Below are 72089 nucleotides of genomic sequence, written 5' to 3' on the forward strand. Positions count from 1 at the left end.
CAGAGTGACTTATGTATGTTTTTTCGACCTAATTATGCATTTTTGGCCTTGTGCAACTTATATTCCGGAACGACATATAGTCTGGAAAAAATACGGTCTATACACCGTATTTTCCGGAATATAAGTCGCACTTTTTTTCATAGGTTGGCTGGGTTGTTCCTGCGACTTATACTCCAGTGCGACTTATGTATGTTTTTTCGACCTAATTATGCATTTTTGGCCTTGTGTGATTTATACTCCGGAGTGACTTATAGTCCGGAAAATAGAGTATATATAGCATATTTTCTGGACTATAAGTCGCTCCGGAGTATAAGTCGCACAAAATGATAAAAAATGCATAATGAAAAAAAGTGCGACTTATAGGTATATATACCGTATTATACTTATATACTTATATATACGGCATTTTCCGGACTATACGTCGCACTTCTTTTCCCGAAAATACGGTATATATACCGTATATTCCAGACTATAACTTATACTTATACTCCGGAGCAACTTATATATGTTTTTTTTAGACTTTTAGACTATATATATATATATATATATGTATGTATGTATGTATATACATATATATATATATAGTTCCACATGTCCAAAAGGAGTAGGAAGAATCAAAGCTTATTAAATCCTATCCTACCCCTCCATCTGGTACTTTTACAATCAGTAACTGTTACATTTGTTCACTTCCTGCTTTCTGTAATACAGTTTGAGGTTTTTGTTTTTGTTTTTTTTAAACTTACTTCAAACTTCCGCTGCTCGATTATTGTTTTCAGCTGCAAATTTCACGATTTGCAGCTTGTAGTCTGCAGAATATGATTTTCTTTTTCTTTTTTTTTGGTTCTGTCGTTCTCGGTTGTCTTTGTAAGCTAACGTCTATGGAGTAGGAGATATCGGTGCGAAAGTCTAGAGTGATTATATATATTTTTTTCATTTATAAGTCGCTCTGGAGTATAAGTCGCAGGACCAGCCAACCTATGAAAAAAAGTCCGGAAAATATGGTATAATATAAATCACAGAATGGTGCAAAATCCGGCTAATGCAAATGAGAAGTTATATGTATACGTGCATAGTTGGTATATTGCACATATACTATTGTTTATACTGCATATGTTTAAATGTATGTTTATATGCTTAATGAATGAATGTGTGTTTTCTTCCCTGAAGGCAAAGAGTGCTTATTAATTCGGCTTTCCAACCCCCATCCTTAAAAAAAAATCATGCTCCCACCAAATAGGAGCACTTGGGCATGTTTTAGTGCAAATGTAATTACGGCATAACCCCCCCCCCCCCCCCGCTTTAAAGAAGTCCTTCTCCCTGTCGCTGCCTTCAATACCTGATGATGTCAAGGCTCCTTTTGTGAGGTCGCTGAGGCTCCTCACATCAACTGCCACTCATGACCTTTTCTTTCAGCATCCCTCCTCCTCCTCCTCTTCCTCCAAACTCTTTCTTCCTCTCCTCCTTTCCCATTGGCTGATGAAGAAATGCCCGCCTCGTGTCTTGTTTTTTAGCGATGACTAAAAGTGTTCCCTTCCTCTGAGCATATGTCACCGCCAACATTGGACGTTTTATTGGCTCTCTCGGCGGTGCAAAGCAGAGGAATGTAATCTGGCAAACAAATGTTGTGACAGACAGCTTGTCTGGAGGCTTTTTACGACGTAGTAGCTACGGCGTTACAACCCGCCGCACCATTTTTAAATAGCTTGCGCATCTTCCAGCGTCGTGCACAGCTTTGGCAACGTACTGTAAATAATAACCAAGCGCAGCTGCGGGATTATTATTGCATTCAATTAAAAGATGATGCTGTTGTGTGTGAGAGAGAGAGAGAGACTTTTTACAGTACATGGAAACACTTTTTCACGACTTATAATTGGCTTTGAATGCACCGCATAGTTGCAATCACAGCCTTTTTTTTTTTTTTTTTGTATTTTGGTGTGTCGCCCAAGTCTGCCACACACATGCTGTGCTCGCATGTAATAAAGTGGCATTATGTGCCAAAATGTGAGCTTGGAAAGCAATTAATGCTAACTTTGTCTCCAAACGACTCTGAAGTTAGAAACTGAAACTTAAAGAAACGTTTGCCTCTAAAGTCGTCAGTAAATCTAGGAAGGTTTAACATCCATGAGAAGCGAAGTATGTTTTGCTTTTTACACATATTGTACAATGGTAACAAAGAATGAAATGTGTGATAATAACCATAGATTAACCACTGTCTATGTGGACAATGATCAATGTACATTATTTCAATATTAATGAATGACGTACAGTAATCCCTCGCAACTTCACGCTTACAATTTAGAGAATTTTCACTCCATTACAGGTTTTCAAACATATGAATAATAATGTTTTGTGTTTGAATACGGCCTAAAAAAATCATATTTGATCTATTTATATATATTTATTATATATTTATATTATTTTTATATATATTTACTTATTTATTATATATTTATATTATTTATATATATTATTTGTTATTATATATATTATTTATTGTACTATTTATATATTTATTATATATATATTTGATTCTGTCGCATTTTAGAGCATAAAAATTAATATTTGATCTATTTATATATATTTATATATATTTATATTATTTATTTGTATTATTTATTATTACATATTATTTATTTATTAATATATTATATTATATATATATATATTATTTATTATATATTATTTATTATATACGTATATATTGGATTCTGTCGCATATAGAGCATAAAACTTAATATTTGATATATTTATATGTATTTATTATATATTTATATTATTTATATATGTTATTTATTATTATATATAATATATATACGTATATATATATATAATATATATTATATAATATATATATTAAATATATATTATATATTAATTATTTATATTACATATTTTATTTATTATTTATTTTACCATTTATATATTTATTATATATATATATTTGATTCTGTCACATTTGGGAGCATAAAAATGGCTAATGAACTAATATACAAATATAGGTCATTCAGGAGATGCATTCAAAGATGTTGTGATGATTCTAGTATTCTAAGTTGTCAGCAATATAGCAAATGTAATGTTCACTGAGACACACAAGCACCAGACCTGCTCGTCAGAACAACAGGCTTTTATTGCAGGTTTGAATTATCTCACCACACACACAATAATCTCTAAGACGACTCGTCTCCAAGCTAAAACTCAACCCTGAGCCCCAACGTCACTTCCTCTCAGCATCCATATCAGCTCTACAAGCAAAATAGCTTATTATGTGTACTATAGAGGCTGCACGGTGGATGAAATATTTGATTTAAGAATGTGTAATCCTTTTTTTTTCAGAAACTGACGTATCACTGTCAGCTCTGGAACCAATTAACCGTGATAAACGAGTTATTACGTTATAGGCTAAAAGTGGATAAAATACACAATAGCGCTTCTTGGAGACACATTTGTTGATATGTCTTGGTGGAGGTCTGCATTCTAAGTGCCTGTAATGTAATATTCCGCACAGCTGTTTTGTTGTGTAGTTGCTCCGCAGCGTCCCTTGGCAATAGCGGACAATACACCTTGGACTGAATGAATGAGTACAGGTGGTGGAAAGGAAGGGTCAGTGCTATACATACACTTTTTGGCTAATTACTGTATGTTTTCCAGGGCGGGGAAATATAAGAAGCGGCTATTCATTCATTTTCTTACCTCCTCTGCAATCCCAGCACACTTAAAAGCCTAATTGGCTTGGCTCCTTATTCGCCATACCAACCATACAGACAGACTAGAATTCAAACCACACTTTTTGTTTGTCACACCGGCGAGCCTGCGTGTCGTTTTGCTTCTTATCCTGCACTCTCCTTCCTTTTTACCATGACCTCATCTTTTCTCCGCGCTGATAACAAGACTTTAGTTTCAGACTCCTGAACCATTTTTTCCCATTGGAAACAATGAAACAAATCCATTCCAGGGTCAAACCGCAGCCATCATGCAAGTGTAAGGATAAGTTAACCTCTTAAACATGAACAACCAGGGGGCGTCATTTGGTTATTTTTTGTAAAAAAAAAATATATATTTTTTTTAATCAATTAAAAATATCAAATTATTTAGGGTGGATTAAGAACATTTTAGGGGGGCCGATGTCCCCCTAAAATAGGCCTAATGAAGCCACTGGCTGTTGCTAACATTGGCCAAATTATTGATACTTTATATTGCATTTTAGTCCTGGTTATTACTACTAATAGTAGTAGTAGTAGTGGTAGGTTAGTATTAGCCTGCTTATTGGTTTGCTTATTAGCCTGCTTTTGCCCTATTATATGAAATTTGTCAGATATTTTTTTTTGTAAAAAAAAATAAAATAAAAAATCAATTAAAATTTCAAAAATCAATTAAAAATGTCAAAAAATTTTTAGGGGGATTAAGAACATTTTAGGGGGTGTGAAGTCCCCCTAAAATAGGCCTAATGACGCCACTGGCTGTTGCTAACATTGGCCTAATTATTGATACTTTATATTGCATTTTAGTCCTGGTTATTACTACTACTACTACTAGTAGGCTAGTATTAGCCTGCTTTTGCCCTATTATATGAAATTTGGCGGATTTTTTTTTGTAAAAAAAAGTAAAAAAAATCTATAATTTTTTTTAAAAATAAATAAAAAATATAAAATTTATTAGGGGGATTAAGAACATTTTAGGGGGGCCAAAGTCCCCCTAATATAGGCCTAATGACGCCACTGTGAACAACTAATGAAGTACTGACAAACCTGGAATGATACATGTTTGCGGAGTTTATCTCGTACTAGCTGAGTGATCACCTGTTCTATGGCTATCATCACACTTGACCTCATCACCAGCACTCATGACTTTTGTGGTGAGTGTCACAGATAAAAAGCCAATAAAAAAGCGAAACGATTTTGAGGAGTCAATCCTAAGTAAAAACCGATCGTCGTGCTGCCATTGCAGCCGTCATTCGGATTGTATAGCATCTCATTGCGTGGACGTACCCCAGCAGGTCTATCGGCTTCACTATCTGGCGTCCATACCTACATATCCGTCTGGCCCCTCCACTGTAATAATTGTCTATATGTGCCCTGTGATTGGCTGGCCACCAGTCCAGGGTGTACCCCGCCTCTCACCTGAAAACAACTGGGATAGGCCTCAGTTATATATATTTTTTGAATTATTTGTATTGTGTTTGGGCTGCACGGCGGTCAAGTGGTTAGCGTGCTGACCTCACAGCTAGGAGACCCGAGTTCAATTCCACCCTCGGCCATCTCTGATGAAAAACACGCTAGGTTAATTGTCGACTCCAAATTGTCCATAGGTATGAATGTGAGTGTGAATGGTTGTTTGTCTATATGTGCCCTGTGATTGGCTGGCCACCAGTCCAGGGTGTACCCCGCCTCTCGCCTGAAGACAGCTGGGATAGGCTCCAGCACCCCCCACGACCCACATGAGGATAAGCAGTATAAAACAAATGAAAGAATGAATGTCTACTATAATGCAATAGTGACTATAGGGGTGCTACTTCATGCCTAGAGGACTTTAATAACATCAAAAACCATATTTAGTAGGTTGTGAACAGATTTCGGATGCCTTAACAATGAAAATATTTCATTTATGAATATGTAATCCTTTTATTTCAGAAACTGACTTATCACTGTCAGCTCTGGAACCAATTAACCGTGATAAACGAGGGATTACATTATGGTTGTTTGTCTATATGTGCCCTGTGATTGGCTGGCCACCAGTCCAGGGTGTACCCCACCTCTCGCCCGAAGACAGCTGGGATAGGCTCCAGCATGCATGCGACTCTTCTGAGGATAAGCGGTACAAAATGAATGAATGTGTACTATAATGTAATAATGACTATAGGGGTGCTATTTCATGCCTAGAGGACCTTAATAACCATCATTCATTCATTTTGTACCACTTTTCCTCACGAGGGTCGCGGGGTTGCTGGAGCCTATCCCAGGGTGTACTCTGCCTCTCGCCCGAAGACAGCTGGGATAGGCTCCAGCATGCATGCGACTCTTGTGAGGATAAGCGGTAGAAAATGAATGAATGTGTACTATAATGTAATAATGACTATAGGGGTGCTATTTCATGCCTATAGGACTTTAATAACATTCATTCATTCATTTTCTACCGCTTTCCCTCACAAGGGTCGCAGGGGGTGCTGGAGCCTATCCCAGGGTGTACCCCGCCTCTCGCCCGAAGACAACTGGGATAGGTTCCAGCATGTATGCGACCCTTGTGAGGATGAGCGGTAGAAAATGAATGTGTACTATAATGTAATAATGACTATAGGGGTGCTATTTCATGCCTAGAGGACTTTAATAACATTCATTCATTCATTTTCTACCGCTTTCCCTCACGAGGGTCGCGGGGGTGCTGGAGCCTATCCCAGGGTGTACCCCGCCTCTCACCCGAAGACAACTGGGATAGGCTCCAGCATGCCCGCAACCCTGGTGCGGATAAGTAGTAGAAAATGAATGTATCGTGTTATATAATGCTTATTTGATTGTCCAAAATAAATGTACTACTACATATAAACCAAAATCAATATAAATATCAAATTACATTGAGTTATATAACAATAATATTATCATAATAGCTGAATTTCTTTCTCATGGATCATATTCTATGGTGCAATAAAAAAAAATAAAAGTATTTCTGCCATCTGTGGCTCCCAAAGCCATAGTTTGTATGATGAGTGTCATTACGTAAAGCGCTAATCCGCCATTGTTTGTGTTCAGTAAGCATGGCTGACTCAAAGGCACACTTTTGTCACTCGAGCACAGGAACTTTCCAACATGCTGAATGACTCTCAAGCGGACGCGCATTGGCGTTTACACTCGCGCGGATTAACATGTTTGGAAATTCTTAACTCTCTCCATCTGACATCTTTGTGCCAGAAGAAAAGCCGGGGAAGCTTTGACATTTTTTTTTTTTTTGAAGAAAAAGAAAAAGTTCCTTTTGAGAGGCAGTGAAGCCCAGGAAAATTGTTTGTTGACCAGACAAGCGGCGTCCAATTGCGGCTGTCAAGCTTGTGTGGCGAGCGGAATTCCTTTGGGGAAAACAGATTAATAGTTCATTTTCATGGCGCTGGCATTCCCAGCCACAAAGAACCTGGACAAAGTCAACGTGAGCGCCGCCATTTTGTTTTTATCAACCTTAAGGCTTTTATTTACTTTATTTACTAATGAAGCTTTTGGCAAGTACTTACTGTACTGCAGTACCTAAGACTAAGTAACACAGTCACTGATTTGGAAGTACTGTAGTATACAACATTTTTCAATAGTACAACCAATACTACTTCCACTAGCATCACTAGCATCACTAGCATCATTACAAATGCTGTTTTTACTGCTACCTATACTACTACAACTATTGCCATCACCATCCCCTACTACTATCCCCACTACTTCTATTACTACTACAACTAAGCTACTCGCTAAAACGACTACCACTAATACGCTTACTCATACACTTACACAGTACTACTATTACTCCTACTAGCACTAATAGTAATGTCATATCTACTCCCACTACTACTGCTTCCATTACTACAACGAGTCCTACTTCCACTACCACTGCTAACTACTACTAAGGCCATAACTACTAATATCCCGAGTACTTCTAGTACTACCACGACTAGTCCTACTTCCACTACCACTACTACTAAGGCCATTACTACTACTGCTGCTGGCTACTTATTCTACTACAAGTATCAACATGGCCACTATAAGTACTACTAATAGTGCTCCCACGACTATCCCCAGTACTTCTAGTACTACAACAACTAGTCCTACTTCCGCTACCACTACTACTTAGGCCATTACTACTACTGCTGCTGGCTACCCATACTACTACAACTATCAACATGGCCACTAAAAGTACTGCTACTGGTGCTCCCACTACTATCCCGAGCACTTCTTGTACTACTACAAACTGCTGCCTGATACTGCTACTTATACTACTACAACTATCAACATGGCCACTATAAGTACTGCTACTAGTGCTCCCACTACTATCCCGAGCACTTCTTGTACTACTACAAATAGTCCTACTTCCGCTACGATGACTACTAAGGCCATTACTACTACTACTACTACAACTTCTACTACTACTGCTGGCTGATACTGCTACTTATACTACTACAGTTATCAACGTCACTACTATAAGTACTGCTCCTCATGCTCCCACTACTACATTACTACTACAACTAGGCTACTTGCTAAAACGACTACCACTAATACGCTTACACTAATACACTTATCACTACTGCCACTACTACTATTTCTACTACTACTACTAGTACTGCTACGACAATACAACCTACTATTTGCACTAATAGTAATGTCATATCTACTCCCACTACTACTGCTTCCATTACTACGACTAGTCCTACTTCCACTGCCACTACTACAAAGGCCATTACTACTACTAATGCTGCTGGCTACTTATACTACTACAACTACAACATGGCCACTGTAACTACTGCTACAAGTGCTCCCACAACTATCCCCAGTACTTCTAGTACTACTAAAACTAGTCCTACTTCCGCTACCACTACTACAAAGGCTGTTACTACTACTACTACTGGCTGATACTGATACTTATACTACTACAGCTATCAACACCGCCACTATAAGTACTGCTATTTGTGCTCCCACTACTATCCCCAGTACTTCTAGTACTACTACAACTAGTCCTACTTCCGCTACCACTACTACTAAGGCCATCACTATGACTACTGCTACTACTGCTACTACTACTACTACTACTACTACTGCTGGCTGATACTTATACTACTACAACTACTACTACCACTGCTACTAGCAATGTCATATCTACTCCCACTACTACTGCTTCCATTACTACGACTAGTCCTACTTCCACTACCACTGCTAACTACTACTAAGGCCATTACTACTACTGCTGCTGGCTACTTATACTACTACGACTATCAACATTGCCACTATAAGTACTGCTACTAGTGCTCCCACTACTATCCCGAGTACTTCTAGTACTACTACAACTAGTCCTACTTCCGATACCACTACAACTAAGGCCATTACTACTACTACTAATACTGCTGGCTGATACTGCTACTTATATTACTACAACTATCAACATGGCCACTATAAGTACTACTACTAGTGCTCCCACTACTATCCCGAGTACTTCTAGTGCTACTACAACTAGTCCTACTTCCGCTGCCATTATTACTAAGGCTATTACAACTACTGCTACAACTACTACTACTACCACTACTACTACTACTACTACTACTACAACTTCTACTACTACTGCTGGCTGATACTGCTACTTATACTACTACAACTATCAACATCACTACTATAAGTACTGCTACTAGTGCTCCCACTACTATCCCCAGTACTTCTAGTACTACTACAACTAGTCCTACTTCCGCTACCACTACTACTAAGGTCATTACTACTACTACTGCTGGCTGATACTGCTACTTCTACTACTACAACTATCAATATCACCATTATAAGTACTGCTACTAGTGCTCCCACTACTATCCCGAGTACTTCTAGTACTACTACAACTAGTCCTACTTCCGCTACCACTACTACTAAGGCCATCACTACTACTACTACTACTGCTACTACTACTACAACTTCTACTACTACTGCTGGCTGATACTGCTACTTATACTACTACAACTATCAACATGGCCACTATAAGTACTACTAGTAGTGCTCCCACTACTATCCCAAGTACTTCTAGTACTACTAGTCCTACTTCCGCTACCACTACAACTAAGGCCATCACTACTACTGCTACTACTACTTCTACTACTACTACAACTTCCTGATACTGCTACTTATACTACTACAACTATCAACATGGCCACTATAAGTACTACTACTAGTGCTCCCACTACTATCCCCAGTAGTTGCTACTACAACTAGGCTACTACCTTAAACAACTACTTCTAAGTATTGTGTTATTTCTAAATGTAAAGTACCGATACTCTCCAAATATCAACAAAATTTGTTTTTGTATGTTTTACTTCCTTATGTGGTATTGTTGAGCGTATGGAGTACACTCCTCTTCTTCCTGTGGGAGTTTGCTTGAAAGATGGTCAAGCGTGGCTAAGCTAGCTCATCACGGCGAAGCGTTACATTAGTCTTTATTTGTTGCCTGCGACAGACTTTATGGCCTGGGGACGACGCTACACCAACACCAACTAATCAGCTTTAACGCTAAAAAAGTGCTTGACCTCGCTGGACGGAAAAAGAAACTTTCTGCAAGTTTGAACCGGCGTTAATTGTTCTAAGTGCGGCTATCAATCATCAGCTCGGCCATTTACTGCCGATCATCACCGTCGTCATCGCTTGTGTTAAATTATACGGGCGACATTGTAAACACACAAAGTGTTAGGGTTGTCTTTTTTGCGTGATCACATCCTCCCTAATGGCACAAAACGATTTAAGAGTGACATTATCGACCGCGGAGTCGTATGGCGTCCAAACACCTGCGACTTTAATGGCCGCGCTTACTTTTTAACGCGGAGATAAATCTGGACCGCGGTGACTGCAAAGTGCTCGATCACTTTTTTTTATATTGCGTTAATATGTATGTCACATGTATGTATGTGCGTCAGGGAGGGGGTTAAGCTGCCTTTACTACAGGGTTCGAGTGGGGGGGGGGGGATATGTCGGGACCCCCCCCCTGAGACAGACGTCCCTATTGAGCTTTCAGTCATTCCTCTGCAGGCTTCACGGCGAGGATCTATGTAAGCTCCGTGTGACACCGCACACAATCCGTCTGTTGGGTTCTGCTCAATAGCACTAAAACATTCGTCAGGATGTATGCTTTTTTTTTTTTTTTATAAATGATTGTCGCCATCATTGAGGTTAATGGCATTCATTTGTCGTTTCAATCACTCTGAGATGTCATGTTAAATTATTCAGTGTCTCCGATTGGAAAAGCATGATCCTTGGGAATGATTTGAGCTTGGATGAAGGAGAAACGCGGACGTCGAGAGATTGGACGGATCGGTTGTGTGATGCAACAAACTGTTGCAAACAACAATTGTGTGTTGAATGCGAATGAGGATCATATATGTTGATTCTATGACAATGCCTGTATGCGAATGGAGAGACAGTTGTGTGATTAGACAAACAAATGACACAAGGATGCACATGTCTACAATTCACCCAGCCATGCGTCAAAAACATGCTATTTATTTCCGATATGTTGATCTTAATATTTATTTATTTTATATTTATTTATCTTAATGTTTATCTTAATATTATTAATATATATGTTTATTTTTGGCTAAAATTTTGGCTAACATTTTTGGCTAAAATTTTGGGCTAAAATTTTGGGCTGAAATTTTGGGCTAATATTTTTGGCTAAAATTTTTGGCTGAAATTTTTGGCTAAAATTTTTGGCTACAATTTTTGGCTAAAATTTTTGGCTAAAATTTTTGGCTAAAATGTTTGGCTAAATCTTGTGACATCTCCTCTACTTCTTCTACTACTGTTTGTTTAAATACTATTAATACAGTTCAAGTACTCTACGCTTGGACGGATCGGTTGTGTGACGCAACAAACAACTGTTCATGCATACATAAATGTTGGGAAATATTGTGTGTTGAATGCGAATGAGGCTCATATATGTTGATTCTATGATAATGCCTGTATGCGAATGCGACAGTTGCGTGATTAGACAACCAAATGACACAAGGTTGCACATGTCTACAATTCACCCCGCCATGCGTCAAAAACATGCTATTTGTTTCCGATATGTTAGTTTATTTTTGGCAAAAATTTTTGGCAAAAATTTTTGGCTAACATTTTGGGCTAAAATTTTGGGCAAAAATTTTAGCCCAAAATTTTTGCCCAAAATTTTTGCCCAAAATTTTTGCCCAAAATTTTTGGCTAAATCTTGAGATATCTCCTCTACTTCTTTCTATTTCTTCTACGACTGTTTGTTTACATTCCTGTTTAAATACTGAATAATACAGTTCAAGTACTCTGCTCATGAGTCAGTGGTGAAACGATCAGTCGTTCTTTGGTAAGAGCAAATCAAGAGTTAAACTTTGAACCCTGCGCTTTATGCAGCATAATTATTGGCTAAAATTTTTGGCTAAAATTTTTGGCTAAAATTTTTAGCTAAAATTTTTGGCTAAAATTTTTGGCTAAAATTTTTGGCTAAAATTTTTGGCTAAAATTTTAAGCCTTGGTGTATAAGTCTTAAACTGAAACTCTGCACTTTATGCAGCAGTGCAGCTAATTATTGGCAAATTTTTTGGCTAAAATTTTTGGCTGAAATTTTGGGCTAAAATGTTTGGCTAAATCTTGTGACATCTCCTCTACTTCTTCTACTACTGTTTGTTTAAATACTATTAATACAGTTCAAGTACTCTACGCTTGGACGGATTGGTTGTGTGATGCAACAAACAACTGTTCATGCACACATAAATGTTGGGAAATATTGTGTGTTGAATGCGAATGAGGCTCATATATGTTGATTCTGTCACGATGTGGGCGTCACCCTCTCGTGACAGCTCCTTTAGTTTCCTTCCTTGCCTCTGTTCTGGTTTTCACGCCCTTATTTTGGTAACTACTTCCTTTCTTGTTCCCTTCTGCTTTCGCTCTGACTCATTTCACACACCTGTCTCTAATTTCCATTCTCCCTATTTAGTTCAGGTGTGTGCTCTTTCGTTTGTGGCTTCATTGTCTTTGTGTTTGGTTTGCCTGTAGTTGCTGTCAACTTAGCTTAAACGCCATTAAATTCCTTTTACCTACATTTTTGGTCCTGCTCTCTGCATCCTGGGGTCGCATCGCTAAGCTCGCAAGCCTGCTCGTGACAGATTCTATGACAATGCCTGTATGCGAATGGAGAGACAGTTGCGTGATTAGACAAACAAATGACACAGGTTTGCACATGTGTATAATTCACCCGGTCATGAGTCAAAAACATGGTATTTGTTTCCGATATGTTATTTTATTTACCTTAAATTTTGGTGTATAAGCCATTGTTTTTGTTCTTAAACTTAAACCCTGCACTTTATGCAGCAGTGCGGCTAATTATTGGCTAAATTTTTGGCTGAAATTTTTGGCTAAAATTTTTGGCTAAAATTTTTGGCTAAAATTTTTGGCTAAAAGTTTTGGCTAAAAGTTTTGGCTAAAATTTTTGGCAAAATCTTGTGACATCTCCTCTACTTCTTCTACTACTGTTTGTTTAAATACTGTTTAAATACTGATTAATACAGTTCAAGTACTCTGCTCATGAGTCAGTGGTGAAACGATCAGTCGTTCTTTGGTAAGAGCAAATCAACAGTTAAACTTTGAACCCTGCGCTTTATGCAGAAGTGCGGCTAAGTATTGGCTAAAATTTTTGGCTACAATTTTTGGCTAAAATTTTTGGCTGAAATTTTTTTGCTAAAATTTTTGGCTGAATCTTGTGACATCTCTACTTCTTGTACGACTGTTTGTTTAAATACTGTTTAAATACTGATTAATACAGTTCAAGTACTCTACGCTGCTCATGAGTCAGTGGTGAAAAGATCAGTCGTTCTTTGGTAAGAGCCAATCAAGAGTTATCAGTGCACTCACAACGAGTTTGTCAACAAATTGGAAAATCGCAGGAGGTCATTATATGTAACAGTATAACAACACAAAAGTCTGACTGGGTGTCATTTGCCAAAGAGCGCTTTACTAACAACACTAAATTCATCACACAGCAACTTAACACTCAACTGTGTACCTATACAATTTTGTACTAATATGAATTTAAAATGGGAAAAAGACTTCCCTATGGGTTTTGGGCTCCGGTTCCTCTGTCATTTTAGTAGCTAATAAATCTGTACCACTGGACAAACTTATGACATGCTACTTCGACCCGACCTCTTGAATCTTGCCCCGGTGACGACATGGAGACATATACTAAGAGCCTCCTGTCACTCTTTAATGCTCAGTCAAGAAGGTCTGAGTAGATCAGATGTCCAAGAACATGCTCTTAATCTTTCCAGGAAGACTTTCACGTTCGCGTTTATACTTCAGATACATTATTGCCGTTTGTGTTGTTGCAGTGCATACTCGAGATAGCTAACAACAGCATAGTCATTGTTGCAACAATGTTGAAACACAAGCAGTTTAGCAGCATTTCATAAAAAACAGGCACACCAACTGGTGCTTAAGGTGCTTCATGTCAGGTATACTTTATGTGAAAGCGCATACACTATGTTGTAGCACTATATAATATGGTATGGTATGAAAAATGCCTAAGCCAATCTTGGTTAATTGGTTAATATATCTATTGTGCTGTATGATTTCATAAATAAAATCTATTATTGTTATTTTTTGCATGTTTGTCACACTTAAATGTTTTTATATTAGTTAGTGACAACTCAGCTGAATATATAATAAACTTTTAAAATTAATTTAATTTAATTTAATTTAATTTAATTTTAGTTTATTTTAGTTTATTTTAGTTTATTTTAATAATATTAATTTATTTATTTATTATTAATTTAATTATTAAGGAAGAAAAAAAAATTCCACACCTACATGGCCCTGTGTGAAGAAATGATGCCCGTCCTGTTGCCAGAAAAGATTTTGATGCTCCCCAAGACCTTCGGGAAAATACAAAAATTGGGAAAGTGTGCACGGTATAAAAATAACACCGCATCATACCAACAGTAAAATATGGTGGTGGTAGTGTGATGTTCCAGGGCTGTTTTGCTGCTTGGGCACCTGGAAGACCAATAATTCTGAAGAGCTGACCTTAACCGAGGCTTGTAATTCTTTGGATGTTGTCGCGGGGTCTTTTGTGACCTCTTGGATGAGTCGCCACTGTGCTCTTGAAGTTCACTTTCGTTCCATATTTTCACCATTTGTGGATAATGGCTCTCACTGTGGTTTGCTGGAGTCATAAATGGCTTTATAACCTTTTCCAGACTGATTGTTTGGTGATCTGAAACATTTAGGTGCAAAAAAACATGCAAAAAATAAAAACTCAGGAAAGGGGTAAACACTTTCACACCACTGTATCAAAGGGGTATTATAGAAAAATGGGGTAGAAAATGCAACATGTAGGTATGAGGGTGCATAAAGTGCAAATGCAACTTTGGTTTACCTTAATGGATGTCTCCAATACAATGACTGTCCCCTTTTAAACAATGTGAACGTTTCTGAAAAGCACATCATCAAGCAGCACTTACGTGCGACTATCGCCACCATGACATGTAATCCACACTCACCCCCTGTCCCTGCACTCATTTAAATACTTTGACCTCTGGCGCTCCCGTGCAACGCGGCTAATGCAGATTACAAAAGTAGCCAGGCTGAGAGCAGCTGCTACCGCACCTCGCCGGCTTCTCCCACAACCCTTTGAATTAGAAATCAGCTGAAACTGAATAAAGAAGTCAGAAATGCTGAATCGTGTCCGTACTCTACGTTTCCTGGAGGTCTCGTTCTAGAGTGATAGAAACCAAAGCAGGCTGATTGCAGCTGACTTTCACAAATACTTCAACTTGCTGATATAGTTCATCTTCAAACAGCTAAAATATAAATAAGCAATTAGCTAAAAATGTCATCCAGTACCCATTATGGCATTGGATCGTCATATCACCTCGTACTTTGGTACGTGACAAAAAATGTAAAATAAAATAAAATAAAAATTTTAATACAAAAAGAATTTATTAAAATTAAAATTAAAATTAAAATTAAAATTTTAACATCTATTAGGAAAGCAGGAAGTGAACAAATGTAACAGTTACTGATTGTAAAAATTAAAATTAAAATTAAAATTAAAATTAAAATTAAAATTAAAATTAAAATTAAAATTAAAATTAAAATTAAAATATTAACATTTATTAGGAAAGCAGGAAGTGAACAAATGTAACAGTTACTGATTGTAAAAATTAAAATTAAAATTAAAATTAGGAAAGCAGGAAGTGAACAAATGTAACAGTTACTGATTGTAAAAGTACCAAATGGAGGGGTAGGATTTAATAAGCTTTGCTTCTTCCTACTCCTTTTGGACATGTGGAACTGTGAACTGATTATGTAATGCATTCAATTGTAATCTGATGCATGTTTAAATGAAATAAAACCATTACCATTACAATTACTTCCAAAGTTTGCTGGCTGATTCCCAAGAAAACATCAATGTCGCCCATTTTCACCCAATGGGAAACTGGCAAAGAAGTTCTCCGCAAAGTGGTACCTTCTACTTACTAAACATTCAAGCAATAAACAAACATACTCGTATAAAACCAAAAACTCGTTTCAGATTAATCATACACATATCGAGTCTTAAGTGCGGATAACCTTGCCATTAAAATAAACAAGGATGCAAAAGTTGACCCAAAGGTTTACGGTGATGTTTATAAAGAAGCAGGTAAGTTGGACGTTCTCCAAAGCAAGGGATTTATTTATTACGTCTCTCTGTATTGAATATATCTGCTCTAAACTAATTGACCGCTAGGGCGAGAGGAGCTGAATTAGGCAAATGGGTCCAGAATGTGAAGTTGGACTTGATTTATTGCTTTCAATGCGACACCAATCAATGGCTAGGCTCCCCTTTCTTAAAAAAAAACAAAAAAACATTGCATTTCCCAGCTGAAAATCATTGTTGTGCATAAGAAAAGAGAGATTATGCGGCCTTAATGAGCTCCTGCGCTTGAATGTGTTTGCTCGCCATTCATGGGCGAAATCATATTTAATGGCTGACACTCAGTTCATGGCAGGTCCTCCTTTTTCTCAGTGGCGGGTCACCTTGGTCGCCGGGGAAGGCCCTTTCTTTCAGCGTGGCGGGTAGGGAGGGCCGAAGATATGCTCCGACATTGGTGAAAAGAGGCCCATGAGAAATGAAACGGGAGAAAAGCAGCTGATTTGCACCCGCATCGCCATCTCCCCTCCGCCGCCGGATGACCTCACTGTGCCAGACTGAGACCCCGGCAGCTTTAGGGAGGCTCTTTTGTTTTTTGGAGTTCTAATTTCATTTCAGTCCTGACGGAGCAGTTGCCCCGGCTGCTCGGTGAAAAATGTCGTGCATCGCTAATAAATTAGGGCTTTCTCTTTCTTGTGTCCCGGAGCTGTTTGTCCCGTCTCAGTTATATTTTCACATTCATTTGCAAATGTTCTCCTTAGAATTAATTCCCCCTGACTGAAATTCCAAAAGACTGATAAAGAAAGTAGCCATAATTTGACTTTGACTTGACAACATCGGAGTTTTGTACCGTGTGTTCAGAGTAACCAGGATTTTTAACCACAAAAAAAAAAAAATACGGGATATAAAGCGCCTCACTCCCCCTTGTAAACATTTAAATCCATGTACCCTTCCCTTGTTGTGTAAAAACATATTAATTTCCATACACCAATCAATGCAACCGCTGTAATTTCCACCCCCCTTGTCGATGGTAATATGGCCCCTATGAGGTAAAACGCATTACCCCTCGACCAGGTATGAGATTAACAGTCATTGGCTGACAAATGGGGGGAAAGCCCATCCCAGCTTATTCCAGTTTAATAAGCGCCCGATCCATTCCATTGATTACCCGAGCGCTAATATGCCGCAGTTGAAATCAATAGACGGTGTAGCGCTCATTTCAAAATGAATCCAATTACTGCTGAAGCTGACGTTGTTTTAATTTGGTCCTCCGGTGACGACTTCATCATTTGTTAGCGCATGCATAAACATAGCATGCTATATAACGTTGCATAACATAGTGTAGCGTAGCATAACCTAATATACCATAGCATTATGTAACTGAATATATCTCCAGCATAGCATCGCATTAGCATGGTATAGCCCGTTCAGGGTCATGGTATTTATCGATTTTTTTTAGAAAGTGCATTGATTGGGAATTGAACCCAGGCAAATTTGTTATCAGACTTTTGCATTCAAAAAATAGTTTGGCTGGTAACACACAAAGTGAGCAAAATTTTTTTGCATTAAAAAAATATTTCTTGCGAACATACCATCAAGCTTGAATAGAGACCGGTAGCATAGGAACAAATAACCAGTCATCCATACTGTTTAGGACCTTTTATTAGGATTTTCTATTCATTGTATTAATTAATCAATTAATTAATTAATCTAAATCTATTAATCTATTAAGTGAGTAAAGTTTTTTTGCATTAAAAAAATATTTCTTGCGAACATACCATCAAGCTTGAATAGAGACCGGTAGCATAGGAACAAATAACCAGTCATCCATACTGTTTAGGACCTTTTATTAGGATTTTCTATTAATTGTATTAATTAATCTATTAATTTAATTAATTAATTAATCTAAATCTATTAATTGAGCAAAAAAATTTTGCATTAAAAAAATATTTCTTGCGAACATACCATCAAGCTTGAATAGAGACCGGTAGCATAGGAACAAATAACCAGTCATCCATACTGTTTAGGACCTTTTATTAGGATTTTCTATTAATTGTATTAATTAATCTATTAATTAAATTAATTAATTAATCTAAATCTATTAATCTATTAATTGAGCAAAATTTTTTGCATTAAAAAAATATTTCTTGCGAATATACCATCAAGCTTGAATAGAGACCGGTAGCATAGGAACAAATAACCAGTCATACTGATTTTCTATGGATTGTATTTGAGATGATGGATGTGCATGGCTGGTAACACACAAAGTGAGCAAAAATTTTTTGCATTAAAAAATAATTTTTTTTCGAACATACCATCAAGCTTGAATAGAGACTGGTAGCATAGGAACAAATAACCAGTCAGCCATACTGTTTATTAGGATTTTCTATGAATTGTATTTGAGATGATGCATGTGCATAGCTGGTAAGACGCAAAGTGAGTAAAAACATTTTTGCATTAAAAAAATATTTTTTACGAACATACCATCAAGCTTGAATAGAGACCGTTAGCATAGGAACAAATAACCATCCATACTGTTTAGAACTTTTTATTAGGATTTTCTATGAATTGTATTTGAGATGATGGATGTGCATGGCTGGTAACACACAAAGTGAGCAAAAATTTTTTGCATTAAAAAATATATTTTTTCGAACATACCATCAAGCTTGAATAGAGACCGTTAGCATAGGAACAAATAACCAGTCATCCATACTGTTTATTAGGATTTTTCTATGAATTGTATTTGAGATGATGGATGTGTATGGCTGGTAACACACAAAGTGAGCAAAATTTTTTTGCATTAAAAAAAATTTCTTACTAACATACCATCAAGCTTGAATAGAGACCGGTAGCATAGGAACAAATAACCAGTCATCCATACTGTTTATTAGGATTTAGTATGAACTGTATTTGAGATGATGGATGTGCATGGCTGGTAAGACACAAAGTGAGCAAAAAAGTATTTGTACATTCCTCCGTAGAATTCTATCCCAATCCCCGCTTAAGTCTTTCTAATCACCTGGTCACCCCGTAAGACTGTTTGCTAGTGCAACTCATCTCTGGTTCGACAGAGCAAGAGAGAGAGAGAGATCATTACCGGGTAATAAAGCATCCATATGGTGTAAATGTTGAGCTGGTGCAAATCCCTTCAGCTTAGCTGCAGAACACCGTGGCAGGCAAGGTCAGGAAGGAAATGTGTCTGAGTGGAGCTTATGTTTCTTTTTGGTGCCATTTGGGGAGTTGAAAGGCTGGGCTGGGCTTTACCGTGTTGACAATGTGACTGTCAAATCAGATGACTTCTTGTTGTTAAGTCTTGATAAGCCAATAACTTGTTGGTCCCAATATATGGTCCTTTAACGGTGACATCTTAGTGGATGGTATAGCATGACCATGGGTGCACACTGAATCCGATGCGGCTCCAGTTAGTTAGCAGTTAGCTAGTTAGCATTAGCGACAGCTGTCGTACGGCATAACGGAAAGAATCCATTTGAGGTTTGGTGCTCGCCAGTTTTGATGGCTCGCCAGTCAATGTGAGTGGCAATTTTTAGCAAACTAGGCTGGATCAGGATTAACATTTTTCCCGACATTTTTGTCAATGATATTTTTTGTCAAAATACGTTAGAATTAGACCCAATAAATCAACCCACCAATCGGGTTCTTCTCATGGTAATATCACAGAGACTGGTTCACTTCTCCTGCCCTGTGTTGAAAGCAATGGTTGCTACCTGTTTCATATGCGAAAGCGAGTCATGGTCTCAATGTTCTGTGTGAAAGGCACCTTCACATTTTGGGTTTTTGTTTTCTCAAAAATCTCAAATCTATGGCGAAAACCCAAAATGGTGGACCTTCTTCCCATCTCCCGGAGTCAATATGAGTGGCACTTTTTAGCAAGCTGGGCTGGATCAGGATCTACATTTTTTTCCGGCATTTTTGTCAATGATCTGCGTGGATAAGTTAGAATTGGACACAATAAATCAACCCAACAATCGGGTTCTTCTTCAGGGTGTTATCACAGAGATTGGTTCACTTCTCATGCCCTGTGTTGAAAGCAATGGTTGCTACCTGACAACTATTTCATATGCAAAAACGAGTCATGGTCTCAAAGTTCTGTGTGAAAGGGACCTTCAGTTTTTTGGGGTTTTTTTTCTCAAAAATCTCAAACCAATGGCAAAAACCCAAAATGGTGGACCTTCTTCCCATCTCCCGGAGTCAATATGAGTGACACTTTTTAGCAAGCTAGGCTGGATCAGGATTGACATTTTTCCCGGCATTTTTGTCAATGATCTGCGTGGATAAGTTAGAATTGGACCCAATAAATCAACCCAACAATCGGGTTCTTCTAAGGGTAATATCACAGAGACTGGTTCACTTCTGCCCTGTGTTGAAAGCAATGGTTGCTACTTGACAAATATTTCATATGCAAAAGCGAGTCATGGTCTGAAGGTTCTGTGTGAAAGGGACCTTCAGTTTTTTGTTTTTTGTTTTTTTTTTTCAAAAAAATTCCATATCTATGGCGAAAACCCAAAATGGTGGACCTTCTTCCCATCTCCCGGAGTCAATATGAGTGGCACTTTTTAGCAAGCTGGGCTGGATCAGGATCGACATTTTTCCCGGCATTTTTGTCAATGATCTGCATGGATAAGTTAGAATTTGACCCAATAAATCAACCCACCAATCGGGTTCTTCTAAGGGTAATATCACAGAGACTGGTTCACTTCTCATGTCCTGTTTTGAAAGCAATGGTTGCTACCTGACAACTATTTCATATGCAAAAACGAGTCATGGTCTCAATGTTCTGTGTGAAAGGGACCTTCAGTTTTTTGGGTTGTTTTTTTTCTCAAAAATCTCAAATCTATGGCAAAAACCCAAAATGGTGGACCTTCTTCCCATCTCCCGGAGTCAATATGAGTGGCACTTTTTAGCAAGCTGGGCTGGATCAGGATCTACATTTTTTTCCGGCATTTTTGTCAATGATCTGCGTGGATAAGTTAGAATTGGACACAATAAATCAACCCAACAATCGGGTTCTTCTTCAGGGTGTTATCACAGAGATTGGTTCACTTCTCATGCCCTGTGTTGAAAGCAATGGTTGCTACCTGACAACTATTTCATATGCAAAAACGAGTCATGGTCTCAAAGTTCTGTGTGAAAGGGACCTTCAGTTTTTTGGGTTTTTTTTTCTCAAAAATCTCAAACCAATGGCAAAAACCCAAAATGGTGGACCTTCTTCCCATCTCCCGGAGTCAATATGAGTGGCACTTTTTAGCAAGCTGGGCTGGATCAGGATCGACATTTTTCCCGGCATTTTTGTCAATGATCTGCGTGGATAAGTTAGAATTGGACCCAAAAAACCAACCCACCAATCAGGTTCTTCTAAGGGTAATATCACAGAGACTAATTCACTTCTGCCCTGTGTTGAAAGCAATGGTTGCTACTTGACAAATATTTCATATGCAAAAGCGAGTCATGGTCTGAAGGTTCTGTGTGAAAGGGACCTTCAGTTTTTTGGGTTTTTTTTTTCAAAAAAATTCCATATCTATGGCGAAAACCCAAAATGGTGGACCTTCTTCCCATCTCCCGGAGTCAATATGAGTGGCACTTTTTAGCAAGCTGGGCTGGATCAGGATCAACATTTTTCCCGGCATTTTTGTCAATGATCTGCGTGGATAAGTTAGAATTGGACCCAATAAATCAACCCAACAATCGAGTTCTTCTAAGGGTAATATCACAGAGACAGGTTCACTTCTCATGCCCTGTGTTGAAAACAATGGTTGCTACCTGTATTTTGTATTTCATTTGCAAAAGCAAGTCATGGTCTCAAGGTTCTGTGTGAAAGGGACCTTCAGTTTTTTGGGTTTTTTTTTCCTCAAAAATCTCAATTTAATGGCGAAAACCAAAAATGGTGGACCTTCTTCCCATCACCTCTCTGAGACGTCTACTTTCAAGGCACACTGTCAACTCCCAGGTCCTTAAGCTGCTAATTACAGAGCAGCTCTAATTACACAACGGAACAAAAAAAAAAACAGAGTGCAATAACTAAATTCGGCCATTGTAAATGCAGACCCCCTGCCCTCTGATGATACCTGTGCTTTTTTCTTCGCCGCTGAGAGGTACAAATAATCTTGTCAAGGTAAACAATGGCTGCACACCTGCCCGACTCCACCTCCGACCAATTAGATGGCGCTAACCATTAGGCGACACTGTGACACACTATCTGTGCACTTAAAAGCACCTTAAATAAAAACCCTGCACCCAACAGGCATCAGTTTTACATTTGACTTACGTATCTTAGACTTCATTTCAATGAAAATCGGTCGGAGTTCTTGCTGGGAATTATTCTGCAAAGAAACCCGCCCATGAATATCTGTTGTACCCCCCAAACGTAAACACCCAGTTAATGAAATGTTGTGGGACAGAATGACACTGTTGTGTTGTTTCGTTCAAAAGTTTCCCAATTTGCATCAGTAGGCCAAAGTATTGGTGTTAATGAGTTGACCCGCGGGGTCAAAGTTTAAGCCGCCTTCCAGTTGAGTTGTCAGCACAGCGGACCTTTTGTGTTTGCTGGGGAGGCAGTGGGAGACGGCTCGATGTGTGTATGCATATTTGTGTATTTTGGTACGACCAGTATTCCACTTGTGGCCACGTCTAGTGTACAGTAAATTTTTGTATGTGCCAGTTTTTGGGTTTTTTTGGTTTTGTCAAAAATGTTACGTCAGTTTTTGGACACACTTTTAATTTGATGTTGTTCCTGTCATAGTTTTACCAAATACATAATAAATAAGATAAACGTTACATATTATAAGTGTGTTTTACTGACATTTTTGTATGTGCCAGTTTTCGGGTTTTTTGGTTTTGTCAAAAATGTTACCTCGGTTTTTGGACACACTTTTAATTTGATGTTGTTCCTGTCATAGTTTTACCAAATACATAATAAATAAGATAAACGTTACATATTATAAGTATGTTTTACTGACATTTTTGCATGTGCCAGTTTTTGGGTGATTTGGTTTTGTCAAAAATGTTACCTCGGTTTTTGGACACACTTTTAATTTTATGTTGTTCCTGTCATAGTTTTACCAAATACATAATAAATAAGATAAACGTTACATATTATTTGTATATTTTACTGACCATCTTTTCTGGTGACCAGGTAGTGCGCTTTATGCTAGCATTGCTAGCTCGATGTGTGCGTGCATATTTGTATATTTTGGTACGACCAGTATTCCACTTGTAGCCACGTCTAGTGTCCAAACTAATATGGTATTTAAAGTACAGTCAAAACTACAGTACATTTTTGTATGTGCCAGTTTTTGGGTGATTTGGTTTTGTCAAAAATGTTACGTCAGTTTTTGGACACACTTTTAATTTGATGTTGTTCCTGTCATAGTTTTACCAAATACAAAATAAATAAGATAAAGTTTACATATTATAAGTATGTTTTACTGACATTTTTGTATGTGCCAGTTTTCGGATTATTTAGTTTTGTCAAAAAAATATACAAAAATATTACATATAATACATATGTTTTACTGACGATCCTTCCTGGTGACCATGTAGTGCGCTGCTTATGCTAGCATTGCTAGCTCGATGTGTGCGTGCATATTTGTATATTTTGGTACGACCAATATTCCACTTGTAGCCACGTCTAGTGTCCAAACTAATATGGTATTTAAAGTACAGTCAAAACTACAGTACATTTTTATATGTGCCAGTTTTCGTGTGGTTTGGTTTTGTCGAAAATGTTACGTCAGTTTTTGGACACACTTTTAATTTGATGTTGTTCCATAATATCAAATTGTTTTTTTCATAATTTTAACAAATACATAATAAATAAGATAAATGTTACATATTATTTGTATGTTTTACTGCCGATCTTTTCTGGTGACCAGGTAGTGCGCTGCTTATGCTAGCATTGCTAGCTCTTCAGCCAAGATCTGACACAAGTAATAATAATAATAATAATAATACATTTTATTTGTATAGCGCTTTTCACAGTACTCAAAGACGCTTTACAGTGAAGAAAAAAAATTGAGTTGAGTAAAAACAGAATAAACGATGCATTAAAATACAATATCCATACATTCATTCAGAGCTAAAAACAAGGCTAAAAGCGGGGCGGGGCACAGCAGTCAGATATTGTGATTTTTTTCTTGGAGATGAATAAAGCATCCATCCATCCATCCATCATAAAATCGGATTTAAAAAGGTGGGTTTCGAGTTGTTTTTGGAAGGTGGGAAGGTCGGGGGCAAGCACGGAGTGAATGAGGCAAAGAGTTCCGGGGGGGGTGGCAGCGATGGAGAAGGAAGGCTCGGAGAAGGCTCGAGAAGGCTCCCCAGGTTCCCAAGTAGCTGTCCTCGGCTATGCCTGCCGTTAATTAGCAGCTCATACCAAGATTTTTGCTATTTATACCACTGTATAAATGACAATAAAACAATACAGGCAAAGCTACAGTACCTTCTCCGTGCAATTGTGAGGGTCTTTGTTCATTTTTGCTTAATATTTGTTCCCGCTTATGGCTACTTCCTTAAACTACGTGAGATTAAAGGAATCTTCAGGCCATAAATATATATATATATAGTATTATTAGTATACTATATATAGTATATATTTTAAATATATTTTTTACATTTTTATTATTACATTTTTTTAATATATTTTTTTACATTTTTATTATTACATTTTTTAAATATATTTTTTACATTGTTTTATTTTAGTTTTTTGTGTCCAGAAGTCCAACCATTTGTGCGATGGTTATCATCCTCCTCTGCCTGCATCCATTTTAAATATAAAATGTTGAAAAAAATTTGTATTTTAATTTTATTTTTATTTATAATATAATACATGTTTTTTAATATATTTTTTACATTTTTATAATTTTATTTTTTTATAATTTTAATGATTAAAAAGTGCTCTGTGATTGGGACGTCATTTTCAGTCTAATAGCGTCTCCTATCACAAGTTGTGCAACAATTTTATTCTCAATCACACAAGCTTAACTCTCACTTCTACAAAAACGTAACTTTCACTTTCTAGGTCACCACAAACGCATATATTTCTATGATAGCCCTTTATTAGACATTTTGATTGATGATGGCCATGTTTTTTCCACCCAATCTTTTTCAAATGTTTTGTCTGTTTAAAGCTGTGTGAGAAATTTCAAGTCAATGCACCTCACGGGGGTCAGACTTGGTGTATTTTCCCGAACAATAACAGCACAGGCAACAAAAAAAAAACATGTAGCTCTATCTGTCTACATTAGCGACGTCTGCATCCTAACACTTTTTTTATCAGCTTCAAAACAGACCCATAAAGTGTCAACATATCCCACGTTTTTATTTGCAGCTGTGTCCCAGAGGCCGGCGGCCCTTACGCCCTTGACTTTGACCTTTGTTTGAAGAGTCTCTGTAAAAAAAAAACTCCTGAGGCCCCCAGCAGTAAATTCATAGAGAGCTATGAAATTAATGTGCTGGAGAGATGCACTAGACTCTAAATCAGAAAAAAGAGTCCAGTCAAATTAAATATGCTGCAACTATTAGCATGAAAACATATTACTATTATGAAAATGACTGTCGTAGCTATGGTTGAAACCACACAAAACACAAGGCGCTTGCCACCTCACCTCACAAGGCGATGGGGCCGTGCCCTACCACCCGTGGGGTAAATTGGACGTGCAGTGAACCCTAGCGCCGCCAATGAGGCGTTATGTCGCTGTAACATCAGCCGAGCGAGCCGGGCGGGACCACTCCACGGGACGCTCCACGCTGCGTTTAATTACACACGTAGTGAGCGAAGTGACTCGCGTTCCAAAGCAGGAAATAACAGGCGGGCGGCGCTCACTTCAAAAGTAAAAGAAGAATTCCATAAAAACTGAAATGAACTCCTAATGGCTTCTGGGTTGTGCGTAGATTCTAGTGCAGGGGTCTCAAATTCAATTTCCTTGGGGGCCACTGGAGCTCGGGTCTGGGTGAGACTGGGCCGCATCAGGTTTTCCAAAAAAAAAAAAAACGCATTTATTAAAAAAAAAAAAATTAAAAAATTTATAAAACATTCCACTGTTCTCAAATATCTTACTTTTTATTTTTCGACACAAAATAAGATGAAAAATAAATAAACAAATCAAGAATAAAGAAAATAAATCAATCAGTAATAAATAAATAAATAATAATAATAATAAAACGGCAATAATAAAAACTTAAGAAACCACATATAGTTGGTGGGTAGAAAAATTATTTTTTTCAGATTAAAATGTAAAAAAAAAAATTTATTTACAACATATTGCGCAACTGCAGGGTCTTGAGACACATGCTAACTCGCAAACTAGAGAGCTAGCCACCTAAACGGTAGCCTTCAAGTTATTTCCTTTAAACTTAAATAGCCAAAAACTTACCACTTCCACACTAATAGGGAGGATAGCTATTAACAGTTATTTAACCTTTAACATGAACATTAATCAAACGTAATATTTTTTTCTGGGTACATGATACCATACAGCATCCATATCAAACTTTCATATCAAGGCCGGGGCCTCAAACTAGTGTCCTGCGGGCCACATTTGGCCCATGTGCCACATGTTTGAGACCCCTGTTCTAGTTAATATTTTGGGTAAGTGCTGCAACAATTTTTGTATCGGCACTTTATTTAGTTAAAGTTTCTATAAATAAGAAGTCAAAACATTAGTCACACACTCGGCGCCCGTTAAAGTGGAATGTTCTCACAAATCCATACACAATAGCAGCCAATGCATTTATGAACAGGTCCATATATTAGCTCTTATAAGAGCACATCCTGTCACATGCATGCAAATAAGGCCATAGTGTGTCGCAGGTTTAATGGCGCATTGTGCGGGTGTCAGCCAGAAGGCGCCGTGTGTAACTGTTTCTGTCGTGGCTGACAATTTGATAGCTTTTCACACTCACGCGTTGCCAAGGCCTTCCCATTTTTTTTTTTTTTTTCCTCCCTCCACTTCCCCATTTCCGCACTAAAGCCAGCAGAGGTTTACAAATATCGAGCCCTAATCCTCGGGCCTCAGACAGCAGAGCCTGCTGTGTGACGCTCAACAAATGGCCGAGTGTTCGGCAGAGAAATGAGTTCAGGGAGGCCTCTGTGTACTCAGTATGTTGATATAGGCGCAAATAAAAAGAATGTGATTGTGGACGGCCAACTTCGGAGGACCTCTGCGGTCGAAAGACACACTAATATAAAGCTGAAGATAATGCATATTGACATAATACTCTGCAATTAGTGTATGTGGAGTAAAAATATGGAAAACCTCAGTGATGTGCATAAGTCATTATCTATTGCCCATACATAATATGTATTTGATTCATGATTAATTTTATTTATGGTAAATTAGTGACCTCATTTAGGGAAAATATTGAACATTTTTAAAAGGTATATTTAAAAAAAATCAAAAATAAAAAATAATTTCTGAAAAACCTTTTGATCTGTGGTTTAAGTCTAAAGTTGATGTTGTTAAAAATGTGGGAAAAATATACAAAATATATTACATTTATTATTGGACTTTTATGAGATTTTTAGAGCATTTGAAGTTTTTTTTATTTTTTAGAATTTGTTTTTAATTTTTTTTGATTTTTTTGATTTTTTTTTTTTTTTGATTTTTTGGATTTTTTTATTTTTATTTTTTTGGGGGATTTTTTTATTTTATTATTTTTATTTTTATTTTTTTTCTGGTGAAAGAAACTCAGAGATTCTTATGACAAACAGGACACGGTAACGTAAAAATATGAATACAATTTTAAAATAACTTGATTAAGGTGTGCCCTGTGATTGGCTAGCCACCAGTCCAGGGTTTACCTCTTGCCCGAAGACAGCTGGGATAGGCTCCAGCAATCCCCATGACCCTCGTGAGGAAAAGCAGTAGAAAATGAATGAATGAATGAATGATTAAGGTCTTATTTGATTTATTTGGACCATTTACATGTTCCAAAAAAATCTATGAACTATCTTAAAATAAATAATAAAATAAATAAAATAATCCTTAAAATAAGGATTTATCAAAATTGATGTTTTTTTTCCAAATATTCTACTTTAAACCTAATTTTTGCAATATTTTTTTTGTATTCCGAGGGTCATAAAGTTGCCAGATATAAAGATAAAAAGATGCTCCAATCGATCCACCACCGACTACTCACATGATCGATATATGCCAATAAATGCCTTTCAATGCTGATCGCAAAAGCCAATCACCTGTGGTTAGTACAACCGCAGCCCGTAGCAATCAGTGTCATGTCCGATTATTTTGTCCAGCATCCTCGTTCCACTTTCCTTCATCGTGCACAAGCGGGCCAAAACAATAACAACCAAGCCTGCTGGGGGGCGAGCACTTGGCAGGGTGTGGTGAGTTTTCGAGGCTTGCAGCGGCTAAAGCCCCGGTCCAAACACACTGTACTAGCAAGTGTGGGCACTTCTTCAGTACAGATTGCAGACAATCCTGTCCGTGTTGGCTGCCTCTGTGGTTAAGAAGGCAGCGGATGCGGCTGGAGGGGCCTGGCAGAGGTGGGCAAAACCTTTAAGAAAACTAGAAATAAATTCATTGTGAGATACAAAACGTGAGTTGAGGATACCAGCATTTAGTTCATGTTCTGGGAAAACTAGCATATTGGTTTTGTTTACCTTGAAATAAGCTATGAAAATAAATGTTACAAAAATGAATAGATCTTAGCCATTTTCGATTTGTAAAAAGAACCTTGACCCCGAATATAGTCAGTAGTACATCTACCGGTATCGGCTGATTTCACTCATGGATAATTGGGATCATTATTGGCAGCATAAAACCCTGATCGCAACATCCATCACCACTACTTATTTTATGGGCCTTCAAGCAGCCTTGAAAATTGTCCTGATTTTTTTCCCCTTTATACGGCACCCCTGGCCAATAGCACTTATCTTAAATAAACACAAAAATGTATAATTAATCCGTATGATCGGTATCGACCAATTTCATTCCTGGATGATCACCAGCATAAAACCCTGATCCCAACATCCATCGTCACTACTTATTTTACGGGCCTTCAAGGGACCTTCAAATTGTCCTAATTTTTCCCCTTTATACGGCACCCCTGGACACTCATCTTAAATAAATACAAAAATGTATAATTAATCTATATGATCGATATCGACCAATTTCAGTCCTGGATGATCGCCAGCGTAAATCCCTGATCGCAACATCCATCGTCACTACTTATTTTACGGGCCTTCAAGGGACCTTGAAATTGTCCTAATTTTTCCCCTTTATACGGCACCCCTGGACACTCATCTTAAATAAATACAAAAATGTATAATTAATCCATATGATCGATATCAACCAATTACAGTCCTGGAGGATCGGTAGCATAAAACCCTGATCGCAACATCCATCGTCACTACTTATTTTATGGGCCTTCAAGGGACCTTGAAATTGTCCTAATTTTTCCCCTTTATACGGCACCCCTGGCCACTCATCTTAAATAAATACAGAAATGTATAATTAATCCATATGATCGATATCAACCAATTACAGTCCTGGAGGATCGGTAGCATAAAACCCTGATCGCAACATCCATTGTCACTACTTATTTTACGGGCCTTCAAGGGACCTTGAAATTGTCCTAATTTTTCCCCTTTAAACGGCACCCCTGGACACTCATCTTAAATAAATACAAAAATGTATAATTAATCCATATGATCGATATCAACCAATTACAGTCCTGGAGGATCGGTAGCATAAAACTCTGATCGCAACATCCATTGTCACTACTTATTTTATGGGCCTTCAAGGGACCTTGAAATTGTCCTAATTTTTCCCCTTTAAACGGCACCCCTGGACACTCATCTTAAATAAATACAAAAATGTATAATTAATCCATATGATCGATATCGACTAATTTCAGTCCTGGATGATCACCAGCATAAAACACTGATCGCAACATCCATCGTCACTACTTATTTTACGGGCCTTCAAGGGACCTTGAAATTGTCCTGATTTTTGCCCTTTATACGGCACCCCTGGCCACTCATCTTAAATAAATACAAAAATGTATAATTAATCCATATGATCGATATAAACCAATTACAGTCCTGGAGGATCGGTAGCATAAAACCCTGATCGCAACATCCATTGTCACTACTTATTTTACGGGCCTTCAAGGGACCTTGAAATTGTCCCAATTTTTCCCCTTTATACGGCACCCCTGGACACTCATCTTAAATAAATACAAAAATGTATAATTAATCCATATGATCGATATCAACCAATTACAGTCCTGGAGGATCGGTAGCATAAAACCCTGATCGCAACATCCATTGTCACTACTTATTTTATGGGCCTTCAAGGGACCTTGAAATTGTCCTAATTTTTCCCCTTTAAACGGCACCCCTGGACACTCATCTTAAATAAATACAAAAATGTACAATTAATCTATATGATCGATATCGACTAATTTCAGTCCTGGATGATCGCCAGCATAAAACCCTGATCGCAACATCCATCGTCACTACTTATTTTATGGGCCTTCAAGGGACCTTCAAATTGTCCTAATTTTCCCCTTTATACGGCACCCCTGACCACTCATCTTAAATAAATACAAAAATGTATAATTAATCCATATGATCGATATCGACTAATTTCAGTCCTGGATGATCACCAGCATAAAACACTGATCGCAACATCCATCGTCACTACTTATTTTATGGGCCTTCAAGGGACCTTCAAATTGTCCTAATTTTTCCCCTTTAAATGGCACCCCCGGACACTCATCTTAAATAAATACAAAAATGTATAATTAATCTATATGATCGATATCGACCAATTTCAGTCCTGGATGATTGGCAGCATAAAACCCTGATCGCAACATCCATCGTCACTACTTATTTTATGGGCCTTCAAGGAACCTTGAAATTGTCCTAATTTTTCCCCTTTAAACGGCACCCCTGGACACTCATCTTTAATAAATACAAAAATGTATAATTAATCCATATGATCGATATCGACCAATTGCAGTCCTGGATGATCACCAGCATAAAACACTGATCGCAACATCCATCGTCACTACTTATTTTACGGGCCTTCAAGGGACCTTGAAATTGCCCTGACTTTTCTCCTTTATACGGCACCCCCGGACACTCATCTTAAATAAATACAAAAATGTATAATTAATCCATATGATCGATATCGACTAATTTCAGTCCTGGATGATCACCAGCATAAAACACTGATCGCAACATCCATTGTCACTACTTATTTTACGGGCCTTCAAGGGACCTTGAAATTGTCCTAATTTTTCCCCTTTAAACGGCACCCCTGGACACTCATCTTAAATAAATACAAAAATGTACAATTAATCTATATGATCGATATCGACTAATTTCAGTCCTGGATGATCGCCAGCATAAAACACTGATCGCAACATCCATCGTCACTACTTATTTTATGGGCCTTCAAGGGACCTTCAAATTGTCCTAATTTTTCCCCTTTAAACGGCACCCCTGGACACTCATCTTAAATAAATACAAAAATGTATAATTAATCCATATGATCGATATCGACTAATTTCAGTCCTGGATGATCACCAGCATAAAACACTGATCGTAACATCCATCGTCACTACTCATTTTATGGGCCTTCAAGGGACCTTGAAATTGTCCTGACTTTTCTCCTTTATACGGCACCCCTGGACACTCATCTTAAATAAATACAAAAATGTATAATTAATCCATATGATCGGTATCGACTAATTTCAGTCCTGGATGATCGCAACATCCATCGTCACTACTTATTTTATGGGCCTTCAAGGGACCTTGAAATTGTCCTGATTTTTCCCCTTTATACGGCACCCCTGGCCAATAGTACTCATCTTAAATAAATACAAAAATGTATAATTAATCCATATGCTTGTATCGGCTGATTTCACTTATGGACAATTGGGATCGTTATTGGCAGCATAAAACCCTGATCGCAACATCCATCACCACTACTTATTTTATGGGCCTTCAAGGAACCTTGAAATTGTCCTGACTTTTGCTCTTTATACGGCACCCCTGGCGACTCATCTTAAATAAATACAAAAATGTATAATTAATCCGTATGATCGGTATCAACTAAATTCAGTCCAGGCAGCATAAAACAACCCTGATCCCAACATCCATCGCCGATACTTATTTTATGGGTCTTCAAGGGACCTTGAAATTGTCCTGATTTTTCCCCTTCATACGGCACCCCTGGCCAATAGCACTCATTTTAAATAATAACAAAAATGTATAATTAATCCATATGATCGGTATCGACTAATTTCAGTCCTGGATGATCACCAGCATAAAACACTGATCGCAACATCCATTGTCACTACTTATTTTATGGGCCTTCAAGGGACCTTCAAATTGTCCTGATTTTTCCCCTTTATACGGCACCCCTGGCCAATAGTACTCATCTTAAATACAAAAATGTATAATTAATCCATATGATCGGTATCGACCAATTTCAGTCCTGGATGACCGGCAGCATAAAACCCCGATGAGAGCATTCCTCATAAAAAGTCTATATGTTTTATTAGAACTATACAGAATGTTCCACTTTGCACGTTTACATTTTCAATTGACTGGGTATAAAAAGCGATAGAAGAATAGTCCCAAGCGCATCACCGTCAGACCCCGCCTCCCTTCTTCTTCTTCTTCTTCTTCTTCTCATATTTACATAAAAGTTCAGCTGCATATTAAAAGGCGCTAAAATATTCACACTGTCAAAGGTGGTTAAAGGCTTCTGCGTTCACACAGAAGCTGACAAAGAGGCGGCACCCAGCACTAAGCCAAAAGAGCACTGTTGAAATAAATCAGCTGCATACAAAGACACAGAGAAGATAATGGGGCGGGAAGCTGGGCCCGGTCCAAAAAAAAAAAAAAAAAGGAGAAAATCTCATACACACTGCAGCAGCTGGCTGGGAACAAAGTCTGCACATAGATTAATATTTAGTTTGTGGCACAATTTGTCCGGGACATACAGTATCACAAGAGGGAAAACATCATAACTCCCACAGAGTTCAACCTTGCTGTGAATCGCAGAGCTCCAATCAAACAAATAACATGAAGAGGGCGGGTGGAAAAGAAAAAAAAAAAAAGAGAGAAGAAGTTGGCAGATGGTTTCCAATGGAGGCTTGCAAGACGGGAACGCAGTATCCCAGAAACATCCACTAATGGGACGTGCCATGTTGTCGGCATTGGTGTGTTCAGGGACTAGTTTGTGACCAAAGGGTCAACAAGTGTACTTATTTTATTTTATTTTTTATTTTATCCCAGACATTTCACTTTGCACTTCCTTTTCGGAAATGATGAAATAAAAAAAATCCAAACCATATTTTTCTCAAAAATTTTGGTTGGATTCCGAAAAAATCCAAACCATATTTTTCCCATAAATTTTGGTTGGATTCCGAAAAAATCCAAACCATATTTTTCCAATAAATTTTGGTTGGATTCCGAAAGCTACAACCTAGAAGAGGCATACATTTTATGGAAATTTTAGTTACATTACAAATGTTAAGATTTTACAGAAATTTTCCTGAAATATTTGGACACCAAAATTTTTCCACACCAGAATAATATTTTCAGAGAAATTTACGACAAAATTACAACTTTATGGGGCCTTTTGAGTTTATATAAAGACCTCAAGGAGCCATACTGAGGGTCTCGGGGGTGAGAGGTGGGGTACACCCTGGACTGGTGGCCAGCCAATCACAGGGCACATATAGACAAACAACCATTCACACTCACATTCATACCTATTCATTTCATACATGCTGTGCTGTCATTAGTATGGTGGCACCGGGATAGTCGTTAGTCTGGTGACCCCCGCTCCGAGACAACCCCCCCCCCGACCCCCGCGCTCCCCCCGCACACCTGTCATTCCACTGTGTGACAACCTCATGCCCACACTAATACTTTGATGTCCACAAAATATTAAAATGGTCTAAATGAACCGTAGCTCCTCCAAGTCCTTGCAGCACTCGTGCATCCCTAGATCATGACACTAGACAATAATGGCTGTGTGTTGACTCATTGTAAAACTGAATAAAGAATATGTATATATATATATATATTCTTTATTCAGTGATATAAAATATAAATAAAAATATATATTTTATATTTTAATTTCCAATTAATTTCAATATAATTTATATTATATATTTTTTTTAAATTTCCAATTAATTCATAATTAATTTATAAAATTTCTTATTTTAACTTCCAATTAATTTCCCAAACAGATATACCGTATTTTCTGGACTATATAGACTATATAGACATATAGACAAACAACCATTCACACTCACATTCATACCTATGGACAATTTGGAGTCGCTAATTAACCTAGCATGTTTTTAGAATGTGGGAGGAAACCGGAGTACCCGGAGAAAACCCACGCATGCACGGGGAGAACATGCAAACTCCACACAGAGATGCCCGATGGTGGAATCGAACTCGGGTCTCCTAGCTGTGAGGCCTGCGTGCTCACCACTCGACCGCCGTGCAGCCCCATACTGTTTATGTTTGTTCTTAAATACTTTAAGATGTTATGTATTTTAGATTATACAGTATATTATATTTGTTTCTGGAATTGGATGCCGCAGGTTTCGCACCCTCCTTTTAACTCTACATTTCCCTTCTGCACTTTTGTCACAAATTCCTGCAGTGGTGCATGTAGATGTGTTGACTGTACACTCTCTTCTTTTCGGGGCAAAATAACACTCGGCTTCCCATCAATACCAGGTGGTTTTTTTTTCCTGTTTTCCTGTGATGCCAAATGTTCAGGATGTTCAAAAAGTTTGTAGTGTCTGATCACTGAATTTTCTCAAAGTTGCACGGGGAATCGTGTCCATAATAGAGCTGAGAAAGTAACCTTGAGGTTAGTTCAGGCAGCTGTATCCTTCTCTACATCGGAATGAAGGTCTTAGGCGGGAAACGTTGGGGGGAAAAAAGTGAAAGAGGTTTATTTTAAGAAACTTTAAAGCCACAATATTCACTTGATGTATTGTTGTCAGTGTGTAGTGTGTCCTTGGTGTGAATATTAACATGAGCGCCACTATTATTTAACACTTCCTTAATCCTCCCGGGCATGGAATTCACCAGAGAGTCGGAAGTTGTTGCTGGAATTCTCTTCCACTCCCTCTGATGACGTCACTGGCGGAGCTGGTGGATGTTGGACAGGACCTGGCGCTCCACTACCTTCCTTCCTTACACTTGAGGATGAAAATAAAATAAAATAAAATAAAATAAAATAAAATAAAATAAAATAAAATAACATAACATAACATAACATAACATAACATAACATAACATAACATAACATAACATAACATAACATAACATAACATAACATAACATAACATAACATAACATAACATAACATAACATAACATTAAATTAAATTAAATTAAATTAAATTAAATTCAAGCAATACTTTCTGTACAATTAAGACCTTGCAAAAAGTCAACATGCCCGCTGCTCTCCAAATTAGCTAAAAAAAAAAAAAAGAAAGGAAAAAAAAAAAAAAAAAAGAGGACGCCCCACAGGTGCTCAACAGGGTTCAGGTCTGGACCCCATTATCTCCACCTTCAGCCTCCTTGGCAAAAACTTGACTGCAGTGAAGTGCAATGAATGGCAGCACTCGTGCAGCCCGAGGCTTGGAAATTACCTACCACCATACTTTCTGAAGATATTAAATCATCCCATAATGCTCCAATATATATATATATAATCTCCATATTAACCAAGCTACAGTGACATTGTTATTATTAGTGTTGTTAACATTATTATGGAGGGCTGCACGGTGGACGAGTGGTTAGCACACAGACCTCACAGCTAGGAGACCAGGGTTCAACCTTATCACCTTAGGTAGAAAAAAACACAAGGCCAAAAATGCATAATTAGGTAGAAAAAAACATACATAAGTCGCACTGGAGTATAAGTCGCACACGGTCAAAAATGCTTAATTAGGTAGAAAAAAAACATACATAAGTCGCACTGGAGTATAAATCGCACAAGGCCAAAAATGCATAATTTGGTAGAAGAAAACATACATAAGTCGACCTGGAGTATAAGTCGCACAAGGCCAAAAATGCATAACTAGGTAGAAAAAAACATACATAAGTCGACCTGGAGTATAAGTCGCACAAGGCCAAAAATGCACAATTAGGTAGAAAAAAACATACATAAGTCGCACTGGAGTATAAGTCGCACAAGGCCAAAAATGCATAATTGGGTAGAAAAAAACATACATAAGTCGCATTGGAGTATAAGTCGCACAAGTTCAAAAATACATAATTAGGTAGAAAAAAACATACATAAGTCGCACTGGAGTATAAGTCGCACAAGGCAAAAAATGCATAATTAGGTAGAAAAAAACATACATAAGTCGCACTGGAGTATAAGTCGCACAAGGCCAAAAATGCCTAATTAGGTAGAAAAAACATACATAAGTCGCACTGGAGTATAAGTCGCACAAGGCCAAAAATGCATAATTAGGTAGGAAAAAAACATACATAAGTCCCACTGGAGTATAAATCGCACAAGGCCAAAAATGCATAATTAGGTAGAAAAAAACATACATAAGTCGCACTGGAGTATAAAACGCACAAGACCAAAAATGCATAATTCGGTAGGAAAAAAACATACATACTAAGTCGCACTGGAGTATAAGTCGCACAAGGTCAAAAATGCATAATTAGGTACAACAAAACATACATAAGTCGAACTGAAGTATAAGTCGCACAAGGCCAAAAATGCATAATTAGGTAGAAAAAAACATACATAAGTCGCTCTGGAGTATAAGTAAGACAAAAAGTGTGACTTATAGTCGGGAAAATATGGTAACTTTCATCAATTCAAATCAAAAACGACACATGAAATATGACCTCAGACTGTTTTGTCAAAGACGGTTCCTTTTTCTCCACCTCTTTATTGACTTAGCTCGCATGATGATATTGAATATGCGGGCAATTTCCCTGAATTATATATTTGTCTCTCCTGTGCACAAACAATCCCGATGGTGTTTTTTCCCCGGAGCTTTGACCTCACACAGACTCATACACGCCAGAATCAAAGTTCACCAAGCTCGCCTTTTGATTTCTCAGAAGTGCTTTCCCTTTTTGTCCGTGTTATTATTCCCACCATGTTTTTTTTCCCAGCCTTGCCAACATATGTTTCTCAACTGACACGACCCTCTTTTTAATCCATCGGTCACTTTAAGATGTGGATTTATTAATCCAGCTGGTGTTTTTGATGAATCTAAACCCCATCCTCCCTCATTGTTCCATATTCCCTCCCTCCTTCTTAACCTTGACTCCTATCAAAGATGTTTACCACAACAGCGGCTGCTATCGTTTGAAAGGAGATGATTAGACTATGCGGCACATTTAGCGCTTCAGTATGCCGAGGAAAACCAGTACGAGGAACTTCATGTGCGAATATGAAACGGTACAAGAATATTCTGTTTCCAACATATGTGGAATAAGCACAAGGCTCAGTATCACAGTATTCCTTTCCCCTGCTTATATTAATACCATTATTTAAGGATTTCTATGGAATACCACTTCCTGATATTGTGTATTCTTGAATTTATTCCTTTGACAACAGTGTCTGATATCATTAATTTCTACGTTCATTTCTTATTTAATGAGTACCACAGTGTCTGATATCCTTTACTCCTCAATTATTTCCCATAAATACAATATCTGATATCATTCACTCCACAAATTATCCGATGATTTATTATATATATATATACATAGTATATACATTTATTTTATTTTATTTTATTTTATTTTATTTTATTTTATTTTATTTTATTTTATTTTATTTTATTTTATTTTATTTTATTTTATTTTATTTTATTTTATTTTATTTTATTTTATTTTATTTTATTTTATTTTAAGGAATACCATGCGTTCTGATATTAATTATTCCTGAATATACATTTAATTTGTCCAATCATGTCTGATATCATTCATCATTTATTTCATGAGCACCACAGTGTTTGATAGCATTCATTCATATGTTCATTAATTTATTTTCATATGTTCATTATTCATTTTTATTTTAATGAATAACCAATGTCTGATATAATTTATTCCCAAATTCATTCATTCATTTAATGGGTCCAACTGTACTTGATATAATTTATTCCTGAAATTCATCCATTCATGTATTATTTAATGATAACACATTGTCTGATATCATGTAGTATGCCTGTATCCATTCATTTCATGAGTACAACAGTATCTGATATCATTTATTCCTGTATTTATTCATTTAAAAAGTACAACAGTGTCTGATATCATTTATTCCTCTACTCATTCATTTCATGACTACAACAGTGTCTGATATCATTTATTCCTGTATTCATTCATTTCATGAGTACAACGATGTCTGATATCATTATTCCTGTATTCATTCATTTCATGAGTACAGCAGTGTCTGATATCATTTATTCCTGTATTCATACATTTCATGAGTACAACAGTGTCTGATATCATTTATTCCTGTATTCATACATTTCATGAGTACAGCAGTGTCTGATATCATTTATCCTGTATTCATTCATTTCATGTGTAACACATTGTCTGGTATCATTTATTCCTGTATTCATATATTTAATGAGTACAAAAGTATCTGATATCATTTATTCCTGTATTAATTCATTTCATGAGTACAACAATGTCTGATATCATTTATTGCTGTATTCATTGATTTCATGAGTACAACAGTGTCTGATATCATTTATGCCCGTATTCTTTCCTTTAATAATACAACCGTGTCTGATATCATTTATTCCTGTATTCATACATTTCATGAGTACAAAAGTATCTGATATCATTTATTCCTGTATTCATTCATTTCATGAGTACAACAGTGTCTGATATCATTTATTCCTGTATTCATACATTTCATGAGTACAAAAGTATCTGATATCATTTATTCCTGTATTCATTAATTTCATGAGTACAACCGTGTCTGATATCATTTATTCTTTTATTAATTCATTTCATGAGTACAACAGTATCTGATATCATTTATTCCTATATTCATACATTTCATGAGTACAACAATATCTGATATCATTATTCCTAATGGCATCAATTCATGTATCATTTAATGAGTAACACAGCATATAGTTTGAATGGATATTACTGTCTATATTGACCACGCAGTGTCCAATGTTATATATATACTTCGAATATTCTCTATTTATTAGTTTTTAAGGAATACCACATATCATTTACTCTATTACTTTATGTGTTTACTGACTCATGTCAGTTTGACCAATTGAATATTAACCAGCTGTAAACATGTTGTGTCATCCAAATAAAATAAACTTTTTGTCCCATTTTCTGCCTCTTAAGTAATAACTCAGACGTAGGAGATTATGAAAAGACGTCTCCTTCCAGACAAGTCGGACATGGAGGAAAGAGGACGGGGTTGGGGGTTTGGCGGGGGGGGGGGGTCATGGCGAGCCGAAGAATCCCCCCCACCCCATCCACTCATGCCCCCACTGATCACAACAGGGGATTAATTATGTCAGCATAATAAGTACAAATGGTGATCTGACGGTGGAATTAGCCCCCTGAGCAGAGGCTGCTGCGACAGAGAGGAAGAGTGGGTGGTAATGGAGGACAAGGACTGTGGGGGTGTGGGGGTGTGGGGGTCGATTGTCCCAATTTGTCCCAGTCTGTCTGTCTGTCTGGTGGTCCTTGTATCTGTTATGATTTGCATGTCCGCCAGTCGAGGAAGCAGCGGGATGCAGAAGATGGAGCCAAGGGAGTCCGAGTCGGTGCCAAAAAATTAGGTACCGTATCATAAATTGACTTTTGTGTATTTAATAGGAAGCCTTTGGGAGAATGTTAGCAAAACATGACCCCGATGAACTTTCCGGCACATTTTTCCCGTCTTAATGGGCTTGAAGATGTCTAAGCGTTGGATGTGTTTCTGCTTCACATCCAGGTCATGTTGCCCTCGCTGCGAGCCCAGAGGCAACATGACCATCAGCAGCAGCAGCAGCAGCAAAGAGCATACAATCTGTGTTCATCCTCAGCCTCCCTGTTGTCGTTGTTGTAATAGTTGTTGTCTCAGCTGGCTCTTTGCCCTCAGCACTTCCCTTGACCACTTCTCCCTCCCTCTTTCCCTCTCTCTCTCTCTCTCTGTAACTTTGTCAATGCCACACACTCTCTGTGCAAAAATGCAAACAAACAGTTGAAGTTGAGCATGCAGGGAGGGGGGGGGGGGCTGAAAGGGCTCTCGGGCTGCTCGCTGCTCACTTGCAAGTTCATAGTTCTCGTTAACTAGTTTGAAGTTTCACACGGTATAAATATGAATCGTTATTTTTCAGGCCCTGCAAACAAAAGCCACAACAAATGATAGTGTTGTTTCATGCAATGAAATCAATTAGCAAACACTGAGCTACATGTCCGGAAGTCCTCGGGAGCGCTTGGGAGTGGCCGTTGGCGTAAATTAAACAGACTGTTTTTGGGTTGGAATCAAAAACACAGTTGAAATACTGCATATAGAAGTGCGGAATCTGGAAGATCTAGAAAGCTTTCTGAATCAGAATCAGAGTCAGATTCAGAATCAGATTCAGAATCAGAATCAGAATCAGAGTCAGTCAGATTCAGATTCAGAATCAGAATCAGAATCAGAATCAGAATCAGAATCAGAATCAGAATCAGAATCATTTAATCACAGTTGAAATACTGCATATAGAAGTGCGTAATCTGGAAGATGTAGAAAGCTTTCTGAATCAGAATCAGATTCAGAATCAGATTCAGAATCAGAATCAGAATCAGAATCAGATTCAGATTCAGATTCAGATTCAGATTCAGATTCAGATTCAGAATCAGAATCAGAATCAGATTCAGAATCAATTTCAGAATCAGATTCAGATTCAGATTCAGATTCAGAATCAGAGTCAGTCAGAGTCAGAATCAGAATCAGAATCAGAATCAGAATCAGATTCAGATTCAGATTCAGATTCAGATTCAGATTCAGGATCAGGATCAGAATCATTGTAAATTAAACAGACTGTTTGAATTGGAACAAAAACACAGTTGAAATACTCCATATAGAAATGCGGAATCTGGAAAATCTAGAAAGCTTTCTGAATCAGGATCAGAGTCAGGATCAGAGTCAGAATCATATTCAGATTCCGATTCAGAATCAGAATCAGAATCAGAATCAGAATCAGAATCAGAATCAGTCAGAGTCAGAATCATATTCAGATTCAGAATCAGAATCAGAATCAGAATCAGAATCATTGTAGTGCAGACCTGCCAACGTGTACACATTTCTAGTACTCAACATGCAATTTGACTCTTGAATACAGTTGTATGCTCTCCATTTTGTTGCATTTTCTTTATTTATTTGCATTCTGTCCCTTGGGGGGGCATGATAGGAAAAAACCCACTGATGTAAACAAACATTCTTACATCACCAGTGTGTTTGACCCCCTACACCCCCTAAACACACATGAGCGTGCGGGGGGGTGTCTTGTTTACAATATGTAAATAGCAGTCTGTCTATGAAGCTTATAGAGAAGCCTGATCTAGATAATGATTCTTCTCATGGCAGAGGGGATGCGGATCACGGATGAGGAGTGTTCCCGTCATATCGTAAATCCCTCCTCCGTGATGAGCCCTCCTTCTATGACTTATGGAGGACTCTCGTAAAAGGCAGGCTGGCGGCGCTGTCAATTTTCATATTTCATCATCTCTTATATCGGAGTGGAGGTGCCGGAGTGGAGTTACGTCTCGTTAAAGAGCCTCCCAAATGAATTAGTCAGATGGACTCCATTGTTATACGATAAAGGAGAAGTCTTTTTGTCACAGAAACAGCAAAAGAGTGTGAGGTAGTTAGGGTTCTTTTAAAATGGCTACCTCGAAAGCTCGCTGAAGTGAGGTTGTGTGTGATACGATGAGTTCTCGGTTCAAAGTTTTGTGCAATTTTTTCATCGGGGATGTGTGTAACTTGGGCCTTTTTTAGGGTGGCTGAAGCCCCCTTAAAATGTTCTTAAGTCCCCCTAAATAATTTGATATTTTTTATTGATTTTTTTTTTTGCAAAAAAATCTCATATAAAATCTCATATGAAAAATTTCATATAATAGGGCAAAAGCAGGCTAATAAGATTTTAGGGGTTTTAGGGCTGAATCCCCCCTAAAATGTTCTTAAGCCCCCTTTAATAATTTGAGATTTTTTTTATTGATTTTTTTAATTGATTTGTTTTACAAAAAAAACTTATATAAAATCTCATATAAAAATTTCATATGATAGGGCAAAAGCAGGCTAATAAGATTTTAGGGGTTTTAGTGCTGAATCCCCCTAAAATGTTCTTAAGCCCCCCTAAATAATTTGATATTTTTATAGATTTTTTTTTTAACAAAAAAATCTCATATAAAATCTCGTAAAAAATTCATACAATAAGGCAAAAGCAGGCTTTACGATTTTAAACCTTTTTTGGGCTGAATACCCCTTAAAATGTTCTTAAGCCCCCTAAATAATTTGATATTTTTTATTGATTTTTTTTACATTTCTTTATTGATTTTTTTTCAAAAAAATCTCATACAAAATCTCATATAAAAATATCACATAATAGGGAAAAGCAGGCTAATAAGATTTTAGGGGTTTTAGGGCTGAATCCCCTCTAAAATGTTTTTAAATTTTGTGTATTTTTTATTGAGTTTTTTTTTTTAGAAAAAAAAATCTCATAAAATCTCATATAAAAATTTCAGCTAATAGGGGCTAATAAGATTTTAGGGGTTTTAGGGCTGAATCCCACCTAAAATTTTCTTAAGCCCCTCTAAATAATTTGATTTTTTTTTTTTTTAGATTTTGTTTTTTTTTTACAAAAAAAAATTCTGACAAATTTCACATAATAGGGCAAAAGCAGGCTAATAAGCAAGACAATAAGCTGGCTAATACTAGCCTACTACTACTACTACTACTACCACTAGTAGTAGTAGTAATAATCAGAAGAAGAATAATGATGATAGTTATAATAATAGGCTAATTAATAATATAATAATGATTATTATATCATTGATGACTGTCCACTGGACAGAATGGTTGCAGCGCTTGCAGCAGCGGTTTTGCAGTGTAGATTGTGTGTACTTTACTTTACTTTACTTTTATTTAATGGTGGCCTAAAACAATTGAGTATCTCTACTAAATCTGTACAAAAGTGGGAACGTTATTTCCCAGTTCTTGTTCCTATTTTTTTTTTTTAATGTCTACTACATTCATTCATATACTGTGCATCTCGAAAAACATATCCCAAAGGTGAGATGCATCCTACTAGCGTGTCGCCTTCACTGAAGCCTTGGTCAAATGGAACTCGGGAGGTTTTATCTCATAATGTTGACATTTTAGCTCATAATTATGACTTAGAATCAGGATATTTTTTTTTTCCTGTGGCGGAAACAGGCTTCCTTAAGTTCCACAAAGTATTTACAACCATCCGCAGTCACCCTTTGGCTTCAGGGAGGTCTTTATTGTGAAGAATAACAGGCCCTATTTGTTTATTTGTGCTTTTTTTTTTTACAGCTCTCTCCCTCCTCCATTCATAGCCCAATTTCTATGCCTCCTCACAACAACAGTGGCATTATTAAGCCATGATGCACTCTGACTCAGCCGGCTACCCCCGAACGCCCCGCCCTCCAAGGTGAGTCAGGCCCCCGAGTGTCACTTACTGGAACTCTCCCGGGCCAAAACACAATGGAGACCTCATGGAAATACGCGAGCGCCTAATGTGCACGTAAAGCATTGACTGACTCATTGAATGTAACTTTATGATATTTGAATAGCTGACAAGATGGTGGAGTGTGTGTGTGTGTGTGTGTGTGTGTGTGTGTGTGTGCAGCTCACACCAGGTGCTCCTTTGAAGCCATTAACGACATGGATGACAATAACACATTCATCTTCTGGGGCTGTCATGGCATTCATCAGTGAAGGAGGCCGATGAATGCACACGCACGATGAGGTGATGTCAGCTCGGCTAGTGGCTGCACACGAACACAACACCAACATGCAATTAAAATGCATTTCAATGCAATGCTGAAACATTGAGTCATGTTTTTTTTTGTGTGTATGTAGCTTTTTTCTTTCCTTTATAACCCAGTGAATCATCTGAAATTGAACCACTCGTAATTTGAGCAACTTATTTTAGGTCAAATATTTTGAGTTGACAAAATTGTCCGGGGCACCATAACATATGTATATTTAACACACAATATTTTAATGCTTAAAATTTTTGAATTATTTGTCTAATTTTATGTGTAAACCTGTTATACTATCAGCTGTATGTTCTTATGTCCCGTTTTTTTCAGGAGCACTTTAAACATCACACCACATAAAACTATGTAATTTAATTTGACAGTTTTTTGTTGTTTTTTTTACTAAATAAGACATCCAACGGGTTGCACGGTGGTCGAGTGGTTAGCGCGCAGACCTCACAGTTCAGAGAGCTGAGTTCAATCCCACCCTCAGCCGACGAGTACTCCGGTTTCCTCCCACATTCCAAAAAACATGCTAGGTTAATTAGCGACTCCAAATTGTCCATAGGTATGAATGTGAGTGTGAATGGTTGTTTGTCTATATGTGCCCTGTGATTGGCTGGCCACCAGTCCAGGGTGTACCCCGCCTCTTGCCTGAAGACAGCTGGGATAGGCTCCAGCAACCCCTGCGACCCTCGTGAGGATAAGCGGTAGAAAATTAATGAATGAATAACAACTGCTTGTTGACGTTTGCCTTGTTTTCAACGACTGAATGTCTTGATTCAACACACCATGCACACTCGCACATTTAGGCAATTTCCAGATGCACTTTGCATTTTTGTCTTTGTTTTATTTGTATGTGTTATTTTAATTGAACAAGGCTGCGCGGCGGTCGAGTGGTTTGCGAGTAGGCCATGCAGCGAGGAGACCTGAGTTCAATTCCACCCACCGGCATCTCTGTATGGCCCTCGTGTGGATAAGCGTTTGAAAATGAGTCTGAAAGGATACATCCATTTTTTTGTGGACGCTCCAAATGCTTCTTGGAGATGCGTTGACAAAGACGCGTATTGTGTTTGGGGCGAGAGCAACAACAGCACACACTGCATGTAAGGCCACTTCCTCTTATTGACGCTCTTGGCAAGTCTAATATTTACAAAAATGTTATGCCTTGACAACCCTCAATTAAACCTGTCATAACAAAGCCCATCCGAAAGCGAGACAGGAAGGAAGGGAAGCTGGCTCGGGGATGATGTCATTTGGAGAGAAAAAAAAAATGTAAACAGCTGTTCTTGGATCATGCGTGAAGGAACGTCAGAAGTGTGTACTCGGGCTGTTTGTTCAGGCTGCACGGCGGTCGAGTGGTTAGCATGCAATTAAAATTAAAATTAAAATTAAAATTAAAATTAAAATTAAAATTAAAATTAAAATTAAAATTAAAATTAAAATTAAAATTAAAATTAAAATTAAAATTAAAATTAAAATTAAAATTAAAATTAAAATTAATACAATAAATAATTAATAATTAACAAAAAATTAACAATTAATAATACAATTAATTTTTTTAACTTAAACTATATTAGGAAAGCAGGAAGTGAACAAATGTAACAGTTACTGATTGTAAAAGTACCAGATGGAGGGGTAGGATTTAATAAACTTTGCTTCTTCCTACTTCTTTTGGACATGTGGAACTGGGAACTGATTATGGGATGCGCTCAATTGTAATCTGATGCATGTTCAAATGAAATAAAACCATTACCATTATCAAATTAAAATTAAAATTAAAATTAAAATTAAAATTAAAATTAAAATTAAAATTAAAATTAAAATTAAAATTAAAATTAAAATTAAAATTAAAATTAAAATTAAAATTAAAATTAAAATTAAAATTATTAATTTTAAAAATACAAATAAATAAACTATATTTGGAAAGCAGCCAAAGCCATAAAAAAAGCCATAGCATTTCAGTATGTGGAATCAAACTATGGAATGGATTGAGTAAGACCCTCAAACAATGCACAATGATGAGCCAATTCAAGAAACAATACAAGGTCATATCACCTCTTACTTTGGTACATGACAAAAAATTAAAATTAAAATTAAAATTAAAATTAAAATTAAAATTAAAATTAAAATTAAAATTAAAATTAAAATTAAAATTAAAATTAAAATTAAAATTCATTTTTTTAAAGTTTTTTTTAAGTTTTTTTTTACTTAAACTATACTATGAAAGCAGGAAGTGAACAAATGTAACAGTTACTGATTGTAAAAGTACCAGATGGAGGGGTAGGATTTAATAAGCTTTGCTTCTTCCTACTCCTTTTGGACATGTGGAACTGGGAACTGATTATGGGATGCACTCAATTGTAATCTGATGCATGTTCAAATGAAATAAAACCATTACCATTACCAAAACCGGATCAGGAATACAAGTATCATCCCATTCCTGATGCTGACATTTTGCACAACTCCATTAGAGAATCCCATCTCTTATGAACTAACATTTGTCTTCAGCTATCAATCCATCCCCACCTTTGAAGTGGATCCACTTTGGAAGCACTCCCTGAAACGGAACGCTAGGGGGGCGGGGGAGGAATGGCGATACATGTCTGAATTATAGCGATACATGTCTGAATTATGACGACGATGCCGTAAGCGAGTAAGCTCCCCGAAGCCAAGAAGTGCTTCCTGTAAATGGATCTATAGTCAGTCAGAGGTGAAGCCAAAACAAGCCTGACCGTGTGCACCGTGCGCCGCCCGGGTCAGCCTGTCTGTTTGATTTTTGGGAGTCTAGACCTCCGGACGCTGTGTTAGCAAAGGGGGCGGGGCCATATGGACGTTGTAAATTACAAGGCAGGTTTGAAACATGTGTATTTGAGTACTGACTCGTTATCAGTGGGATCTGACCTACATTATAGTACCATTTTTTAAAAGGCTAGTGATTTTAAAATAAATATTTCTACAGCATACTGGGTACTTGATTGCCCATGCTGTACTGGCTTGTTTCAAGTTTTTCAATGTATTATTCTAATATTTAGTCGTCATATTTTCTGCTGCCATTTTATTTCTGCTAATTTGGTTGCAGTTTGATGTACAACAACATTATAATACACATTTTCTTAAACCTCATTATTATTTCACATTAGTATCGCCATGTTATTAAATCATTTTTATGTGGAAATAGGAGTAAAAAACTTAAACATAGTAAATAGTGTGCATATAAATATGTATTTTATTATTGAATATTATTTAAAAAATGTATTAAATTTGACACTTGAGAATGTATTTAAAAGAAACAACTATAAAATGAAAAATAAATGTAGTATTGTATTTAATGTAAGTGTTAATGAAATCATTTATACAGTATAATAAATGCACTATGTATATAAATTAGTGAAAATGTCTACATTACATAATACATTATGTATATTGTAATATAATCTATTATTATTATTATTATTATTATTCATTTTCAGTTTGCAACTGCTGCACAGGAAGCTAAATAGCTAGTCAACAAGAGTTGTGCCTTCTTTTCATTCATTCATTCATTCATTTTGTACCGCTTATCATCATGAGGGTCGCGGGGGTGCTGGAGCCTATCCCAGCTGTCTTCGTGTGAGAGGCGGGGTACACCCTGGACTAGTGGCCAGCCAATCACACATTATTTTAATTTTAATTTTAATTTTAATTTTAATTTTAATTTTATTTTTATTTTTATTTTTATTTTTATTTTTATTTTTATTTTTATTTTTATTTTTATTTTTATTTTTATTTTTATTTTTATTTTTATTTTTATTTTTATTTTTATTTTTATTTTTATTTTTATTTTTATTTTTATTTCGTTGTTGTTATTATTATCATTATTATTCATTCATTCATTTTCTACCGCTTTTCCTCACAAGGGTCGCGGGGGTTGCTGGAGCCTATCCCAGCTGTCTTCGGGCGAGAGGTGGGGTACACCCTGGACTGGTCGCCAGCCAATCACAGATCATTATGATGATGATTATTATTATTATTATTATTATTATGTAACACATACAGTGTACTATGCATGCCACTCATGAACGCTACTGTAGTTCATGTGATGATTTTCACTTTGCACCCCCCCACACCATCTAACAAGGACTTTGGGGGGAGTTAGCGTGCAAACAGTCACCCCAACCGTCTGATTCCCAAATATGATTCAGCGCGGAGATGACGAGTGGGGCGGGGGTCGGGGGAGGGGGGCACCTTAAATGGCATTTAGCGGGGCCTGGCATGGCGGTAATTGCCAATGTCAGTAAAAGTGCTTGGGAGAACATTCCAGCGGGATTATCGCCCTTAGTAACCTGGACAGACAGACGGGGGGGGGGGGTTGTCTCTCTGGGGAGCACAAAGAACTTGTCTCCATATCATAAACCTGCTCTGTCCCCATCTTCTTCTTCTTCTCAATGCAGGGAGGGGGGAATTGGAGGCTAACATCCTAGTGTGGCGATGTATGTATATATTGGATGAGTCGGGAAGGGTGGGGGGGGCATTTCTCCTCCTGCCCCGTCTTGTCTGCCACTGTTGTGGGTGCATCATATAAAAGAAGATATACAAGCCATTCACATGCAAATGCTGAGGGTGATTTAGAAAAGGAGGTGTTGGAGGTGGGGGGGGTTAGAAAAGGGAAATGTGCTATTGAAAGCCAATGGAGGGAAGAAGGAGGGAGGGGAGGGGGGGGGGGGCGGCTGAAACAGAGAGACATTTGTGTAATCTGGCTTTATGTATCACCACTTGTGAATAATAACATGAAAAAAGGGACTTACCTCATCTGCCGGCGAGAGCCAAGGCGTAAATAAAAAGGCGGCCCAACAATGGAATTACTATTACGCTCAAGCCAGATCAGCGCCATTCTTTGCAGCCGCTGGCAAGAAGATTAATGTTTTGTTAAATATCAGTGTGGGAGCTTGTGAAGAAGACGAGGGAGGAGGAAGGGTTGCTTACCGGGCCCTCCAAACGCAGTCAGCCCCCTGCATGTGTAATTATGGTTCTGTTGCTACGGATGCATCCCACACGCTGCCCTTCCTAAGTGGCGCTCCACAGGGTTGTTATGGTATCGCTTGCATGTATTTGTCCAGAGGATTATGGGTAATGTTGCGTGGCCTCAGAGTTATATACACAAAACTACTACAATATTTTTTTTAGCAGAAGTGGGAGAAAGTCCCACTTAAAGTCAAGTCTCAAGTCGAGACCAGGGGCGTCACTATAGGTTCTGAGGACAGGGGGGGCTTAGCCCCCTGGAGATGCACAGGATATAAATGAATGTAATAGACATTAAAAAAAATCAAAAAATCAAAAAAAAACAAATAAGGAACAATAATTCATTCAATGGTAATGGTTTTATATTATTATTATTTATTTTTTACCTTTATTTACCCAGGCAAGCAATTTAAGAACACATTCTTATTTACAAATGCAGCCTGAACAAAATGTCATGATTTCATTTGAACATGCATCAGATTCCAATTGTGCATCCCATAATAAGTTCACAGTTCCACATGTCCAAAAGGAGTAGGAAGAAGCAAAGCTTATTAAATCCTACCCCTCCATCTGGTACTTTTACAATCAGTAACTGTTGCATTTGTTCACTTCCTGCTTTCCTAATATAGTTTAAGTAAAAAAAATAATTTTAATTTTAATTTTAATTTTAATTTTAATTTTAATTTTAATTTTAATTTTAATTTTAATTTTAATTTTAATTTTAATTTTAATTTTAATTTTAATTTTAATTTTAATTTTAATTTTAATTTTAATTTTAATTTTAATTTTAATTTTACAATCAGTAACTGTTACATTTGTTCACTTCCTGCTTTCCTAATAAATGTTAAAATTTTAATTTTAATTTTAATTTTAATTTTAATTTTAATTTTAATTTTAATTTTAATTTTAATTTTAATTTTAATTTTAATTTTAATTTTAATTTTAATTTTAATTTTAATTTTAATTTTAATTTTAATTTTAATTTTAATTTTTACAATCAGTAACTGTTATATTTGTTCACTTCCTGCTTTCCTAATAAATGTTAATGTTTTAATTTTAAATGTTCTTAATTAAATTTTTTATTTTATTTTTTTTAAATTTTTTGTCACGTACCAAAGTAAAAGGTGATATGAGCATCCAATGCCATAATGGGTACCATAGTAAGTGTCAATATAGTGATATATATAGCACATCATGACTGGTTCAAGACTCTTCATCCTTGTATCCTAATTTTAATTTTAATTTTAATTTTAATTTTAATTTTAATTTTAATTTTAATTTTAATTTTAATTTTAATTTTAATTTTAATTTTAATTTTAATTTTAATTTTAATTTTAATTTTAATTTTAATTTTAATTTTAATTTTAATTTTAATTTTAATTTTAATTTTAATCATGACTGATTTAGTAGAGATACTCAATTGTTTTAGACCACCATTCTAAAAAAAAATGAATACAAAATATCAAATTATTTAAGGGGGCTTAAGAAAATTTCAGGGGGACTTAAGAAAATTTTATGGGGGGATGAAGCCCCCCTAAAAAGGCCTAATGATGCCACTGGTTGAGAATAAAATTTTTTAAGGTGATTCATTTAAACACCTTAATGTTACGTAGTGTTTTGTAGAATACATTGAGCTCTTTTGCTGCCCAAAACAGCAGCACCCAGAATGAAATTATACAATTCAGATGATATGGAAGAGTTGCCTGCAGATATGCCTGTGTCTTTTTTAAATTCCAGTTCCAGTCCTGTCATTTTCTTCTTGTAAAACAGAAAAAAAACACATATCGTAGAGAATACCCCCCCCCCCCCCCCCCCTCATTGTGTGTGTGTGTGTGTGAGAGACCAGACAGCCTGCCCCCCCCCCCCCCATGTTACACAGGGCGGGTTGTTTTAACCACAATATTACACCGCATCATAAATCTTAAGACCCCTGTAGCATGTAGGTCTTATGGTCTGTGATCTGGCCTGATAGGCATGTCTGGACACAACCGCCCCCCCCCCCCTTTCTCTCGGGCCTCTGTTGCGTGCACCAATAGGTAAAAGGTCACCGGGGTGTTCTCAAGGGGGGGTTGCATGACAGTAGTCTGACAAGCTTGTTGGCTAAAGGAATGGGTGACAGGGAGGGCACCGACGCCAGGTGACAAGGTGACAGAAAAGTGACCAGGTGAGGAAGGAGGTGAGTGACGGCGTCTTTCTCTCTCGTCCTTTCGCCTCTTCTCTTTCGCCGTCATCCTTTCGCTAAGCATTCCGACCTCGCTCGCTGTCACAAACTTTGACGGTCCTCGGGTTGAGTGCCGCCGGCGTCCGCAAACATGGCAGCCGAATGCTTGTCATGGGAACATCGTGTCATGGAACGCAGCCTAACATGCATATGAGCGAGTCGCCGGCGGTGCATTCGAGACCGCTGGGAAGTCGGAAATATCTCACAGGTATTGCAACTTAACTTAAGTAAATAACATGGTTCATGACACCAATAATCAATATTTTTATTATAGAAAATGTAGAATAGAAAATGTAGATTGTATTTAAATTATTTAGTTTCCCCAAGCACTGATTTTTTTGTGTAAAAAATACTGATAATATTAATTTTAATTTACTAATATAATTTAGAAATAATATGTAATGAAATAAATTAAATATAGTAATCTAAAAATAATTTAAAAATAAATTAAATTAAATACAATTTAATTTACTAGTATAATTAATTAAAAAAACGAATTATATGACATAACCATTTGACTATCTTTATCATATTATATTTTGGTAAATACAATTATTTGGTTTTCCCCAAGTACTGACTTTTCTTTGTTCTTGTTGTAAAAAAATACTGATAATATAAATTTTAATTTTGAAAAAGAATGGAAAAATATGTAAGAAAATATATTAAAATAAACAATAAATACAATAATAATAATAATAATAATAATACAATCAATTAATTAAATAATAGAAAAATCTTATCAATATAAGTATTGTATTCATAGTATTTATAAAAATAATTGAAATGTATCATTCAAAGTATAATAATACATTGTAAATTGTATTTGAATAATTTATAAATAATATATAAAATAATTAATAAATAATATACAAAATAATAAAATATATTAAAATAAAAACCAATAAATACAAAAAATAAATACAATAAAAACAATAAAATAATAATGCAATTAATTAATTAAAAATGAGAAAAATCTTATAAATATATAGGTATTGTATTTATAGTATTTATAAAAATAATTGAAATTTATCATTCAAAGTACAATAATAAACAAATAATAAATAATACATTAATACAAATAATAAAAAATAAAAAATGTAATATAAAATAATAAAAAATAAATGTACATACAAAAAAGGATACCATTATACTAAACTATAAATACAGGTAGAGCAATTGTAATAAAATGCCCTTTATCTTAGTGCAAAAAGGTGGCTTGCATTCGTGCACACAAGCAGTCCAATGCCCTCCCATATGCCACCGGCGGCTCACGTGCGTCTTCTCCCTCTATCCTGACTCACAGGCGTGACGCGGTGAGCCTGCCTAGCTGGAGGTGGGGAGGCGAGCCAGTCGAAGAGGAAATGAAAGGTACTCCCCTCATTTCATACACCAGCAATCTCCCACTGACTCAGCAACCATGCATTAGCGTCCACATGCCAGTTTTTGACCATCTTGGGTCATAAGTCGACTTGTTATTATTAAGCCTGCATGACTGGTTCAAACGGTGATGGAGGCACAATAGCAGCACTCCCCTGAGCGGGTTAATAAGTATTCAGATGCTTTTTAGCTTCTATTGCTGCTCTTTGGGCCTTCAAAGCAGCGCAGTTCCATCACAGTCTGTCACGCTGGGCTTTTGTTATTTTTTCTAAACACGGCCATGTTTCTTTTTTTTTTAGCTTTTTTTACAATACCAGCGTATGACTTTATATGAGCATGAATGACAGCCATTATTATTCATTCATTCATTTTCTACCGCTTTTCCTCACAAGGGTTGCGGGGGGTGCTGGAGCCTATCCCAGCTGTCTTCAGGCGAGAGGCGGGGTACACCCTGGACTGGTCACCATTGATGTCTTCATTCATTCATTCATTTTCTCCCGCTTATCCTCACAAGGGCCATACAGAGATGCCCGTGGGTGGAATCGAACTCAGGTCTCCTAGCTGCATGGCCTACTCGCTAACCACTCGATCGCCGCGCAGCCTTGTTCAATTAAAATAAACACATACAAATAAAACAAAGACCAAAAATGCAAAGTGCATCTGGAAATTGCCTATAAATGTGCGAGTGTGCATGGTGTGTTGAATAAAGACATTCAGTAGCTGAAAACAAGGCAAACGTCAACAAGCAGTTGTTAAGCAAGTTATTCATTCATTCATTTTCTCCCGCTTATCCTCACAAGGGCCATACAGAGATGCCCGTGGGTGGAATCGAACTCAGGTCTCCTCGCTGCATGGCCTACTCGCTAACCACTCAATCGCCCGCCGCGCAGCCTTGTTCAATTAAAATAAACACACACAAATAAAACAAAGACCAAAAATGCAAAGTGCATCTGGAAATTGCCTAATTGTGCGAGTGTGCATGGTGTGTTGAATAAAGACATTCAGTTGCTGAAAACAAGGCAAACGTCAACAAGCAGTTGTTAAGCAATTCATTCATTTTCTACCGCTTTTCCTCACGAGGGTCGTGGGGGTTGCTGGAGCCTATCCCAGCTGTCTTCAGGCAAGAGGCGGGGTACACCCTGGACTGGTGGCCAGCCAATCACAGGGCACATATAGACAAACAACCATTCACACTCACATTCATACCTATGGACAATTTGGAGTCGCTAATTAACCTAGCATGTTTTTGGAATGTGGGAGGAAACCGGAGTACCCGGAGAAAACCCACGCATGCACGGGGAGAACATGCAAACTCCACACAGAGATGGCCGAGGGTGGAATTGAACTCGGGTCTACTAGCTGTGGGGCATGTGCTAGTCATAATAATATTAACCATAATAAATTTATGACATGTAGTTATGACAGAGATCAACATTAACTAAACACTATTATTTATTTTATAGATTATTAAGCATTAAGAATTTGCAGGTATGAATTATTAATACGTTAATGTGTTATCTAATTTTAATATTAAATATATTTGGGGAAAAAATCATAATAAATATTGCAATAAATATTTAAACTTTAAAAAATTTAATAAATTGAGTTATATATATATATATATATATATACATTTTTTTTGTTATGCAAATTTGGACTGCATCATTTAAATGTCAATGACAGCCATTATTTTAAGTCACATAGGAAAATGTCTTGCTACACTTTGGCCGAGATTGTTGCATTTTTAGGCAAAAAATTGCCACAGAGAAGCAGGCATAATTGCCAAAAATATTGGGACACATACCACTACACGTGAAATGTTGTGAAAATGTAAAAAATATGGAGTTTGTAACTTTTTGGATTGACTTTTTACTGTACTTATCACCGCTTTCCTATGTCATAACAAGGTCTCGGTGGCATAAGATGATGACTGTTTGATGACAGTACCAGCGTGAGTGACGTAAGACATTAGTGTCAAACACGCTCCTTTTCGCCCGACGCTGGCGTCGGTTTCCAATTGAGGCGCAGCAGCCTGCTGAGAACACCTGTCTGTGCGATGGAGCGGCCAAAAAAGCATCCAAAAAGAGTCCAAAAGAACAATATCTGAATATATAATCGCCGTGAATCATATGGTCATGTGATCTGCCCTCTGTCTGTCACGTCCAATCGTCTTCAAAACAAGAGACGGAAAAAATTCCAAAGCTGGTAGGTCACCGTCTTTGTTTGCTCGTGGCAGACAGAAAAAGGTAACAGTCTCTGTTTATATAATTTTATAGCTTTTATGTCAGGCACCGAGAAGGGAAAAACAACATTTGCCGGCATGTTAGCGAGGTGATTTATGTCCTGTTTGGACAAGTATGAACAATCTGTCTTTCACGCCGCGACTCTTATTTCCTTCAGAAATATCGCCGTTGTAACCTCGTCTGAATTTCGACATTTTATGTGTTGATTTAAGTCATTTAAAACCCTTCAAGCCTTTAATACACATTTACAGTGATATGAAAAAAGTATATGAACCTTCTGTCATTGTTTGCATGCTATCCTCATTAAAATATGAAAACCTATAAATGTTCGGGTGGTTTTACTTAAAGAAGATACTGTATTTTCATCTGTGTGAACCTTCTATCATTGTTTGCATGCTATCCTTATTAAAATATGAAAACCTATAAATGTTCGGGCGGTTTTAGTTAAAGAAGATACTGTATTTTCATCTGTGTGAACCTTCCGTCATTGTTTGCATGCTATCCTCATTAAAATATGAAAACCTATGAATGTTCGGGTGGTTTTAGTTAAAGCAGATACTGTATTTTCATCTGTGTGAATCTTCTGTCATTGTTTGCATGCTATCATTAAAATATGAAAACCTATAAATGTTCGGGTAGTTTTAGTTAAATCAGATACTGTATTTTCATCTGTGTGAACCTTCTGTCATTGTTTGCATGCTATCCTCATTAAAATATGAAAACCTATAAATGTTCGGGTGGTTTTAGTTAAAGCAGATACTGTATTTTCATCCGTGTGAACCTTCTGTCATTGTTTGCGTGCTATCCTCATTAAAATATGAAAACCTATCAATGTTCGGGCGGTTTTAGTTAAAGCAGATACTGTATTTTCATCTGTGTGAATCTTCTGTAATTGTTTGCGTGCTATCTTTATTAAAATATGAAAACCTATAAATGTTCGTGTGGTTTTAGTTAAAGCAGATACTGTATTTTCATCTGTGTGAACCTTCTGTCGTTGTTTGCATGCTATCCTCATCAAAATATGAAAACCTATAAATGTTCAGGTGGTTTTAGTTAAAGCAGATACCTTATTATCATCTGTGTGAATCTTCTGTCATTGTTTGCATGTTATCCTCATTAAAATATGAAAACCTATCAATGTTCGGGCGGTTTTAGTTAAAGAAGATACTGTATTATCATCTGTGTGAATCTTCCGTCATTGTTTGCATGTTATCATCATTAAAATATGAAAACCTATAAATGTTCGTGTGGTTTTAGTTAAAGAAGATACTGTATTTTCATCTGTGTGAACCTTCTATCATTGTTTGCATGCTATCATTAAAATATGAAAACCTATAAATGTTCAGGTGGTTTTAGTTAAAGAGACTGTATTGTCATCTGTGTGAACCTTCTGTCATTGTTTGCATGCTATCCTCATTAAAATATGAAAACCTATAAATGTTCGGGCGGTTTTAGTTAAAGCAGATACTGTATTTTCATCTGTGTGATTTTGACAAATATCAGATCACATTTGATTGTGATTTTATGCAGAAATGTGAGAAATTCCAAAAGGTTCAGATACTTTTTCATACCACTGTATGACCATAGCTTAACATTCACTTGTCTTGCATATTATTTTGCCCGCGTATGAGACACCACGCAATTACTTATCCGCATTTTGTCGAGAGCGTCGCCATCATTCCCACAACCTAATACACGAGCACGGCCTCAAATTACAGGCTTTGAGTTACACCCTGTGAGAACTTATTTATTGTGGCACCTTCTCTTTCTGTGCCCGTGTCAGTCGACTACAAAACCTAATTAGTGCTTTCAGCTCGACGTCCTATTAGCTGCAACCCGATACTCGGATCGGAGAGGAAAAAAATAATTATGACACCCCCCCCCCCCCCTTCCCTCTATAAATCACTGGTTATGTCTGGGGCCTTTTCAGTGGAAATATGATTTCCCACTACAAATTGTCCGACCTGTTTTTTGTCCTCCAACACATAATTAAAGTGGTTGGTGTGTGAGGGAGGAAGTCATTTTGTTCAAAGGCTTTTAAAGGAAGCGGCGGAGGGGTCGTGTCTTTCTGCTTGTTTGGGGAGCAGCTAGCGGCAAATCTGGACACGGATCAGGAACAACACGTCCAAGGGAGCGCATATATTACTTCAAGAAAAACTGCACTTTTGGGGTATTTTGTCCATCATTCACAATCCTGATGTGACCCTGCTGAAAAAACAGCATGGACCAGCTACCAGCATGACCGGCATAGGCTACCATACGTTGTGTTTTCCTGCTGGTAGCTGGTCGTCCAGACCAGCGTAGACCAGCAAAAACATATGCTGGTCATACCAGCTAACCACACCTAGCATCAAAAGTCACCATTTGAGTGCCTCTTCTCTCAACAAGTGAGGAAGTGGTTATTTTTCTTTTGTTTGGTGCAAATAAACAGGCCCCAAGCGCAATTAGTACTGGTAGAACTGAAAGTTTTGGTGGTAAAATTGAATATTGCTCCAAACATTTTGGGCAATTTTCTATTTAATTCTTATGATGTGTTTATGTATGAAAAATTAAAGTTATAAAACTGAGTTTTTTTTCCCAAGGATCATATTTCTGCTCCCGGTGGATTTAAAGCGTCTACTTGAGAGTCGACAGGTGAGATCCAAGCGTTGGTAGCTCTGTCCCCGTGTGACTGGCCAGCTCGCTATAACGGTGCCATCTGCTCAAAGATAAGTAGGCAGTGTTGGCTCTTGAGGAAGCGCAGCTTTTAATGCTGTTTATTGTTGCAGTGGATGGCCTGATAATCTCCTGCATACTCATAATCCCCTAAAAGCGCCAGACATTAACTTATAGTCTCTTGTTTATCTTTGCCCTTCCGACCACGGCAAGGTCGAGTCAGTCGTGACACCTCCGTCCGATGCTACCATCACCGGGCGTATATCCTATGCCAAATTCGTGGGTGTTTCTGAATGTCTTCCAGGGGTCATAGGGCAAATTGTGCGGTAATCTGCTAATCCAATTGGCTGGGGCGTATTCACATGATGTGCCATCCTGTGTGTGGACGCACTGATATGCAGACAGAAGCACGCACACTTGCTGTCCATACCCCTTCAGGGCCTGCAGAAGATTAGTGAAGGTGACTCCTGAGGGGGGGGCGGGATTCCAGGGCATAATTGGCACAAATCATAAACCAATTAAAAGTACGACATGCTTAAAGAACAGCCTTCTATTAAGTCGGAGTGATGGGATCAGCTAGGATGTCCATGCACGCTTCCTATACTGCATCTCAGTGGTTCCCAAACCAAAGAAATATTGAACATAATTCATTGGTTCATTCATTTTATGGCAACTATAGCGGCAATTTGTACCTGAGAAGTTACGTGATGCACCCGAACGCACCATTTTTGAGAAAAAGCTAGGTAGTACTAACGGCAGCTTGCTAGTTTTCATCCTGCTTTTTGATTATGAAGTGTCTGTCCATGGTGTCCCAATTCTAAAAGAACCACTACCCCCCCTTCTTGATAGTGTCCTCAACCCCCTGATATTCCACAGTGTTGGAGGAGACTAATTGACACTGATTCTGTGAGTTTGGCTCCTCAGAACAATATGCGTTCAAAAGAGTAATTCATTTGCATCACCGTTTGCACCATTGCAAACAAAAAAAGTCAGACCTTTCAGTCACTCTGTTCGTATCACAACACACTCTCACCTGTTCATTGTTGATGGCATGCAAAGATCTTAATCCGCTGTGGAACACCTGCCTAAACAAGACGTTCTAAACATGCAAATTTGCATGGCTTAAGGTTGACCTATTATGCTTTTTTTCCACTTTTATGACCTATAAATGTAGTTTGAATGTAGTATTCTTGTGTTAAATGATACCAAAGTTTCACATAACGAGTTTTTCGCATTTGGAAAGAAGTTTGGAAAGGCTCAAAACGTTCGGTTTCAGAGGGCGTTGCAAAACTGTTCCTTTGTGATGTCACAGAGGAGAGGGCTTCCTTATGGGCGTGGCTGTAAACAAACAACATGGCTGACAGCTCGGTGTGATGCTGGAATTTACACTACTGGGTTTTGTGTGTTTGTAGCTTTAATGCTAATGAGTTGTGTTTGAAATACAGAAATGTAACATCGAGCTAAAGTGCTAACAACGCAGTTTTCTGACCTATAAATGTAGTTTGAATGTAGTATTCCTGTGTTAAACGATACCAAAGTTTCACATAACGAGGTTTTCGCATTTGGAAAGAAGTTTGGAAAGGCTCAAAACGTTCGGTTTCAGAGGGCGTTGCAAAACTGTTCCTTTGTGATGTCACAGAGGAGAGAGCTTCCTTATATGGGCGTGGCAGTAAACAAACAACATGGCTGACAGCTCGGTGTGATGCTGGAATTTACACTACTGGGTTTTGTGTGTTTGTAGCTTTATTTGAAACACAGAAATGTAACATCGAGGGGTACAACACAAATGTTAGCAACACTAGCATAGCTAAAGTGCTAACAACGCAGTTTTCTGACCTATAAATGTAGTTTGAATGTAGTATTCTTGTGTTAAACGATACCAAAGTTTCACATAACAAGTTTTTTGCATTTGGAAAGAAGTTTAGTATGGCTCAAAACGTTCGGTTTCAGAGGGCGTTGCAAAACTGTTCCTTTGTGATGTCACAGAGGAGAGGGCTTCCTTATATGGGCGTGGCTGTAAACAAACAACATGGCTGACAGCTCGGTGTGATGCTGGATTTTACACTACTGGGTTTTGTGTGTTTGTAGCTTTAATGCTAATGAGCTGTGTTTGAAATACAGAAATGTAACATCGAGGGGTACGACACAAATGTTAGCAACACTAGCATAGCTAAAGTGCTAACAATGCAGTTTTCTGACCTATAAATGTAGTTTGAATGTAGTATTTTTGCATTAAATGATACCAAAGTTTCACATAACGAGGTTTTCGCATTTAGAAAGAAGTTTGGAATATCTCAAAACGCTCGGTTTCAGAGGGCGTTGCAAAACTGTTCCTTTGTGATGTCACAGACGAGAGGGTTTCCTTATGGGCATGGCTATATTAGCAACACTTGCATAGCTAAAGTGCTAACAACGCAGTCACATTTTAACAGCAACTCCATGCTAGGATAGGCTATTTGCTGAAGAAAAAAACAAATGACAAATGACGAATTATTGACAGAGCTTTGTTTTAAGATGTGTAGCGAAGCCTGTCATTGTTTGGGGTTTTTTAGCAACACTAGGATAGCTAAAGTGCTAACAACGCAGTTTTCTGACCTATAAGTGTAGTTTCAATGTAGTATTTTTAAGTTTGGAATGGCTCAAAACGTTCCGTTTCAGAGGGCGTTATTAAAACTGGAGCTTTGTGATGTCACACATAGGCGGGCTTCCTTATATGGGCGTGATACGCACTCTGCCCTCTCCTAAGCTTTGATTCAGTGTTTACTTTGGTAGAAATGTCTCTCCCAGGAAGTGTTTTTTCGGGTGTAATGGAAAACTATTTTTGTTTACAATTCCTAATGACGTATCATGGTTGGAGTTCCTGACTCCCGACCAGCAAAAGAAAAATATCTTAATCTGTCAACGGCATTTAACTTGCTATAGTACTCAAGGACACTTCACGAACGACATGTAACGGTTATGAGAGAGTCTACCTAATAATCCCCTTAGCCCACCCGGCTACTAGCAATCCATGTATGAAAGCGGAAAAGGACATGTGGTTCCCATGCAAACAAACTCCCGAGATAACAACCCCATTGTTGGGCGTGTGTGTGTCTGTGTGTGTGTGTGTCGCCCTGCGCAAAAAAGGGACTGGATCCCATTTCCCAGGCCGGAGCAGTACCCCCGAGGGCGGTGTGTGGGGATACTGAACTAATTGCAGGATATTGGTGCTGGCTTGATTAGAGGAGGACTCGGAATGCCTGGTCTGTGATGTAAGCAGACCAAGGTGAGACTTAATGACGGATGCATTTTTCTTTCTTGTAACGCCTGGAGAGGACGTCTGTAAATGGCAGGGAAACGGGGCCCGCGGCTCTGTGACGACCGGGGGAGTTTCCTGTATGTCCTCAGAGGATGTTGCCGAGTGCTTGTGGGCTTTGAAATCTGTTGAATTAACCGCGTGGGACGTTGGTGATGTGTAGTTCTGCAAGCCGTGGATACCTAGTAGTAGATAGTAGTAGTAGTCAATATCTCGGAATGGCATTTTTTAGCTTGGCCTACTTACTCACCACTTTCAATGGCTTTGTGCACAAATAATGTATTTTATTTTGTGGTTAGTTTAACATGCCAATGGGTTCATTTCATGCATTAATATAAATTTTATAGTTTTGTAATTTAATCAATTTTTAGTAATTTTTAATAAATTTTTAGTAATTTTTAGTAATTTTTAGTAATTTTTTTTTAGTAATTTTCAGTAATTTTTAGTAATTTTTAGTAATTAGTAATTTAGTAATTTTAGTTTTGTAATTTTATAGTTTTATTACCCAAAGGTTGAACACAACATCAACATCAGCCCCATTGGAACTAATGGAAAAGCAAATAATATGTTCAAGGGTGGGGCTGCACGGTGGGGACATCTGGGACATCCTAATGGGGGGGGGGGGGGGGTGTTCAAAATACTTTGGAAATTATGCAAGCATACATGTGATATAGTTCTTCAAAGTTGTAGAATCATTAGAAGAAAAACTAAATAAAATTAAAATACATTAAAAATCATCCTAATAAATACAGAAGTTCTAAACCAAACTAAAACGAAACTAAAAGCGACACAAGCATAATGCAAATGCGATTGGTCACATATGTTACGGTAAAAACATCACATCGTGCAGCGGCCATGGGGAGTTCTAATTCTTTCACATGACAGGAAATGACATTACTGGGACATCCTAATGAGGGGTGTGTTCAAAATACTTTGGAAAATATGCAAGCATACATGTGATATAGTGCTTCAAAGTTGTAGAATCATTAGAAAAAAACTAAATAAAACTAAAATACATAAAAAATAATCATAATAAATATAGAAGTCTGTGATTGGCTGGCTACCAGCCCAGCGTGTACCCCGCCTCTCGCCTGAAGACGGCAGGGATAGGCTCCAGCACCGCCCCCCCGCGACCCTTCTGAGGATAAGCGGTACAAAATGAATGACTGAATGTTTAAGGGTCAAACTGTTATTATCCTAATACTTTTATTTACTTAAGAGGTAATGTTTTGGGAGTTCTAATTCTTTCACATGACAGGAAATGACATTACTGGGACATCCTAATGTGGGTATGTTCAAAATACTTTGGAAAACATGCAAGCATACATGTGATATAGTTCTTCAAAGTTGTAGAACCATTAGAACAAAAAAATTAAATAAAATTAAAATACATTAAAAATCATCCTAATAAATACAGAAGTTCCAAACCAAACTAAAACAAAACTAAAAGCAACAATACCTTTAGTGCGTTGACACATCTTATTTGAATTTGAGTCGCTGACCAAAACAGCAGCACCCACCGAGACGCCAACTTATTTTTTTTTACCTGCCTATATAGCAATTTTTAAGCATTTCTTAAAAATTGGGGGTATAGCGCCCCCATAGTAGCAAAGACCCCCATCCATACCTTGGCTAATCGATTCATTCCCCTTTGTATACTGGAAGAGTTCAAGTAGTTTAGTCCGCAGAGCAAAGTTGTAGAATCATTAGAGAAAAAAACTAAATAAAATTAAAATACATTAAAAATAATCATAATAAATACAGAAATCTGTGATTGGCTGGCAACCAGTCCAGCGTGTACCCCGCCTCTCACCTGAAGACAGCTGGGATAGGCTCCAGCACCCCTGCGACTCCCCCGTAAACAGTAAGCATTTCTTAAAAATTGGGGGTATAGCGCCCCCATGGTAGCAGAGACCCCCATCCATACCTTGGCTAATCGATTCATTCCCCTTTGTATACTGGAAGAGTTCAAGTAGTTTAGGCCCGCAGAGCAATGTTTTAGAATCATTAGAAAAAAAAACTAAATAAAATTAAAATACATTAAAAATAATCATAATAAATACAGAAGTCTGTGATTGGCTGGCAACCAGTCCAGCGTGTACCCCGCCTCTCACTTGAAGACAGCTAGGATAGGCTCCAGCACCCCTGCGACCCCCCTGTAAACAGTAAGCATTTCTTAAAAATTGGGGGTATTGCGCCCCCATGGTAGCAGAGACCCCCATCCATACCTTGGCTAATCGATTCATTCCCCTTTGTATACTGGAAGAGTTCAAGTAGTTTAGTCCGCAGAGCAAAGTTGTAGAATCATTAGAGAAAAAAACTAAATAAAATTAAAATACATTAAAAATAATCATAATAAATACAGAAATCTGTGATTGGCTGGCAACCAGTCCAGCGTGTACCCCTCCTCTCACCTGAAGACAGCTGGGATAGGCTCCATTAGGAACCATTAGCTAGAACCATTAGAGAAAAAAATAAAAAATTAAAAAATTAAATAAAATTAAAATACATTAAAAACCATCATAATAAATACAGAAGTTCCAAACCAAACTGAAACAAAACTAAAAGCAACAATACCTTTAGTGCGTTGACACAGCTTATTTGAATTTGAGTCGCTTACCAAAACAGCACCCACCAAGACGCCAACTTATTTTTTTTTTCACCTGCCTATATAGCAATTTTTAAGAAAAAAAAAACTAAATAAAATTAAAATACATAAAAAATAATCATAATAAATACAGAAGTCTGTGACTGGCTGGCAACCAGTCCAGCGTGTACCCCGCCTCTCACTTGAAGACAGCTAGGATAGGCTCCAGCACCCCTGCGACCCCCCTGTAAACAGTAAGCATTTCTTAAAAATTGGGGGTATAGCGCCCCCATAGTAGCAAAGACCCCCATCCATACCTTGGCTAATCGATTCATTCCCTTTTGTATACTGGAAGAGTTCAAGTAGTTTAAGTACTCAAAAAGCAAAAGTGTCAGCTCTAAACTGCGCTTGTCAACATATAACCGTAGAAAAGTCTCTGAAGCGGGACAAAATGACGGAACACAGAAAGCGAAGAAAGTGGTCCAACAAGTCAAAGTGAGACCGTCAGCAGCTTGCTGGCACATCACAAGGAGCAGATGTGGAGGTCCAATGCAAGCGGCCATCTGGCCAAGCTAAATATTGCCTCAGTGTACCCCCCCCCCCCCCCAACACCACCCCCACCCTTTTCTATTTGCCTTTGGCACATTTGTATTGTCCACGGTCACACATAGGTACACTCCAATCACTGTCCACTAGCCGGGTGGAGGATTTATAGAGGTGCCATCAGGGTGATTAGTTCCAGTGCTAAACAATAGGCCAGGACTTGTTGTTGTCGTCTGACTGTGCAGCGCTCTACAGCAGGCGTGAATGGCACGCAGCAGAAACAACACTCCCACCACTCAATGGTGTCTGTCGCTTAAAAGTAACATCAAACAAACAGTGCGCACAAAAAAAAAAAAAGGAGGTGGGGGTGGGGGTGGGGGGCCGCCACTGACCGGCGACATTTCTGGACGCAAACAAGCGACTGAAGCAGTGCGGCCAGCTGTGTCAAACACTAGTTAAATAACCAGCACCTGTTGCGTGTGGTTGCTCATAGTCAAAATAAAAGACGGGGGGGGTCAACATCTATGCCGTTTTCTGCATTTGAACAGTCCAACATAAAAATTTATAGGGGTGTGTGATGTTACGCCACAATCGTAGTTCCGTTCATTTTTGATACAGTAAGGAGAAAAATGTGAAACTGCTTTAAACTGCTTCTATTTTTCCGCTTTTCTGACCTATATATGTTGTATTCCCGTTAGAATGTTGTATTCCCGTGTTAAATCATGCCAACGTTTCAGAAGTGAGCCCTGAAAAAAAGTTTGGAATAGCTCAAAACGTTCGGTTTCAGAGGGCGTTGCAAAACTGTTCCTTTGTGATGTCACAGAGGAGAGTGTTTCCTTATGGGTAAACAAACAACATGGCTGACAACTCGGCGTGATGCTGGAATTTACACTACTGGGTTTTGTGTGTTTGTAGCTTTAATGCTAATGAGCTGTGTTTGAAATACAGGAATGTAACATCGAGGGGTAAGACAAAAATGTTAGCGACACTAGCATAGCTAAAGTGCTAACAACGCAGTTTTCTGACCTATAAATGTAGTTTGAATGTAGTATTCTTATGTTAAATGATACCAAAGTTTCACAAAACGAGGTTTTTCGCATTTGGAAAGAAGTTTGGGATGGCTCAAAACGTTCGGTTTCAGAGGGCGTTGCAAAACTGTTCCTTTGTGATGTCACAGAGGAGAATGCTTCCTTATGGGCGTGGCTGTAAACAAACAACAAGGCTGACAGCTCGGCGTGATGCTGGAATTTACACTACTGGGTTTTGTGTGTTTGTAGCTTTAATGCTAATGAGCTGTGTTTGAAATACAGGAATGTAACATCGACGGGTAAGACACAAATGTTAGCAACAGTAGCATAGCTAAAGTGCTACCAACGCAGTCACATTTTAACAGCAACTCGATGCTAGGATAGCCTATTTGCTGAAGAAAAAAACTAATGACGAATTATTGACAGAGCTTTGTTTTAAGATGTGTAGCGAAGCCTGTTGTTGTTGTTTTTTTTTTTGCAAATAAAAAGTAAAAAGTAAAAAGTAAAAAGTAAAAAATAAAAAATAACCCTGCCAATCACAGGACACATATAGACAAACAACCATTCACACTCACATTCATACCTATGGACAATTTGGAGTGGCTAATTAACCTAGCATGTTTTTGGAATGTGGGAGGAAACCGGAGTACCCGGAGAAAACCGACGCATGCACGGGGAGAACATGCAAACTCCACACAGAGATGGCCAAGGGTGGAATTGAACCCTGGTGACCTAGCTGTGAGGTCTGCGTGCTAACCACTCGATTGCCGTGCAGCAAAATTTAAAATTTAAAATTTAAAATTTAAAATTTAAAATTTAAAATTTAAAATTTAAAATTTAAAATTTAAAATTTAAAATTTAAAATTATTAAAAATTTAAAAATAATTTAAAAATTATACAAAAATATGTAAAACTTATTTAAAAATATTTACAATTACTTAAAAATTATTTAAAAAAATATTTAACATTATTAAAAAATTAAAAAATTAAAAAAAATTTAAAAAAATTAAAAAATTAAAAAATAAAAAAAAATAAAAAATTAAAATCATGAAAATCATGTCATGTCATGAAAATCCACAACTACTGTTCAAGCGCCTCTTTTCTCGTAAACGGAGCAACAAGTGAGGGAGATTATTTTTTTCACGTTTAGTGCCCGGGAACAGTACTACTCTTGGAAAATCATTAAAAAGTCCCTGTTGCATAATAACATAAGACCCTTAAGTCAACTTGTATAAGACTGAAATGAATACACCCTTAATGACCTATGATTCATTTTTTTATGCATGTTAAAGTCCATATTTAGCCGTACTAACTCATGAATTCCCATGAATAAATATTATAAATGTGTGTCTTATCTAAAGATGCCATCAGATCGGGCTTTATCCCTCTGATTCCTCCACTGATGATCAGATAGCGGCTCGTGGTGTGGTCCCGTTGGATCACCACATCGTCCGGCACACAGAAGCCTGCTTGCGCAGCTGTTTAATATCAATTCTGCTCAAATATCTTTTGTGCAGATGGTTTATTTTTACAAACAATACACAGCACCGCATTCCTGCCGAGAACCCCCCACCTTCTCATCCTCTCTTTCCTATTCCTTCAAGGGGGGGGGGGAGCACACAGTGTCTCGCACAGATGGTCCGGTGGCTGCGCTGTCATACAAACAGGCTCCAATAAAGAAGATATACACACGGCCTCGTATCAATATGGATACATACGTCTTTCATTTTTAGAGGATGTTGACGGAGAGGACAGATGTGCACGGGCATGTCTATGGATTTTTGCTGTGTTTATTTTAATTGGATCACAGGGTTTCTGAACATGTTCCACATGATAAGACAGTGTTGTGTTACACTCTTTTGGACATGAGTGACCTCCCTTCAACATGAAAGCACTGTGGGGATTTTATGAGCCCAAAAATGATTCAGCCGCAGGCCAAATTTGGAAGTTAAGTGAATATTTTTTTTTGCAAGAAATGAGACGAGAGAGTAACAAAAGACGTTGCAACACCAGCATAGCAACATGCAAGGTTAGCCTGTTTGCTGAGGAAAAACATGATCGGTTTAAAGAAGTGTAGTGAAGCCTGCAAGTTTTTGTTTATTTTATTTTTTTATAAAAATCTTTTCCAAGGGCGGCACGGAGGTTGAGTGGTTAGCACACAGACCTCACAGCTAGGAGACCAGGGTTCAATTCCACCCTCGGCCATCTCTGTGTGGAGTTTGCATGTTCTCCCCGTGCATGCGTGGGTTTTTCTCCGGGTACTCCGGTTTCCTCCCACATTCCAAAAACATGCTAGGTTAATTAGCGACTCCAAATTGTCCATAGGTATGAATGTGAGTGTGAATGGTTGTTTGTCTATATGTGTCCTGTGATTGGCAGGGTGTAACCCGCCTCTTGCCCGAAGACAGCAGGGATAGGCTCCAGCACTCCCCGCGACCCTTGAGAGGATAAGCGGAAGATTTTAAATTTTAAATTTTAAATTTTAAATTTTAAATTTTAAATTTTAAATTTTAAATTTTAAATTTTAAATTTTAAATTTTAAATTTTAAATTTTTAATTTTTAATTTTTAATTTTTAATTTTTAATTTGCAAAAAAACCAACAACAGGCTTCGCTACACATCTTAAAACAAAGCTCTGTCAATAATTCGTCATTTGTTTTTTCTTCAGCAAATAAGCTATCCTAGCATCGAGTTGCTGTTAAAATGTGACTGCGTTGTTAGCACTTTAGCTATGCTACTGTTGCTAACATTTGTGTCTTACCCCTCGATGTTACATTCCTGTATTTCAAACACAGCTCATTAGCATTAAAGCTGCAAACACACAAAACCCAAAACACACAAAACGGTGCAGAAGTGCTTAGCGCGTAGGCCATGCAGCTATGAGACCTGAGTTCGATTCCACCCACGGGCATCTCTGTGTGGAGTTTGCATGTTCTCCCCGTGCATGCGTGGGTTTTCTCCGGGTACTCCGGTTTCCTCCCACATTCCAAAAACATGCTAGGTTAATTAGCCACTCCAAATTGTCCATAGGTATGAATGTGAGTGTGAATGGTTGTTTGTCTATATGTGCCCTGTGATTTGTGATTGACTGGCGACCAGTCTAGGGTGTACCCCGCCTATCGCCCCAAGACAGCTGGGATAGGCTCCAGCACCCCCGCGACCCTCGTGAGGAAAAAGCGGTAGAAAATGAATGAATGAATCTGTTCCATTGAACTCCATTTAATCCCAGCCATTTTTCAAAACCTTTCCCTTGGTACCTCGGATATTTTTGATGATTTTTACTGACACACAGAATATTGTGTTCTTGGGCTATATAGACATGGTATGTAGCAAAAGTAAGATGAGATGCCCACCTTTCATCAGCACAAAAACGTTTATTTGTACCTTTTTCAGTTCTTTATTAACCAGCAGTCGAACATAGGTAAGTTTCGGCAAAAATATCAGTTCTCAACTGTTTTTGTGAAAAGCATAAAAAAGCATAACTTTCATACATTCATTCATTTTCTACCGCTTATCCTATTAACCTAGCATGTTTTTGGCAACCGGAGTACCCGGAGAAAACCCACTCATGCACGGGGAGAACATGCAAACTCCACACAGATATGGCCGAAGGTGGAATCGAACTCTGGTCTCCTAGCTGCATGGCCTACACGCTAACCACCACACAGCCTTGTTCAATTAAAATAACACATACAAAAAAACAAAGACCAAAAATGCAAAGTGCAACTGGAAATTGCCTAAATGTGCGAGTGTGAATGGTGTGTTGAATAAAGACATTCAGTAGTTGAAAACAAGCAGTTGTTATTCATTCATTCATTTTCTACCGCTTATCCTCACGAGGGTCGCGGTGGGTGCTGGAGCCTATCCCAGCTGTCTTTGGGCAAGAGAGGCGGGGTACACCCTGGACTGGTGGCCAGCCAATCACAGGGCACATATAGACAAACAACCATTCACACTCACATTCATACCTATGGACAATTAGGAGTCGCTAATTAACCTAGCATGTTTTTGGAATGTGGAATTTGGAATGTCGGAAACCCACGCATGCACGGGGAGAACATGCAAACTCCACACAGAGATGGCCGATGGTGGAATCGAACTCGGGTTTGCATAACTTTGCAAAAAAAAAACGAAAAGATGTATAAATACGTCTTTGAGAGTGAGTGGTCGGGTTGAAAACGGTGGACACGGTGGAGGCTCGGTTTCCCGATAAATTCCTGTTACTGATAAACAATAACTTTTTAGTTAGGAGCACAAACTGGCTCGGAGTGGTTTACTGCCTTCAGCTTCTTTGGCGGCATCTTTCGGGGCACCATTTAGGGTGGCTGGCGGTGTTTGTTGTGTTGAGAGTCCTCACAAAGTGTTTGTGGGGGTATGCTGGAGACTATCCCAGCTGATAACCGAGAAGCGGGATACACCCTGGACTGGTCCCCAGCCCATTGCAGCACCCACTGAAAGCACCCCCCTCACAAAAAAACCCAGTAATCTTCTTCCATTCACCGCGATCAGTGTACCTTCTACCTACTGTATGCCCCCCATGGGCACCCTCACCTCTCCCCAGTCCTTAGTTCCACATCTACTGCCTTTCCTCCCTCTTCCGGGCCCCCCGAGCCTCTGGAGCTTCCACAAAGGAGCCCTAACAAGAGTAAAGAAAGAGCCAGTGCCACTTGGACGGGATTACATCCTAGTAAGATTCTTCAGTCCTCTTGGTCGGCCGCCCCTTAACCCTCCCCTCGCCTGATTAGAAAGTGATTTGGGGGGGGGAAGAAAGGGTCCCCACACATGTCCAATGAAGTGTTGCGCTGTTGTGAGGAGTGGACTTGCTCAGATTCACATCAGTCTCTCGTGTCACAAATCCCACTGAAGGTTAGTCATGTGAGACAGGAAGGGGCGGGAAGTTTTCCATATCACGTTTAGTCCGCGTCCGCGTGTTTCGTTTCAAAATACAAAACATTAAGAAATATATTTGGATTATTTTTTTGGGCGCAGCACAGAAATGTTGTAATTTAAACAGCCTGCCCTCAGTCTCCTCTTGGATAAAATGTGTTTTATTACAACAAGAGAACCCTCATTCTCCGCCATTGTTGTTTTTTTTTTTGTTATCGTGATGTGTTTAAGTTGCATGTGAGTGTTTTCTTCTTCTGTAATTGACCTCTACTTCCGTCCAAGCTGGGACTTGTCCAGGAGTCGTCGTGTCCGGGTTCACGGAAAGCATGTCTGTGATGTTTAACCTTATCTCCTCTGGATGTCTAATACCCGACTCCACCCTTCCTGTCCTTATATTACCTCTACGTTCCTCTGGCTGTGTTCCACGTCGCTTCTAAACCTTCTTAGCGCTGCTGTCATCATCAAGTGCACACTTCAAGGCGGTTGTCCATTTGACCATTTGTACATTTTCCACAATTAACGCCATGACTTCGGTAGCAAAAGAGGGGGTCAGGTGACCTGCGGCGAGCCTTAGACTAGGGGTGTCCAAGTTTTTTTTTCCACCGAGCGTACTGAAAAATGAAGGGTTTGTTAACCAATACATGTGGAGTAGATAGATTCTATATAAGAACATATATAAAATTCAAGAAATAATAACTTTTAGAAAAAGTGTATCCATAGTATGAACTCGTTTTTTCCCATTGTTGCTTTTTTTTCCCACAATATTATTATACTTTTACTTTTAAATAATATTTTTCTAGAAAATTCCAGTTTGTCATAATATTACAACTTGTAAAAGATAACTTTTATAATTTTTTAATATTTTTATATTTTTTATAATATTATTCAACACTGTATTACATGATATTTTCCCTTTTTTATTGTTTTTTATTGTATTATTGTTTCATGAAATTATGACTTTATTTGACATTATTGTCATAACATTATAGTCTTTTCCGCAACCTAATTTTCCAAAAATCACAACTTTATTAAATATAATATTTTTTATAATATTATTCAACACTGTATTACATGATATTTTCCCTTTTTTATTGTTTTTTATTGTATTATTGTTTCATGAAATTATGACTTTATTTGACATTATTGTCATAACATTATAGTCTTTTACGCAACCTAATTTTTCCAAAAATTACAACTTTATTAAATGTTTTTGCTTCCTTATACAGTAAACCTCGGATATATCGGAAATTCGCTCACAACGGACAGATAAAAAAGAACCGATTTTTCTGTAATGCATTTCCAATAAAAATTCATTGCATATATCGGATTTTTTATAACGGATTTCGCCTATTTCGGACAAAATCTCCAGTCCCGTTCCAATGCATTTCCATTAAATTTCCCTCGCATATATCGGATGGCCGCATCGTGGCGCTCCGATTCGCCGAATCGTGACAGGCCGCTATACGACGTCATTTGCAGCGTTTGCAGCGTTGCCTGCGCGTCCAGGTACATTGGAAACATAGTCAAGGAAGTGCCTTTTTATAACGGATAAAATCCCATTTACGCATATACCGGATATAAATCCCATATATGCGTAAAACGGACATTTTCCGGTATACGCATATAACGGATTTCGCTTATATCGGACAAAACCAGTGGGAACAATTGAATCCGATATATCCGAGGTTTACTGTACTACTAAAATAAATTAAAAAATTCCCTCAATTTATTATTGTCATAAAATTACAATTTTGTCTTGTTAGATTACCACCTTTTCTCGAAATATTTAGACTTTTTTTCTTGTTAAATTATATTTCTAGAATTGATTAAGGTTGCATTCATATGTGTGGTTTGGTGTTCTGGTACTGAC

At 37.7% G+C, this 72089-nt stretch overlaps 2 long non-coding RNA genes across 2 annotated transcripts; one reads left to right on the forward strand and one right to left on the reverse strand.

Annotated features, from left to right (window-relative positions):
• The first annotated feature begins 40063 nt into the window (after window positions 1-40063).
• Window positions 40064-44412, forward strand: LOC131139836 (uncharacterized). Its single transcript, XR_009132309.1, has 3 exons — window positions 40064-40190; window positions 43934-44051; window positions 44250-44412. It is a non-coding gene; the product is annotated as an uncharacterized LOC131139836 (long non-coding RNA).
• Window positions 41341-49435, reverse strand: LOC131139837 (uncharacterized). Its single transcript, XR_009132310.1, has 3 exons — window positions 49348-49435; window positions 49170-49267; window positions 41341-44391 (listed from the first exon to the last, which is right to left on the reverse strand). It is a non-coding gene; the product is annotated as an uncharacterized LOC131139837 (long non-coding RNA).
• Window positions 49436-72089: the final 22654 nt, after the last annotated feature.

This window comes from Doryrhamphus excisus, chromosome 12 (genome assembly GCF_030265055.1).
Source record: "Doryrhamphus excisus isolate RoL2022-K1 chromosome 12, RoL_Dexc_1.0, whole genome shotgun sequence".
In the NCBI taxonomy this organism is placed as follows: domain Eukaryota; kingdom Metazoa; phylum Chordata; class Actinopteri; order Syngnathiformes; family Syngnathidae; genus Doryrhamphus; species Doryrhamphus excisus.